At 34.6% G+C, this 68,302-nt stretch overlaps 11 protein-coding genes and 1 non-coding gene across 15 annotated transcripts in view; 7 read left to right on the top strand and 5 right to left on the bottom strand.

Annotated features, from left to right (window-relative positions):
• The first annotated feature begins 260 nt into the window (after window positions 1-260).
• Window positions 261-5,458, top strand: LOC111498576 (serine carboxypeptidase-like 20). The gene is made up of 14 exons (XM_023149870.1): window positions 261-461; window positions 565-713; window positions 1,394-1,470; window positions 2,280-2,402; window positions 2,507-2,609; window positions 2,676-2,713; window positions 2,826-2,927; window positions 3,416-3,496; window positions 3,593-3,826; window positions 3,965-4,030; window positions 4,142-4,263; window positions 4,543-4,656; window positions 5,039-5,084; window positions 5,183-5,458. Exons 1-14 carry the CDS (start codon window positions 268-270, stop codon window positions 5,264-5,266), a joined length of 1,533 nt encoding a protein of 510 aa, XP_023005638.1. The 5' UTR covers window positions 261-267; the 3' UTR covers window positions 5,267-5,458.
• Window positions 5,459-5,569: 111 nt separating this feature from the next.
• Window positions 5,570-9,057, top strand: LOC111498595 (probable protein phosphatase 2C 33). Its single transcript, XM_023149893.1, has 5 exons — window positions 5,570-6,672; window positions 7,064-7,429; window positions 7,528-7,645; window positions 8,225-8,448; window positions 8,541-9,057. Exons 1-5 carry the CDS (start codon window positions 6,415-6,417, stop codon window positions 8,859-8,861), a joined length of 1,287 nt encoding a protein of 428 aa, XP_023005661.1. The 5' UTR covers window positions 5,570-6,414; the 3' UTR covers window positions 8,862-9,057.
• A 708-nt stretch (window positions 9,058-9,765) lies between these two features.
• On the bottom strand, window positions 9,766-14,659 carry LOC111498566 (riboflavin biosynthesis protein PYRR, chloroplastic-like). Its single transcript, XM_023149859.1, has 9 exons — window positions 14,062-14,659; window positions 13,701-13,835; window positions 13,418-13,517; window positions 13,123-13,248; window positions 12,710-13,023; window positions 11,311-11,430; window positions 10,782-11,027; window positions 10,586-10,711; window positions 9,766-10,317 (listed from the first exon to the last, which is right to left on the bottom strand). Exons 1-9 carry the CDS (start codon window positions 14,443-14,445, stop codon window positions 10,054-10,056), a joined length of 1,815 nt encoding a protein of 604 aa, XP_023005627.1. The 5' UTR covers window positions 14,446-14,659; the 3' UTR covers window positions 9,766-10,053.
• Window positions 14,660-21,634: 6,975 nt separating this feature from the next.
• Window positions 21,635-32,097, top strand: LOC111498624 (isopentenyl-diphosphate Delta-isomerase I). 2 transcript variants are annotated; one of them, XM_023149935.1, is made up of 6 exons: window positions 21,753-21,866; window positions 30,576-30,631; window positions 30,788-30,879; window positions 31,247-31,349; window positions 31,433-31,570; window positions 31,649-32,097. In XM_023149935.1, the coding sequence occupies exons 1-6, from the start codon at window positions 21,802-21,804 to the stop codon at window positions 31,900-31,902; spliced, it is 708 nt and encodes a 235-aa protein (XP_023005703.1). In that variant the 5' UTR covers window positions 21,753-21,801; the 3' UTR covers window positions 31,903-32,097. The 2 variants fall into 2 exon arrangements, with proteins under 2 accessions (XP_023005712.1, XP_023005703.1); XM_023149944.1 differs by lacking the exons at window positions 30,576-30,631; window positions 30,788-30,879; window positions 31,247-31,349; window positions 31,433-31,570; window positions 31,649-32,097 and adding exons at window positions 22,727-22,782; window positions 22,987-23,078; window positions 23,677-23,917; window positions 24,001-24,314 and having other exon boundaries at window positions 21,635-21,866.
• Window positions 32,098-33,847: 1,750 nt separating this feature from the next.
• On the top strand, window positions 33,848-36,891 carry LOC111498662 (putative 4-hydroxy-4-methyl-2-oxoglutarate aldolase 2). The gene is made up of 2 exons (XM_023149996.1): window positions 33,848-34,029; window positions 36,177-36,891. The coding sequence occupies exon 2, from the start codon at window positions 36,190-36,192 to the stop codon at window positions 36,688-36,690; it is 501 nt and encodes a 166-aa protein (XP_023005764.1). The 5' UTR covers window positions 33,848-34,029; window positions 36,177-36,189; the 3' UTR covers window positions 36,691-36,891.
• A 2,124-nt stretch (window positions 36,892-39,015) lies between these two features.
• Window positions 39,016-41,090, top strand: LOC111498585 (seipin-1). The gene is made up of 2 exons (XM_023149881.1): window positions 39,016-39,796; window positions 40,324-41,090. The coding sequence occupies exons 1-2, from the start codon at window positions 39,035-39,037 to the stop codon at window positions 41,008-41,010; spliced, it is 1,449 nt and encodes a 482-aa protein (XP_023005649.1). The 5' UTR covers window positions 39,016-39,034; the 3' UTR covers window positions 41,011-41,090.
• Window positions 41,091-42,819: 1,729 nt separating this feature from the next.
• Window positions 42,820-45,817, top strand: LOC111496831 (WRKY transcription factor SUSIBA2-like). Its single transcript, XM_023147362.1, has 5 exons — window positions 42,820-43,059; window positions 43,380-43,538; window positions 44,079-44,911; window positions 44,996-45,154; window positions 45,225-45,817. Exons 1-5 carry the CDS (start codon window positions 42,820-42,822, stop codon window positions 45,799-45,801), a joined length of 1,968 nt encoding a protein of 655 aa, XP_023003130.1. The 3' UTR covers window positions 45,802-45,817.
• A 2,519-nt stretch (window positions 45,818-48,336) lies between these two features.
• LOC111498671 lies at window positions 48,337-49,081 on the bottom strand. Its single transcript, XM_023150007.1, has one exon. The coding sequence runs from the start codon at window positions 48,911-48,913 to the stop codon at window positions 48,599-48,601; it is 315 nt and encodes a 104-aa protein (XP_023005775.1). The 5' UTR covers window positions 48,914-49,081; the 3' UTR covers window positions 48,337-48,598.
• Window positions 49,082-50,312: 1,231 nt separating this feature from the next.
• LOC111473310 lies at window positions 50,313-50,525 on the bottom strand. Its single transcript, XR_002715634.1, has one exon. It is a non-coding gene; the product is annotated as a Plant small nucleolar RNA U3 (small nucleolar RNA).
• A 1,486-nt stretch (window positions 50,526-52,011) lies between these two features.
• LOC111498659 (probable tyrosine-protein phosphatase At1g05000) lies at window positions 52,012-54,258 on the bottom strand. Its single transcript, XM_023149985.1, has 5 exons — window positions 53,912-54,258; window positions 53,408-53,501; window positions 53,264-53,321; window positions 53,111-53,154; window positions 52,012-52,371 (listed from the first exon to the last, which is right to left on the bottom strand). Exons 1-5 carry the CDS (start codon window positions 54,058-54,060, stop codon window positions 52,114-52,116), a joined length of 603 nt encoding a protein of 200 aa, XP_023005753.1. The 5' UTR covers window positions 54,061-54,258; the 3' UTR covers window positions 52,012-52,113.
• Window positions 54,259-59,451: 5,193 nt separating this feature from the next.
• On the bottom strand, window positions 59,452-60,793 carry LOC111499156 (CRIB domain-containing protein RIC4). The gene is made up of 3 exons (XM_023150662.1): window positions 60,630-60,793; window positions 60,359-60,490; window positions 59,452-59,779 (listed from the first exon to the last, which is right to left on the bottom strand). The coding sequence occupies exons 1-3, from the start codon at window positions 60,760-60,762 to the stop codon at window positions 59,538-59,540; spliced, it is 507 nt and encodes a 168-aa protein (XP_023006430.1). The 5' UTR covers window positions 60,763-60,793; the 3' UTR covers window positions 59,452-59,537.
• Window positions 60,794-67,546: 6,753 nt separating this feature from the next.
• LOC111497859 (zinc finger CCCH domain-containing protein ZFN-like) overlaps window positions 67,547-68,302 on the top strand; it is a 7,147-nt gene continuing 6,391 nt past the window's right edge. For 2 of the 3 annotated variants that reach the window (XM_023148852.1, XM_023148860.1), the window contains exons 1-2: window positions 67,547-67,724; window positions 67,922-68,165. In XM_023148852.1, coding sequence (XP_023004620.1) covers window positions 68,072-68,165 — 94 coding nt within the window. In that variant the 5' untranslated portion in view covers window positions 67,547-67,724; window positions 67,922-68,071. The remainder of the gene's footprint in view (window positions 67,725-67,921; window positions 68,166-68,302) is intronic. The other variant, XM_023148869.1, reaches the window with a different exon arrangement.

Below are 68,302 nucleotides of genomic sequence, written 5' to 3'. Positions count from 1 at the left end.
CAATGAGTGTGAAGTGTAAGTGTCCGTTATCTCTAAAGTAATATTTAGCAAGTATTCCAAATACCAAATCCGAGAGAACATATATAGCTAAACTTTCAATCAAACAACAAAGATCACTCTAGTCGAGATTTCAAAAGGTTAGGACATATAATCTAATTAAACAAGAGGGACAAAAAGGAAATAAGCCGAAAGTGAAGGGACTAAAAGGGAAATAAACCCAAAATTTGAAATGGAAAAAGGAGGGTCTCATTATATATATATATATAAATGGCGAACGGTAGAAGAAGAAGGAAGAAGAAAGAAGAAATGAGGAAATTAGGAGTATTGGTGCTGTTTTGGAGTGCATCGATACTTCTTTGGAACCGTACTCGTTGGCTTACAGAAGCAGCTCCGGCGGGTTCGGCGGTGACTCACTTGCCCGGCTTCACGGCCAGCGATTTTCCGTCCAAACACCATTCCGGGTGAGTGCCTTCTCAATTTCGTGATTTTGATTTTGATTTCTAGGGTTTAGGGTTCCGAATTTCGATCTCTGTGCGATGTGATTGAGTTTTAGGGGTTTTTTAGGTATATAAATATCGACGGAGGTTCGAGTGGGAAGAGGCTGTTTTATTACTTTGTGACGTCGCAACGGAGCCCCGCCGCCGATCCGGTGGTTCTCTGGCTCAACGGCGGCCCTGGTTGCTCTAGCTTCGACGGCTTTGTTTATGAACACGGTAGTACTCTACTTCCCTCCCTCTTTTCTTTTTTAACTTAAATTACAATTTCTTTTCTATAAATAATTTATTTTCTTGAAATTCAGACTATTTTTAAAATTTTTAAAAATTTTAGAGATATTATTAAAATGAAATTTTAAATTTACAAATTTATTTCGAGAATAATATAACTTTATTTTTCACAAGTTTAGAGAATATTATTAAAATAAAATCCGAACAGTTTCCATTTAATTTAAAGCATAGGTCTCTACAGTGATATAATTTTATTTTCGAATACATATTTTTAATCTATGAAAGGTATTTTTTAATTTTTTAAAAAGTTTAGAGATATTATTAATTTGAATTTATTTTCTATAATTAGGTGTGATTTTTATGGGTTGGTCCCACCTGCTTTGAATAGGACCAAAAATTATAGGTTGGGAGATGGGTAGGAATTTAAAAAATAAAAAATAAAAAATAAAAAATAAATTGTGGGTCGGAATGGGAAAAATATCGATTGCATTAATAAAAGTTGTTAAATATTCATAATTTAAAAATGTGTATTTTCATATATTATTTAATATTTTTATTAGTTTTTAATTACAAATTTTATGAAATTAAATATTTTATTTTATTTATTAGTGATGGAGACGTCTAATAAATTTAATTAAAATTAATATTTTAATGTTCATTATTTGCAGGACCTTTCAATTTTGGAGAAGGAAATCCCAAGGGAACACTCCCTACCTTACATCTTAATCCTTACAGCTGGTCCAAGGTGACGTCATAATTCTTTCCTTTATATGTATATATATATATTTATTTATTTAAAAGACTATATATATATATATATACACACATATCACACATATGACGTAATCTATAGTTAAAGAAATTAAAAGTTTATTACACTAAAAGGACTCGTGTTGATATATAAGAAGTTCAAGTTGTTAGATGAACACGACTCTTTACGATGGTATGCTATTGTCTACTTTGAGCATAAGCTCTCATTGCTTTAGTTTGGGGTTTCTAAAAAGCCTTATGAAAATTTCATTTCACTTGATTATTTAGACGGATCAATTAGGTACGTCATTGATAGCTTCTACTCGTGTCCTAGCTCGTCTGAGAGCTAAATTTGCCTTGATTGTTTGTCTCTTGCCTTGAGCTTTCCTCAAGTTAGTTTCCGCTATTTCAAGAGTTTGCTGAGCTTCTTGTGGATCAATGTCACTAACCTTTCTCCCCATCATTTAACCTCATTATTGCCTATTCTAGCAAAACCATCCATCAGAGCCATCGCTAACCATCCGTAATTAGCCATAAAGTGCGTGATTTGGTAATACACCAATTTGTTTATTATTTGTAACTAAAATCATTTCTTTCACTTTTGAAGGCCGAAGCCCAAATAATTCGAAATGTCTTTTACAATGGAGAGAATATTCTTTTATTATAAACAGATGATTGTTTCCTAAATTAACAGACGTGAGACTTCCAATCAACATAAGTCATATCACATAGAATGTCGGGAAATATTAAGATGATGAGATATTGGATTTTAAATCTGTAATTTGAAATAAATTTTATTTGCAGGTTTCAAATATTATATATTTGGATTCCCCAGCTGGTGTTGGCTTATCCTATTCCCCAAACGAGGCCAATTACATTACAGGAGATCTTCAAACGGCTTCTGATACACACATTTTTATTCTGAGAGTAATTCATCTTTTTTTATTATTTTCATTTTGCAATCAAGTCCCTAAACTTTTCAAAATTTCAATTTCTCACCCTTCAAATATCAAAAATTGAAATGTTGGCAGTGGTTCGAGGAATTTCCAGAATTTCTTCAAAATCCATTTTACATAGCAGGAGAGTCCTTCGCAGGCATCTATGTCCCCACCCTTGCTTCTCAAGTAGTCCAAGGTACTGTATTTATTTATTTATTTATTTTTATATAATATTTTATAATTATTTAATATATGGTTGTAGGGCTTAAAAATGGGGCTGTGCCAATTATAAATTTCAAGGTACGTTTAAGTAAAAACTAAAAAATTGAAGGATCAAAAAGAAAAGTTTTAAATTGTGGTGGGACTTAAGTATAAATATGAGAAATTTTGGGTATTTGATGGAAATTAATAGGGTTACATGGTGGGGAATGGTGTGACGGACGAAAAGTTTGATGGCAATGCTCTCGTCCCTTTTGCACATGGAATGGCCCTAATCTCTGACGCTATGTTTCAGGTAATCATTACTAAATTATATATTTACATCGCCATTTTAGCATCGTTTAAGGATTTAAAAAAAGCCATTTCTAATCGTTCTATGGGAAGAAAAAATAGAAAATTCTTTAAACTAAATAAAATGCATATTTTGTTTTTATGATAGATGTTCATTTATGCCTCGTGGGACCTGTCCTAAAATCTTAAATAAAGTAGGGAATCTTTATTTAAATAGAGAATAAAAGAGGGGTTGGAGAGATTGTATTTCTAATTTTAAGTCCAATTATTATAAATGAATCTTTTTATAATAAGAATTATATTAAAAAATAAAAATTATGTAATAAAAAATTTTATTTTTTTAAGAAACAAATATTGGTAATAAAAAAAGTCCGACAATAATAAATTTTTATTAAATCACCACATATTATTTTATAAAATCATAAGAAATAAAAAAATAAAATTGTAGTGATGAAAATAGAATAAACTAATATAATTTGTATAATATTGTAGGAAGCTGAAGCTTCTTGTGGTGGAAATTACTACGACCCTCAAACGGAGGCTTGTTTTGACAAGCTTGACCGCGTTGACCAGGTTTTTAATTCTTTTCATATCTTTGTATTTGCTTTATAACCTTTAATTTTTAAATTTTTAATTTTTTTTTTCTTTTTTAAAAATGAATGAAATTAGGATTTGGAGAGGCTAAACGTATACGACATCTTGGAGCCATGTTTTCACATAGGAAACACGAGCCAAAGCTTGCCTACAAGTTTTCAACAGCTTGGGCAAACGGAGAAGCCTTTAGCCATAAGGAAGCGGATGTTTGGTCGGGCTTGGCCTTTTAGGGCGCCAGTGCGCGATGGGATCGTCCCTCTTTGGTCTGAACTAGCTGAGACCGACACCAAATCTCATGTACCTTGTCTGGTTAGCTTACATTTCATAATCACTCTCCTAAACTTAAATTATCAATTTAATTCAATTATACTAAAATATTGTACAGGTATAGATTTATAGTAAAGATTTTGAAAGTCAACTATTTATGTTTGACTTTTGTGAAAGTAGAATGATGAAGTAGCGACTATTTGGTTGAACGACGAGTCGGTGAGAGAAGCCATTCACGCCGAGCCGGTACTTCTTTTTAAACCCTATAATTTTTATTTTTTAATATATNAAAAAAAAAAAAAAAAAAAAAAAAAAAAAAAAAAAAAAAAAAAAAAAAAAAAAAAAAAAAAAAAACAGGAAAGTGTGGCAGGTCCATGGGAGCTCTGTACTCATAGAATAAGGTACAGTCACAATGCTGGAAGTATGATTCCTTATCATAAGAACCTTACTTCTCAAGGTTTTAGAGCTCTTATTTTCAGGTCAGTTATTTATTTATTATTTTTTTAATCAATTTTGCGTCGAAAAAATATAATTATAACCGACCAATATAATTTTTAAAAATTTAAATTTTAATAGCAACTTATTTACTATAATAATAAATAAATAAATAAATAAATAATCAAGTGCGACAAGAGAGTATAATTTTAATCTTAGTTTCGAATAAATAAATATTTACTCGGGGAAAAGANTTAATTTTTAATATTAAAAAAATTGTTTTTTTTTTTTTTTTTTTTTTTTTGTTTATTATGAATGAACAGTGGAGACCATGATATGTGTGTGCCATACACTGGAAGCCAAGCATGGACTTCTTCACTTGGCTACAAAATTATTGATGAATGGAGGCCATGGTTCTCCAATGCCCAAGTTGCAGGGTATTTATTTATTTATTTATTTATTTATTTGTTAAATTAATAAAAAGTCATTAAAAAAAAAAAAAAACTTTTATAGATGGAACCGTTAATATCATATTTAAAAAAATAATAAAAATTTTAAATATGATTTATAAAGGGTAAATAAATGGAGTATATAATTTTATTAATTTAACTATTTTTGAATGCATAATTATAATTATAATTATAATTTATTTTATTTCACTAGTTAAACTTTTATATTTATTCTATAATTTTAGATCTCTCAATTTTAATATCTTTCTTTTTTTTAGAGGAAAAAAGAATATTTAAAAATTAAAATAAAAAAATAAAAAATGTTATTCTTGATTAACAAATCTAACAAATATTGTGTTTCCTTTTAAAGGTATTTACAAGAATATGAACACAATCTCACTTTCCTTACCATAAAGGTATGCATACTTTTTAAAATTGAATATTATTAATTATTTATATTTATATTATTATAAAAAAATATTTTATTTATAATATTAAATAATTACACATGCAGGGAGCTGGACATACTGTACCAGAATACAAACCTAGAGAGGCATTAGATTTCTACACTCGATGGTTAGAAGGAAATTCAATATAACCCAAAATCAAATGATAGACTTATACAAATCTGCCAATAAAATACTTAAATTAATTTTAACGAGCTCGATCAATACAATAATTTACTCGTCAATGTATACCTTTAGGCCTAATTATGAGCCATAAAAGAATACATATAATATCATGATGTATATGTCCGTACGTGACATGTTGAAAAAGTAATTTATGCTAACATGCATAAGATCCTGCATATTTAGGGAATGATTTTGATTTTTTTTTTTTTTGAAATAATTTTTAAAATTATTAATAATTTTTTTAATCTAAAAACTGTTCCATGATCATTCCTCACGAACTCCACGAGGCGTCTTGTCATTTTCCTTCTCCTCTGTTAGCGACGCCATTAATGTGCTTCGTTTCTTTGTCCTCTTTAAAGTCAAAACTCGTTTACAACCCGCGAAAGGATTCTTCATCGGTTGCTTGCTTGTTTGTTGAATCTTCCGGTCGTTTTCCCCACTCAATCATTCCACCCCCCCTTTGGTCGTCTTCAAATCCGAAGTCGCTGTCTAAAGAGGAATTCATTCTGCCAAATTCTTAATTCATCTCCAATTTTGTTTCCTACTATTGGTAATTGAAGTTCTGAATGGGTTTTGATTGTTTCTGCGATCAGGGGAATCGTTTTTGCCTCTGTTTGTTGGTTGGTCTTATCGCGATCTTGAATTTGAATTAGAATTTATAGGTTTTTTTTTTTTTTTTTTTTCTAAATTGAGAAATGGATGAGAAATCGTTTGGGGGTGAAATAACTGCGTTTCGATTCAGTTGTTGATTTTGAGCCTCTCTATTGATTGTTGGTGGGGCGATATGCCTCCATGACTTCTGAATCTGGAAATGTTATCGTCTTTGTTTGGCGAGTAGATTTGGAAATATATCTATACTCTTCGCTGTTGCTTGGTCTTTTGGGCTTCGTTCGCATTTTTTGATTATACAGACAAGTGAAAATTTCTATGACATAGAGTTTTAGATATGTTTAGAGGCTAATTTAGTGCTTAATCTGTAATTAAGAGATGTATATGGATGTTATAAGACCAAGCTTCCTGTGAAGGATTAGAATCCAAAGATAAAGGGTTATTTAAGTCTGATTCTATTAACTGAGGTCCATATTCAAGCATTCTAGGAGTCCCCATTTCCAGAATGGGGCCTTGCTTGTCTGTTGTATGTAAGAGGGCCATGGCTGGTTCCTCTGTATCTTCTGTGCTGAAAGCAAGTAAACTGAAAGACTCAGAAAATGGGCTGGAGTCCAAGGATTCTATGTTTGAGCAGCAGAGTGAAGAAGCAACAGTTCATCGAATTCCGGGTCGGATGTTCTTGAATGGATCCAGTGAAGTTGCCTCACTTTATACTCAACAGGGCAAGAAAGGGATGAACCAAGATGCCATGATTGTATGGGAGGTTAGCTCTTTATTGTCAATATGTCGTCTCATTTATGGGTCTTGTTGGTCCCTTTCAAATGATCTAACTGGTTTTATATTGGTATATCACAAGCTCTTGAATGCATTAGAAAATTATTCCTTGGGATGGATAGCATGCTTTGTTCTTGGTTCTGTCTTAGTTTATGCTTTATTGTTTGACCGTGCAATGTTTTTCTTAACCAATTAGTGTATTAGTATCCACTTTTCCATGAACAAAGTTCAATCCCTGATTTGACTTGTCATAAAGAGGCTTTCAAAGTAAGGGCTTCTTCCTTGTGTGCTTCAATGTGTTGCCTGAAAATGCCTTTTAAGTTTCAGAGAATGCAAATAGATGGAGTATAATCACCACTAATCAGATCATGAATTTTCAGCACTTTGGCTCAAGAACGGATACATTCTTCTGTGGAGTTTTTGATGGCCATGGTCCTAACGGTCATCTGGTCGCGAAAAGAGTGAGGGATTCTCTGCCCCTGAAACTGACTGCGCATTGGGAAGCTAATGCAAGCAATGAGGATATTTCAAAAGAGTTTGGTCATAAAACAGGTCTCAACAATGAAAATTCTGGGTTAGAAACTGATTGGAAGGAAGCTAGTTCTCCCCTTAAGCACCATGAAATTTCTGAAAATATGAAGGAATCATTTTTGAAGGCTTTTAAGATAATGGATGTGGAACTCAAAATGCAACCAAACATTGATTGCTTCTGTAGTGGGACAACAGCAGTAGCTCTTGTTAAGCAGGTGGTGTCATTACTGCAGTTATATTACCATATTTATAACGTTTTCGTTTTCATTCGGTCCGATCGTTCTTAAAGTTCTTGTAATTTTCTGGCTTTTAGGATCGAGATCTTGTTATTGGAAATGTGGGGGACTCGCGAGCTGTGTTGGGTACCAGAGACAAGGATAATTGTCTTCAAGCAGTTCAGTTGACCATAGATCTCAAGCCAGATATTCCAGGTCCCTCCCTCTCTCTCTTGTCAATGAACTATTCATTTTGAGTTGTTAAGACATTATGTATTTGCTGCTTCTATACTGTGATTTTAGAGAATGTTTGTGAGATCACACATCGGTTGGAGAAGGGAACGAAACATTTAAGGGCAGTGAAACTTCTCCCTAGCAGGTGCGTTTTAAAAACCTTGAGAGAAAACTCGAAAGGAAATACCCAAAGAGGACAATATCTGCTAGGGGTGGGCTTGAGCTGTTACAAATGGTATCAGAGCCGGACACTGGGCGATGTGCCTGCGAGGATGTTGGGTCCTGAAGGGGGTGGATTGTGAGATCTCATATCGATTGGAGAGGGGAACGAAACATTCTTTTTATTGGCGTAGAAACCTCTCCCTAGAAAACGCGTTTTAAAAATCTTGAGAGAAAGCCTAAAAGGGAAAGTCCAAAAAGGACAATATTTGCTAGCAGTGAACTTGGGCCGTTACAATATCTGACATAATAATAAGTTTTCTCATTTGATTGGACATCTGAAGTTTCATCGATTAACTTCTAGCTGAAATCTGGTTTTAATTGCTTTCTAAACTGCAACAGCTGAAGCAGAGAGAATTCTCCAATGCAAGGGTCGGGTATTTGCCCATGAGGATGAACCAGAAGTTGCTAGGGTATGGCTTCCAAACAATGATTCCCCTGGGCTGGCAATGGCACGATCTTTCGGCGACTTTTGCCTCAAGGACTTCGGTCTAATTTCTGTTCCTGAAATTTCGTATCGGTTTCTGACAGACGAAGACGAGTTTATAGTTTTAGCTACCGACGGAGTATGACATTGACTTCTTGATACCATTTACTAAAATAGATTCATTTGATGACCACTTTCTTACTATCTAAAGTTTGATTCAACACTTTTCAGATTTGGGATGTTCTCTCAAACAAAGAGGTAGTCGACATTGTGGCATCGACCCCAGCTCGTTCTGCAGCTCAATCATTGGTTGAGTCTGCAACTAAAGCATGGAGGCGCAAGTTTCCTTTTTCCAACATTGACGACTGTGCTGTTGTGTGCCTCTTCCTCGACTCGAACTTGATGGTATCAGATATGAATGTTAAATCCGAGGAGGTTAGTTCAGCAGTTCAAGCTGAGACAGCCATGGTGGATGATGATGTCTCAGGCGCAGCTGGTCTACGGTGTTCGGAAATCGTGCAAACAGTAGGAGTTTCTACAAGAACGGTATGATAGAAAACACTCCCACAATGACTGCACAGATTCTCAAATGTGCCTTGCTTGGTTCCAGGTTAGGATGTTTGAAGGTTGTTTTTGACCCCCACAGACTGCTCTTTAAGGCTTTTTGCTGCCAATGTTTGTGTACAAATTTTTATGTGTGAATAAACTACTTAAATAACGCATATAAACTTGTGAATCATTTTTAATATCATGTTGGTATATTTTATGTTATAAAATAATTAAATCTTTTTCGAAGCAATTGTATAAGATATATATTCTCGACTAAAGTTCATAGACTCGAACACATACTTTATCTTGATAGATTTGATAAATTTGACTTCTTGGTTGAGAGTACAAGCTTTATGCTAGTTCAACAGAGCTCGTGATAGCATTAAAATCTTTAACGTTTGTATTCACAGGTTTTGATAATCCTTTTCTTACCAGAGATCCAACAGTCAAATTAGGTAGTTGATAGTTTGTGTGTTTTAACATGCTGGTATCTTGTTTGTTCGGTTGTGCTAATACTTCTCGATTTCTTTTAATACGTTTGATGAGTTAGAAACTAAAGACTATTTGCACATGTCCGGAATAGTAACCGCACTTTAAAGAAGAAGAAATTGGATCAAGAACTTTACATTTTTGCTTACAAAAAATAAAAAATTGAACTTTGGTCGAGAAATATGAAATAACTTTATACTCTCATAACACCTTTACATCATGCTGAAAGATGTTGCTTCTGGCAAAATCTTTGTCCTTCCTCTAATGATGGGCACGAAGACAAAATGAGAATAACGAGAATGTATGAATTAGAGAAAACTCACTCGAAATGCTCGATCAGAAGAAAAAAAAAATGATGGAAGCTATGGATGCAAGTAAATTTCAGAACAAAAGCAAAGTTCCTCCAAGAAACAAGTTCTAGTAAATCATCAAGGGGATGCCCGGTGCTTGAAATCTTCCATAGAGAACATGTTCCTCTTTTTTATTTCATTATTCAACAATAAGATATAAGTTATACAATAGGCAGCAGTATAGCTGCCTACCAAATCAGAGAGAATTTTCGGGTCAAACAATAATGGTTCAACATACATTAGAGCCTTGTCGGTACCTAATTTTCGGGGCACAAAGAGGAGATTGCCCATTGGATTCTGAATCATATAATACCTTTAACTGATGTGATTATTAATCTTCTTTCTTGTGCTTTTCGTCAATTGAACTCCACGTTGCTCCCGTTTGGGGTCGATGATTGTCCAAGAAACTCGGCTCTCAATTTCATTAGAAGTCTTCCAAGGTAGTTTAGACCTTCCCCATCTCGACCTCCACCCCAGAAGAGATCATGTGGAGATGCTTCAACAAGAACAGATCCAGCAGTTGATAGCAACATAGATTGCAGATGAGGGTAACTAGAAAATTTGCATTTCAATGCACGGTACATAACGTCGAGTTTGGCTGTTCGCCAATCAGACCTTATCTGTAATGAAAATCGGGTGATGCCAGAGGTTATCATGTGATCTAGATCATGGAATAGATATCAAACATGCTCACATCTTGTTCTTTTTCCCTCTAAACTTGAAATTTTTAACAGTTTTTATCATTTTTGCTATCTTGGGGCTTTAGAAAAGATGATCAACCTCATCTTTCTTCAGAAGATCTATAAGTTTTATGCAATTATCACGCCCAGACATCATGCTGAAAGAAATACACCGACTTAAACTAAAAACGAGTAAGAGCAGCTATACCATTTTAGGGTGCTGCCTCTGCATTGATCTTCCTATCCTTGCTGCTTCCTCTGGACTTCTTGCTGATTTGATCTTTTCTACGCAATCCTGAGCAACAGGATCATCAAGCCCAACAAATTTATGAGCCTGCATATTCGATCAAGGTCAGACAATACTCTATACTTTGAAAGACAAAACAACTCACAAGCAAAGGCACCTGATAATAATGCTCTACAGTCAACCAGGTGCAATCGTTACCATTTTCATCAGCGAGATGAATGGGGTGTCGTGAAAAGTTCGAAAAAGCGCCGTAAGGATCCCATGTTTTGTAAAAGAATATGATACTCGACTCATAGGGAGTAACTGTTGGGTCAATTGCAAAGGTTTCATCACAGGATGGGATTACAGGAGCAACATCTAATATTGGCTGAAGAAATCCACTAATTAACATGTCCTTTCCAACCTGTAAGCCAAACTCTAATCTCAGTCAAAATAGAATCCATGCATGCTTATAAATGAAATGAATACTTCAACTGATATGGAAGAAGTCGGAGTTTCCGCTCCATTTGATAACCACTTGGTTTTTAGTTTTTAGTTTTACGAGCGAAAAATAGGGAATATTAAGGAAATAAAAAATGAGCACATTTATTTTGGCCATATCATAGAAGATTGACTTGGAAAGTATTGCACATAAACAAATAAATAGATGAAGTGAAGAGATGATAACATTATAAATTAAAAAGAACCTTCTCATATTGAACATCTATTAGTTCCAAAGCTTGAGACATCTCAACCATTCCAAGTTCACCAACAGGAGATGGTGCATTCCTTCCTCCAATAATTTTAGGTGCAACAAATGCAAAAACCTGAATTGAAAAACATAACTAAATGAATGACTCAACATCTCATAAGAAAAAAAATTAAAATAAAAAATTTCAAGAAGGCAAGGTGGGAGGGAGATTCATTCTGGGTAGAAAAAGTGGCAAACCAAGGGGATGGTTTCTAAAGATCTCAACAACTCTTTGAATAAGAGGAGTAGTAGTTTGTTAGTACCTGTTGGAGCAAGAAAGGATGGGAAGAGATTGTGGAAATAAAAACTAAGGAAACTAACTGTAACAGCCCAACCCACCGCTAGCGAATATTGTCTGCTTTGACCCGTTGCGTATCGTTGTTAGTCTCACGGTTTTAAAATGCGTCTACTAGGGAGAGTTCCATACCCTTATAAGGAATGTTTAGTTCTCCTCTCCAACCGATGTGGGATCTCACAATTCACCCCCCTTGGGGCCCAACGTCCTCGCTGGCACTCGTTCCCTTCTCCAATCGATGTGGGACCCCTCAATTCACCCCCTTTCAAGGCCTAGCGTCCTTGTTGGCACACAGCCTCGTATCCACCCCCCTTCGGGGCTCAATCTCCTCTCTGGCACTCGTTCCCTTCTCCAATCGATGTGGGACCCCCCAATCCACCCCCTTTTAGGGCCTAACGTCCTTGCTGGCACACCGTCTCATGTCCACCTCCCCTTCGGGGCTCAGTCTCCTCGCTGGCACATCGCCCCGTGGTTGGCTCTAATACCATTTGTAACAGCCCAAGCCTACCGCTACCAGATACTATCCTCTTTGGGCTTTCCCTTTCGAGCTTCCTCTCAAGGTTTTTAAAATGCGTCTACTAGAGAGAGGTTTTCTCACTTTTATAAAGAATGCTTCATTCTCCTCCCCAACCGATGTGGGATCTCACATTTTCTTATGGGAACTATCTGATAAGGAAATCTATACGTGAGACAAACTCGAGAGAAGAATACCCCAAATGGCTCTATCTTCACATTGGTGTACAAATTGCAAACATCCAAATGACAGAGACAGCTCTTGTTATCTTATCACTTTGCGAAAACTTTCCAGAGCTATTATAGTCCTCCCAGAAGATCCAGAGTTTCTCCTTTCATTCGCTCTCGGAGGGCACCGTTTCACAAGGATGCAGAAGATTTTATGGGAGAATTTTATTAGAGCTTTTTACAGAAACATTTGGCAAGAAAGAAACAGAAGAAATCTTTCAAGAGAAGGAATTGTTCATCACACACCATCTTCTATAACTAAGTGGTAACATCAGGGAATCAACAATATAGATCCAATAAAAAAAGAAAAGATCAAAACCTCATGTATTACTCCAGATGCAATGGCTGAAGCTGCAAGCGTCCCTCCGCACTCCCACAAAATCGAAAGAAATCCACGATCATGAAAATATTCCATTACATCTCGAGGGTTTAGATTATCGAACTCCACTACTTCAACTCCTTTTGATGCAAGCAGTTTCTGGAAACTCCTTTTAGCACCCCTTTGTGTTACAACCATGGTCGCCATACCCTTTGTGTCCCAAACATTTGCTTCTTCAGGAAGATCGAGAGTCCTCGACATCACAACACGAAGAGGAATATGCCCGCCACCATGTCTTGCAGTCAATCTCGGATCTAATGCAGAGGACAACATTGGGGGAAAACAATGAAGCACTATTAACAACTAAGTACCACTCATCAACAAGACAGACAGATAAAAATGGCATAACTCACTATCCCTGCGTACTGTATTGCCTCCTACTATAACAGCATCACTTCTTCCTCGTAATTGAAAAACTCGTTGTCTAGACGAAACACCACTAATCCATGCTGCATGACCAGAACTTGCAGCAATTTTTCCTGATAGTCAAAATCAAATCACTTAACTATAGTGTTCCGATTAAACCATAATGCTACATGTTTGCGGTGAGATAAAAATTGGATGAAAAAAGACCATAAATATAAGCGAGAAATAGAAAATAACAGAGAAAAATACTCAAGAAAATGAACCTAGAATACTAATACCAACCATCAAGAGTCATGGCATATTTAAGCACAGAAAAGGGTACTCGAGACGCAGCTTTACAAATCAATGGAGCATTAACAAGGAAGCATTCTTTTCGAGCTTCCTATAAGACAAATCAACACTTCATATAAGTGATCTGTAAAAACAATGATCTAACAGTACGTTATGGAAGGACAACATCGCTTAAGAACAAGAAAAAAAAAGGATACGAATCAAATCGTATCGATTCAACACCTAACAAAGTGAGGCAAAGAAAGAACACAATTCAACAGTTCCAATGAATTACCTCAACGGCTCTACTCTTTAGTTCCTCTCCAAGAACATCAACAAGAACCCCTTGACTTCTTAAAGCCCTCACAGCATTTCCTCTTAGATGTTGCAAAGGATGCCGCATACCAACAACTACCCTTTCAATCCCTGCCTAATTGTGCAGTTTCAATCGCAGATTTTAACATAAAATTGATAAAAACAGAACAAAAACAAACAACATCTTCCAAATTTAGCATGTGATTCAACAAGATTCATCAATCAAACATGCTCAGTTCAAACCAGATTTACATCACGGCTGATATTATTGATCGAACTTCAAACTAATCAAGCTCTAAACAAGCGTTAATCAATTGAAAGAACAGAATCTGCATTTAAACCTGGACTAAAGCAGCCACAGCAGTGTTATCGCTAGGGCAATCACTGGACTCCAAATTAAGAAATGCAGTAGCACCACGGCACAGCTCGCCAGCAGCTTCCACAGCTTGAATCTCAGCAGATTCGGTACCCTGACCGTAGAGGAAGCCCTCGCCAGCGACGGCGCCGGATGAGGTGGTGATGATGCAGCCATAGTTGGGATGGGGGGCGGTGCGTCCAGCGGACTTATCGGCAATCTCCGCCGCGCGACGGATGAAAGAGGCTTCGAACAAATGGGAAGTAGAGCTATTGCTACTGGGATTGGTTGTGGTAGCGGCGGCGGTAACGGAAGTGGGCAGCCTATTGGCATAGATAATAGGGAAAGAAGCTCCCAATGTGAACACCATGGGAATCGGAAATCTGTAGAGATTTGTTGTCAAGGTTCTTGAGGGCTGTTCTATGGCGATAAACTGCGTAAAAAGTCAGAGAGCTTTATCAGCATCAGCATCTTCTTCTTCTTCCTCCTCCTTGTTCTTGCTGGGCCAGAATCATTGGCACAGAAATTGCCACTCTCTCCAAACAATTTTTTTTTTTTTTTTCTCACATGCAATCCAATTTCAAAATTTAATAATTTGCTCAACCTCTCATCTTTAAATCAATACAAATTTCAAATGATTTTATAGAGTCAAATCTTAGGTCTGGTTTCTTTCGTTTGGTTTGTTTCGTCACTCGAAATCAATACAAATTTCAACTGACGATCTCAATCTTTTTTATGAGAATCAAAGTCAATATTAACTCGGAAAGCATCAATTCTAGTAATCCTAAAATTGTAGTCATTGAGTGTAAAAGCAGAAGGGAGCTTGGTGTCACAATCACACTCTTGATAGCAACGGACTTGCGATTATGGGGCACTCACTTTCCAACGACAAGTGAGTTAAGTCAATTCATTCTTACGTCGTGTATGGCCAAGCGACGTATGCTCGAGTCTCTAGTCTCTGTTTAAGAGAAGGTTTTAGAAAACAAGGGTAGAGAGAGATTTTTGAAAGAGAGATTTTAAAAGAGACATTGTATAAGCAAGCAAGAGAGTAACAACAACTGCTCACAGTATATAACCTTGAGTAGGGAGAAGTTGACAACTAATCATATTGATATAGTACATTATGAGGTATTTCATGTCTGACAGGCCTAGACATGATTTTTCCGAAACTCATACTTCCTAAAAATACATAAGCTAGAAAAACATAGAGGGTCTGGCTTGTCATGGGCATGCGGCCATGGGCAACACGCCTTGGATGAGCATGATCGGGACACTTGGCTACAAGACCCACCCGTCGAGCAAAGCGAAAGAAAGACTTATTGGAAGATTGGATTAGGTTTGTCACTCGTCTCTATTTATGAGAACCAAACGTTGTAAATCATAAATTTATACTGTCTTTAAAAATTGACTAAAAAATAAATCATCGTATCGTACAAAAGCCCCACACTCGATCATCCAATCTTGTTGCTATAACGTTGAACATAGAGTGTTGGACCATGTCATTGACTGAACGAGAAACCAATCAACATGGGTTGAGTAAGATATCAAACACGAGCGATGGAGAGATTCAGAGATGATTTATCAAGAGAATGAGTTGAATCATGTCGATTTATCAAGACGATGTATCACACGAGCGAGTAAGATATTAAAATATTAATCACGCTATTTGACTATAATTCCAATTCATTAAATGTTTAATTCTAATTAAATTTAAGTAAAGTTTTTAATCCAATATTTTACTTCACAAATAATCAAATTCTAATCTTTTAAACTATTTAAAATAAAATTAAAATTAATCCTTCAGAAACAATTAAATTTAAATTTTTGACTATTTAAAACATGAATAAAAATATATTTATTTTATTGAAACTTTAATTTTTTTAGAAAATATCCTAATCCTAATTTAATTTTTCAATCAATTTCTAAATATTATAATCACTTATGTTATTAGATATTTTAATTCAATTTTCTAATTAATTTCTAACTATACTATTTATATTTAAATATATGAAAATTTAAAAGTAATTATAGTATAAGATCCAATAATAAATCAAATATCTTAGTAATAAAATTTAAACTAATTAGAAAAATATATTTTCAAATATAACCATTATATTCAAATTATGTAAAACATAAAAAATAAAAATAAAAAAATTAATTAATAATTATATTAAAAAAATAGAGATGCATGAATGATAATGCTTAACCTAGAGTGTGATTTTAATCTAAACGGCATACTTCATGCAACAACCACACAATATAAAATGTACATCGTGTATAATTCAAACAAAAATATTTGACATATCATGACAAATTAAAATAATTTAAATACAGACGTACATGGTGTGAAATTGAAAGAATGTCGTGAGTAAAAGAATAAGAATATCTAACATTTCTTCGTAACAATGGGTACTAAACAAAACTCGTAATAAAGTTAGCGAACGATAATTTTTTACCACCATATTTATCGATTAAAATTTTTCAAAATAATTTAGCAGGTAAGAACGGTACTCTGTTATCTATCTAAAATTTGAGAGTTCAAAATATAATTAAATAACGCATAGATAAAAAGATATGATTCCGGCACTTTTTTTTTTCAATTTTCTATACGAGATTTGTGAACTAATTTAAAAAGAATAAAATAGAATTTAAACTATTAATTCCTAATATTTGTATTTATCCATTTCATTAAGTTGAATATTAGCGACATATTATTCTCCATTGGCTTACTTTTTTAATAATTTGGATCTTGTTGAGCATTCTAGTCTTCATAGATCTATTTTGTCAATATTTTATTCTCTTAATTATATTCCATGTGCTATTAGTTAGGTTTATTTTTTTAATAAATTATATCCTTAAGCTTTGAAAATGGTAATAATTAAAATTTCAAACAAATTTTAACCCTCTTCAACATATTTCTACCGGGGTAAATACTCAACGAGAAAATATTATGGAAATTCATCGAGAACAACATATAATATGTTTATTGAGAATAGTTAATCATTTCGCAGAACATCAAATGATTAGACGAATTAATCCTTCGAGAGATCATATAAACAATGCATGTTTGTAATGGTCCAAGTCCAACGCTAGCAGATATTGTCGTGTTTGGACTTTTCTTTTCGAGCTTCTCTCTAATCGAGGTGGGACCACACAATTCACCCCATCTTCGAAGCTCAGGATCTTCACAGTTAAACGAACACGACTCTCCACAATGACTTTGTTTTGGGCTTCCCCAAAAGGCCTCATTCCAATGAAGAGAGTATTCTTTTGATTATAAACCTATGATCCTTCCCTAAATTAGCCAATGTGAGACTTTCATCATCCAACACTCACTAGCACTCGTTCATCTCTCTAATCAATGTTCCTTTTTGTTTACTAAACCTATACATTCTCATGGATCATGTCTCATGCATACAAGCCAAAGGAGTCAATGCCTTTCAACATGCTATAATTTGCAGTAATCAAACTAGAAGGCAGTTTTGTGCTAGACGTAAGAAAGAATGTAGGAGGAGAGGTCGTTGTTAAGGAGACAAATCCTATTCAAGAACATCCTATCATATAAGGTCCAAATGTCCTTTTTGGTCCGTTACGCATCATCGTCAACCTCATGGTTTTAAAACACGTATGTTAGGGAGAGACTTCCACACCCTTAGAAAAAAATGTTTCGTTCCCCTCTCCAATCGATGTGAGATCTCACAATCCACCATCCTCGCTGGCACACCACTCAATGTCTAACTCTAAAACTATTTGTAATAGTTCGAGCCCACCGCTAACAGATATTGTCCGCTTTGGCTCATTACATATTGCCGTCAATCTCATGATTTTAAAACACATTTGTTAAGGAGAAGTTTCCACATCCTTGTAAAGAATACTTCGTTTTCTTATCCAATCGATGTGAGATCTCACAATTATCATGGTTCCAATCTATTGAAGCGTTTTATTACTCTACTTTGGTCTCATCTCCATGTAAAGGAGCAGCCTAACCGTACACACATTCAACTTGATCTTAAAGGCTAATAATAAAGGGTTGAAGTTGCTCGAAGTTAAGCAACCTCAACTCATGATTATGCTCAAAGACGATAATATTTGCAATGGCAAACCAACATCCTAAAACAAAGACTTTTCCAAACCAATCTATTGGATTTAAGAAAAAATATAACACCAACGAGAGGACTTTTTGAAGACAAAATTAAGCGAACTGGCCATCCAATAACAACTAACTGAACCGACCAAAATTAATCCAAATGGAACAAGTCTACATTAGTTTATATGATTTTAAAAATTAGAATTGAGTTCTTATGGTTTGATAAAAGTTCATAAATAGTCGAAAGGGACTATTTATAAAAGTCTTATCAAATCATAGAGACTAATTCTAACCTTTAAAATCATAAACACTAAATTCTAACATTCTTGCATCATAGAGCCAAATTTGTAATTTAACATGTTCTAATGTTTAATAAACGCTACCCCACAGTGAATTTGAAAACCACACTATTTGACCAACAATAGTTTCTATGGGAAATGGAAGGAAGGAGAACCAAGACATTGATTTTGAAAATGGCCCAGACAGAACTTTGAAGGGCGGTGATAAAAAGTGCAGTTGTAAAAGAAAAATGAAGCCAACTCGAAAAACTGTGAAATCCCACGTTAGTTGAAGAGAGCGAAACATTCTTGGAGAAGAGAACGGAAACCCGAAAAGGAAAGCCCAAAGAAGACAATATCTGCTAGCTGTGGGCTTGAGCAGTTACAAATGGTATTAGAGCCAAACACCGAGCGGTGTGCAGTGAGGACGTTGGCCCCCAAAAATGGGTGAATTGTGAGATCCAACATTGGTTGGAGTGGGGAACGAAACATTCCTTATAAGGGCGTGGAAACCTCTCCCTAGCCGACGCATTTTAAAACCTTGAGGGGAAGTACGAAAAGAAAAATCCAAAGATGACAGTAATACGAGTGAGCTTAGATGGCTAGAAAGTCTCATTCCAAGCACCAAATTGTAACTAAGGCGCAGATGAAGTCATCTAAACCCAATTAAATGTATCAATTTAACCCAAAATTGACATGTCAAAGCAGTTGCAAGCTCATTAAGAGTGAAAAAATGGACAGTTCCAACCAGCAATTACAACAAACATTTATTGTACAAAGATCACATCAAATTCAACAGAGGCATACTTGTGTCTATATACCAAATGTGGCAGCTAACATAAAAAAGTTCAGTGAAATCGACACATCAAATATTCAAGGCAGTGCAAGCTCATTACGAGTGAAAAATTGGCAGTTCTTTCCATTCAGGAATTTCATCAAACACCTTATGTACACTCCACTAAAAATGGAATTTAACAAATACCCAGACCGTCTATTCTAAATTCGAAGAAAATTACCAGTTTGAGTTGAATTTCAAAGGCGTTGTTGCTTCTAATTCTGTGATGTATCACCTTCGCCAACGAAAAACGAATCGGTGGAAGACGTCGTTTGTCGCTGCTGGTGCATCGATTGTTGTTGATCGGACTTGATAATACTCTCCATATCCCTCATTCTCATCCGAGCTACGCTTGTAACGAGAATGGCGGCGGTGCCAAGAGTCCAAACCCAGAGGATCTTTAGACCAGGGCTCTTCTCTCTCGCCATGCCCGAACCTCACTTGGGCCGCCAATGATCAAAAGCCTAGCTTTATGAAACTCTTAACTGCCGCCATTTCTTAACCTTTTTCTCTCACCTTAAATTACAAGATTTAGTTAATATATATATATATATATATATATATATATATATATATATATATATATATATATATTTTTTTTAAAATAACTAATAAATTTTTAAAATTTTAACTTTTTTGAAAATTTACAAAAATTAAAATATTATACCATAAATTTAATTTTTAAAACAATTTTAAATATATTATAGACCTATTATACACCAAATTTAAAATTTTTCACTATAAATTTTCATTATGTTATTTAATATATATATATATAATATATATATATATATATATATTAAAATTTTTAAGAAAAATTAATGGAACTTCAAAAACAAACTATTTGTAAAGTAAAAAATGAAAAAAAATATGAAGAGAAATAGATAAAAATGTTTTAAAAAAAACACACACAAACAAATAGATAAAAAATATATCATAAATTCATATTAAAGAAAAGAAAAAAAAATTAAAAAAAAATAGATTTTTTTAAGAAGTATTATTGTTTTTATTATATAAAAAATTATTTTTATATGATTTTATTTTGAATATAGTTAGTTAATTAGTTATTTAATTAGAATAAATCCAAAATAATGTATAAAACATATATTTAATTCAGCTATACTAATAAAAGCTTATTAAATAAATTTAATTGCTTGTGTTACTGAAAAATATTAATTAATTAATTATTGATATCTTAAATGTATTTAATTAGTTAATTATTGTTATTTAAATGAGAGGTATTCTTATATGATGTGTGAATCCAACCAACCTAGACTACCTGACCTTAATTTTCTTTTTTTTTTTAAGATTTCGGTTGGGTTGAATTTTTGGAAAACATAAAAATTAGTTGGTTCCTAGGTTGACATTTTTTTTGTCATGTCAACTTGACCAACTCGAAAATAAGGTTACAATCCAACCCAATCCAACTTTACTAAGATTACTATGGTTAGTCCACATATGTGTCTTAGTTGAAAGACAATACGATGCTTGCCAATGTTATAATGTTACCATGATGACACTGTCGAGGGTCATCTACTTTTACTAGTGATGGAGTCATTTATGGCTGGCTTGCATAGATAACTTAGTTGGTTTGGTAGGATTCTCGTTAGATCCTTTAGGTAATTCATGTATAGTATGCGAGTTGGAACTTGAGGATGATAGATACTTCAAGCACATAGTTGATGGAACCCACTAACGAGAAAAGTACAAACTCGTACTTATAATTGTGTGAGATCTCACTACATCGGTTGGAGAGAGAAACGAAACATTGTTTATAAGAGTGTAGAAATCTCTCTCTAGTGAACGCATTGTAAAACGTTAAAGAGAAACCCATAAGGAGAAAGTCAAGTCTAAAGAGGACAATATCTACTAGCAGGTGAACTTGGACAACTATAAATGATATCAAAGCTAGACACTGGGCAGTGTGCTAAACAAGATGCTGGTAATGACGATAATAATCAAATAACCTTGAATGACACATCTTAGTTGTATTCATGAGTATTTTTTTTTTTTAAATATGGTATTAACGATAAAAATATTTTTTAATATTTAATATATAAAAAAAAAAGAAAAAAAAGTAAAAAAAGGGTATTATGAAATTTAAGTGTTGCCATTTATATTTATAACCAACAAACTTTATTAAATGAAAGAATTTAAAGTTTTATAAAATCTATATGTATTTTTATTAATTTAGGGTATTAAATCATGACAAAATTCTAAATTTTCCAACTAATTATAGTTTTAATAAACTAATAATAAACACATATTTAACAACCACTCTCCCAAATAGCGTCGTGCAAAACACGCGCAGAAAAGAAAACAAGAATGTCATCCATGGAAGCAAATCAAGTGTCTTCCAATCAACAGTCAACACAACAATGGCGAGCGCTTCAACGCTCACCCTTCTTGATCATAAATACTGCTTCCACTCTCTCTTTCTCTCTCGAATCTCGCTCTTCTCGCTCTTCTCCCAATCTTTCCCTCAGATTTTCTCTCATTTCCTCCCTTCAATCCCAGCGCCTCGCCATGGCAGATACCCTTCTCGATTCTGGCATGGACGAAGTCCAGAAGCGCCTCATGTTCGACGACGAGTGCGTATTCCCTTTCCCTTTGTGGTTTCAGATTTCGTTTCGCTTCTTGTTTTTTGCTTTTGACTTTCGTTGATTCTTGATTGATTTCTTTCTGTTTCTGGTGGAGCATTCTTGATGATTTGAGATTTGAGGTTTTTGTGGAGCTATTCCCGTCTTTTTGTACTTTACGTTACTTGAATTTGAATGATTATCGTATCCGAGACCTTTGAAGGAAGTTGTACGTTGAAAACGCTTGCAAACGACCTCAGTTTAATGGCCCTCTGTTTCTGTTTCTGTCTCTTTCTCTTTCTGATGTTGCTTTGGACTTTGATTCTTTGATTCTTTTTTGTGTTTTTTGATTTCTCTGACCAGTTGTTGAGATGCTCAATCTGGATCCAGTCTTATCAGTTTATGCTTTTTTGGTTCTTTTGAATTTGATTTTTAAGTCTGAACCCATGAGAGCTTAGGCTGAAAGTGGACAATGTATTGTGGAGAGGCGTGATTATAGTTTATCGATCCCCTATTTTCTCTTGTTTGTCTGATTAGCATGTTCTCTGCTTGTTGGTGGAAGAAGTATTTGAATGGGGAAGGAATTAAATCTAAGTCTCTTTTTTCCTGGAAAGGGATGAGAAGTTGTTGGTCAAGTGTTTGAAACCAGTCGAATTACATTTCATTTGAAGTTCTTGATGATTTGATGCTTAACATTTTCTGGGATCTGAACATCTCTGGCTTAATTAGTATGATACAATGTTTGAGTTTGAATCATGGCATGGCCAAGAGTTTTGAAGGTGTTTAGTTTGAATTCATTCACTAAGTACACTCGGATATAATTCATTCACTTACTCACAAATACCTTCTGTCGATCTTGAATTGCTGGATAGATGCATTTTAGTGGATGAGAACGATCGTGTTGTGGGTCATGAATCCAAGTATAACTGTAAGTCAAATCTTTTCCTTATTGATTTCTTTGAAGCAAGTTCTTATGACAATGCTAACGGTCATGATTTGCTTATTTTACTTTAGAACTCTTGTCTCGTTGCTATGGTTTGTTAGGAACCACGAACCTCTATAGTGGTATGATATTGTCCACTTTGAACTCTACATAAATTGATAATGCCCAATGTTCTTGTCTAACCTGTAGGTCACTTGATGGAAAATATCGAATCTAAAAACTGGCTGCATCGTGCTTTCAGCGTCTTTCTATTCAACTCCAAATACGAACTCCTTCTTCAGGTATGTTATTTGGGTTTGATTTGGACCGTTTCTAAAATGGTAGCTGTTTTGTGAGATCCCACATTGATGGGTGAGAGGAACGAGTGCCAACGAGGATGCTAGACCTATAAGGGGGTGTGGATTGTGAAATTCCATATCGATTGGAGTGGGAAATGAGTGCCAGTAAAGACGCTAGGCCCCAAAAGTGGGTGGATTGTGAGATTCCAAATTGGTTGGAGAGGGAACAAAGCATTCTTTATAAGGATTAGGAAACCTCTCCCTAGTAGATGTGTTTTAAACCTTGAAAGAAAGTCTGGAAGGGAAAACTCAAAGAGGACAATATCGGCTAATGGTGGACTTGGGATGTTATATGTTTGACCTATATATACTTTTCCAGTTCTTTTTGGTGATCATCTTAAAAGACCACTTGCTTGGATATTCTTTTAAACGTTCGAGTTTGTATCGTTTGACCGTTAGTCTCTTGCTGAAACTAAGTTAATGTTTTGATGATGTCTATGGTTTTTCCAGCTTTCTTGTTTGTTTTGTTGTTAGTATTTTTCTTATCTATATTCCGAACACGGAAAATGTTAACGTGTTGAACTCGATATCATCTCTGAAGCAACGATCTGCGACAAAGGTGACGTTTCCGCTTGTCTGGACGAACACTTGCTGCAGCCATCCATTGTATAGAGAATCTGAACTAATTGAGGAGGAAGCCCTTGGTGCAAGGAATGCTGCACAAAGGAAGCTGTTGGATGAACTCGGTATTCCTGCTGAAGATGTCCCGGTCGACCAGTTCATTCCGCTCGGTCGAATGCTATACAAGGCACCCTCAGATGGCAAATGGGGGGAGCATGAATGTACCTTCCCTGACTATAACTCATCTGTTTACAACTTGAGCTGAATTGGTATCACATTTGTTTCTAATAAGTGTAACGTGCAGTGGACTATCTCCTCTTCATCATTCGAGATGTCAACGTGAACCCGAACCCCGACGAAGTAGCGGATGTGAAGTACGTAAACAAGGAGCAGTTGAAGGAGCTTCTGAGGAAAGCAGATGCTGGAGAAGAGGGCTTGAAGCTGTCTCCGTGGTTCAGGCTTGTTGTGGACAATTTTCTGTTCAAGTGGTGGGATCATGTGGAGAAGGGGACTCTTAAGGAAGCTGCTGACATGAAAACAATTCACAAGTTGACCTGAGAGCTCAAACAATCAACCTGCTTGTTGTTTTTAGTTTTTGAATCCATTTCTTCCACAGCTCAATAATGCTTACTTTTTCAGTCTTCTACGAATAACTTAACTGACAGTAGGTTTTGTTATTTGGTGGAAATTGAAAATTTCTTTCACTATATTTAATAATGTGACCTAATTTTTAAATAAAAGTAAGGTTGAATTATCGAACCATTAGATTTTACGTGTAAACTGCACTTATTGTAGTATCCTAATCTTAGTTGAGTTTTCTCATGCATATTTTGCTAGAGAGATATTCCGGATCACCCAAGTACGTAATTTACAATTTGAACTTCACTTTAGTCATATCTGAGGATTGAGGTGTGGTCTATTAGATTCCTAAGATAATTAGGTAGCTTAACGAGGACTTTTGACTGTAGGTTGCTCTATTTTGACTCCTCGTGTCTTTCTTAGTCTGGGAGAACTAGGAATCTAGTCTCTCTAATCGTCGCTTATGATCTTAAGGTGCTTAGTCTGCTGGAGGCGTCTTGACCTAGGTAACCTCACTCTAATATTGCCCTAGCTCTGCGCAAATTTCCGACGAGGTGTTGGAGATCTCATGTTTTCAACTGACCCTCGACTCCTACAAAGGCCACATTCCCTCAACGCTTCAATCAACTGGACCCTCATGCCATTTGAGAATAACGAAGTGCAAAGTGCAAAGTGCAAAGAGAAGGAAATCCAACGAAAACCTTCTCTTCTGAGTGCGATGCCGACGAGACAGAGAGATTTGACCCAACGCCGTAATGAACGACACGCTGTAGAAGTGGTGACGGGCAACTCAGGACACACCAAGTATGCCAAACAACGTCCATTTTCATGGTATTCAACGTGGTCTTATTGTCGGTAAGGGAGGTTATTTTTCTATAAACAGTTACGTCATGGTTCGCTGTTTTAGGTTACACGAACGCCTCCATCGCCTCGTGTGTGAAAGAGAAGTGGATAGAGACGTAGAAAATGAAAAGAGCAAACGACTATCGGGTGCTAAATTCAACTTCGACTTATCAAAAGGATTTAAGTTTTGTATAACTCTCATTTGCTCGATTCAAGTTAAATTAAGTTATGAAATTAGAATCACTGAAACTATTTAGCGAATATTCAAATAGGTGAAGCTTTGTATGAGTGAGAAAGAACTTAAAGGACAAAAGCAAACTAAGTTATAGAAAGAGAACTTCGGTTAAGGCCATCCAAGTAAGTGACCCTAATATCAATTCGGTCAAAAAACTTGTCTTATGTATGATGACACGTGCCCAATAACCCTTGCACGTGTCATGTATGTTATTATGGTATTAGGATGTGTTATGATGATGCTATGATGATGTGATTTTATATGACATTATGATATGTTGCGATGATGCTACGATGTTAAGATGATGTGATGTACTATGTTACTATGATACTTTAAGATGATGATGTATTATGATGTGATGACATGAGATGCATGATGATGATATGACATGATACGGTAATACCTCATGTTAAGATGATATACATGTATGAAATGTCATGTTGCATTATGATAAGTTTTCTAATACACAACCCTTAGATGATATTATAAATGATGAAGGTACGAATGTTTATGCATGCATGTTACCTAAAGTAACATGTGAAGAATGTCTGTGATTGTGTCACATGAATGATTTTAAGATGAAAAATATAAGGATCTCATGCATACTGCATGCTCATTTATTAGTCGGGAAACTTCCCTTTTTATGATGACGAGTATGAACACGTACACTATGATGATGATGATGTCTTGCATGATATTCGAGGGTTTGTTGTACCTCTAGACATCCGGTTACAACCAACTAACCTGACTATGATGGGCATAAGGAGTGTGCGAACCCTTGGTGGGCTCATGCTCACACGCATTGGAGTTAGATATGCATGCAGTCACAACAAATATCGAGAAACTAAAGGTTTGATAAACTATTTGACATTGATAAGCTCTAACACACAAATGAACAGGTCCCTCTTCGCCTAATTCTTTCCATTCTACCAACGAATAATCTATAATAAGTCGCAAATCCAGATCGGCTAATTGTTCCCGTATAGCACCGGCTCCGGTAGAAATTTCTCGATTTCAAAAGGTAGTAAACATAATCCAAAATAATTCGCATGCACACAACTAGGTCAGGTGTTGTTGTGCATACAAAAAGGTTCCATAATACTTGGAAATACTAATCAATGCATACATATCGAGTCGTCTGTCATTCAATATAAAAATGACTCGCATGTAACCCAAGCTAGTCGACAAGCTCACCTAACCCTAATCTTCAAATTTTCTAACAAAACTTTCAAATTGCCCCATTGATCGAGTTGGAGCCCAAACCGAGGGTGTGGCATGTGTACGTATGGAAAGTGGGCTTGGATTTGGTATAGGTTGGGTTGAGCTGGCCTTTCGAAGCATTAATTAATATATAATGTTTTATCGAAAGAAATTCGACGACAAAAGATTATTAGAAGTTAACTTTGACATAACAGCCAAATTTCAATGGTATAAATTAATTTGTCCAAAAATTAAATTGTCTTTCGATCTGAAAAATAAAACTCTTTATTGAATGGCCTCATTTGAACCCGATATTACATACATGATTCATGAAATGTAAGCATAAACACTCTTCATTCATTTTTCCTTCAAATATTAAAGAAGAAAATAACGTTAAATATCGATTAAAATCATCATCCTTCTCGACAACGATTGATAGCAGAGCATCCTCGATTATAGGGATTAGCGGGAACAGGTATAGAGCCCCTATTTCCAAAGGAACAATGTGGAGGTGGGTTAGGGTGATGACATTCTGAAAATTTAAGAAATTTCTTTTCGGCTGATACTTCCGGGCTCGTCACCACCATGCTAATTAAAGCTAAACATATTAGCAAGGACTTCATTTTGTTTCCTTGCTATCTAAATTCCCCCTCCTTTTGTCCCTTTTTATTCGTGACTTCTCTTTTCCTTCCCCTCTACATTTATAGGTTTCAAAAAATGGATCAATCCTAGAAAGAAGGTAAGATAGGCCTAAAATTAGTTGACAGTTAAAATCGGTTGAAAGATAGGCCTAAAATTAGATTGCTAACACGTTCTAACAATCCATACAAGTGTTCTTAAAGCCTGTGTGACTATTTACAGGATGATGCCTGCCTTCCTAACTAGTTTTTAGTAGGTTAAGATCTCAAAATTTATGGAAATTTCTATGATTGGTTAGAATGAAAAGAAAATTAGGGTTAGTATTGAAATCAAACTAAAAATTAGTTAAGTGACGGTTGAATGAAGTGAAACCCACCCTCCCCTATGCATGAGAAGAGCCTTTTACATGCGAGTACTATGCGCCCAGTAGAGGAGAGTTGCGATGGGTGGGCAATATGTGGTGCTTTCTGGTTCAACGATCCAACTCTTGTGACGCATGTTGGATTGTGATTTACTACAATGTCGTGACACGTGGTGTACGCATAATAGCATGTTGTGAGTTGGGTCGGGTCAGGCAGGTGGATTGGGTCGTGTTGTTGAACCAGATCGTGTCTTGGTTCATTGGTCAGATTGAGAGTCAATTCATAGGTGCAAGTTGAATCCAAGTGTTACGTCACCACTAGATGTTGACGCGCTATACCACGCACAACACAAAATGTGTTACGTTCTAGGCCAGCCAAAAGACATGATAGACTCCTCTTAGTAAAATAAACCCACTCAAAGATGAAGTGCCTCATGTTCTATGACGTGTGTAGGGTCCAAAGTGTATTTCCATAGCATAGAGACATGAAACACATTATGTACTACGATAAAGGTGGGTCAAACAAACCCTATCCTCCCTAAGCTCTCGAAAGGAATTATGAGCCTCAAATTCAACTTACTTACCATACTGGATGTGTTGGGTTGATCAAAATTTATGAGCTTTTTAAACGCTAATGCAAGAACAAATGCTCATTTTAATGCAAGAACAAATATCTTAATGCAAGAACACTTGTTTGAGATTCGAATCACTCTACAAGCAAGATTAATCATGTCGAGCTTGAATGATTCTTGTTGATAAAATATCTAAATGCAAGAACACTTGTTTGATATTCGAATCACTCAACAAGCAAGATTGATCATGTCGAACTTGAATGATTCTACATGCAACCTAAACTATATAGAATTGAAAAGAAACTTAGTCATTGGCCGAAGCACAAATGCTCATTTTACTATATTTTCCAAGTCTACTCACAAATGCAACATACATATCACATACCCTGTGTCCTATTTACGTGTCCTTTCGAGTATGTTATGATATATTATGTCATGTTATGGATGTATGTGATGCATGTACTTTCGGCATGTATGTTATGATACTATATTTATCATACATTTATAGGCAATAACATAAATATAAAACAGAGAACATAACATAACATAAACGTCTAGGAAAATTCTAGAGTACATAAATGTAAGATACGAAAAATAAAACCGAGACAATGACTAAGATTCATGGTCGTAAGCACTCCTTCTCATTGGAAGTACTACACATCCAATTTGTCCGAAGTGGAGACCACATCCAATTTATCTATCATGATTCAATGTATTTGCATTCCATGACCCCAATAATACGATCACTTAGTAAGTATTTCTTAAATACTCAAGTCATGTGTTACTTCTATGTTTCAAGTAAATGTAAGACACCTCTATATGGTTGATATCAACATCACAATTAAAGATCATAACACATGCATAGGGTAATTGCATTTAGTTTCATGGATCTTAAGTTAGTACGAGACATTGGTAGGGTTAGGATTAACGAGCGTTCCGTGATTAATATCTATTAGAATCTATATTATTTTCCCTCAATTTTGGTAGGGTTTAATTTCATTTTATTAATAAATTAATTATCATTAATTGTCAATAAAATTTATGAATAATAAGATTTTTAATTTTTAATTTTTAATTTAGCTTAAAATAAATCAATTTAAGAATTTATTAAATAGATTATAGTTGATAACACTGAAATTTATTAAAAATTTGTGAATATGATTAATGAAATTTTAATAATAACTTAATATATGTATACTAATAATTTAAAGTTAAAATACTTTAAAATTTTATATTTTATTTCAAAAATACTTTTAAACTTTCAAAATTTTTAATAATACCATTTTTTTTGGGTTAAAAATACTATATTTAAAAAATATCTATAAAATTTTAAAAATAGAATTAACACTTTTAACCTTTATAAAAAAAAGTTAAAAAAATTCTTACCATTAATATATATACAAAAACTGTCTATCGACGGTTCATAGATTATCTCCAAATTTTTTTATATTAGTTTAAAAAGTTTACGAGTATTTTTAAAAATTTGAGTATTATAAAACTTTTAAAACTTCAAAGTGTAAAGTTTATAGGTATTTTTTTTTATTAATTATGCACGGGTAAGAATAAATAATAATGTGTTAATAAATTCATTTAATAATAATAATAATGCCACAATAATTAATTTTGACATTATTTAATAAAAGATAATTAAATAATAAATTTAAAATAGAGAGACGTTATGTCAAGGGATGAGAAGCAATAATGTAATAACATTAAGAATGTACGAAAAGTTTATTAAATAAATTCAATTACTTGTTTATTGAAAAATATTAATGAACTAATTATTGATATCTTAATTTTCACCAATTAATTATGATTAATTAAAATGAGTTGGCAATAAATTATTTTTTAAATAATTATAATTAATTACTTATTAATTTTTATGTTATTATTTTTTTTAACGTTTTGGATAATGTAATATTATATTAAAAATAGATATAATATTCATATTACAAACTAAATTTGAATTTTTTTTGTTAAACTAAATAAGTGTAATATAATATATTATAAATTATATCATATTTTAAATATTAATTATATAAAAAGTATATAACATAATTATATTCATCAATAAATTATTAGTTTATATTCAATTTAATTTAAAAAGAAATTAGTTTCATGGTTTATAAATATATTACAAAATATTTATAAATGTTGTATAATATCGATTGCGGAAATCATGTTACTTTGATCCATAATAGGGTGTACATCCAACCCAACAACTCGGACCAACCCAACCCAAATTATAGGAGCCGGGTTAGGTTGGGTTTGAATAATGGGCATGACCAAGACTTTGATCCCACCGTACCCATTGATCTGCAAGTAAGAAATGTTGCACGAATTCAAGTTTGAGATCTTTGTCTTGGTTAAATCACCACTAAATTCAAAAGTTAGTCTCTGATGAATTGAACTCGTTAATATATTTTCCAACCTCCTATGTTGCTGGACAGATGCATTTTAGTGGATGAGAACGATCGTGTCGTGGGTCATGAATCCAAGTATACCTGTAAGTCAAATCTTTTCCTGTATTGATTTCTTTGAAGCAAGTTCTTATGACAAAGCTAACCGTCATGATTGAACTCTGTCTCCTTGCTATGGTTTGTTAGGAACCACGAACCTCGAGGTAGATTGATAATGCCCAATGTTCTCATCTAACCTGCAGGTCACTTGATGGAAAATATCGAATCTAAGAACTCACTGCATCGCGCTTTCAGCGTCTTTCTATTCAACTCCAAATATGAACTGCTTATTCAGGTATGTTATTTAGGTTTGATTCGGATGGTCTCTGAAATCGTTGCTGTTTGATCTATATATACTCTTCGAGTTGGATGGTCTCTGAAATCATTGCTGTTTGATCTATATATACTCTTCGAGTTCTTTTCGGTGATCGTCTTGAACGACCACTTGCTTGGATTTCCTTTTAAGCTTTGGAGTCTGTATCTTTTGGCCATTAGTCTCTTTTCACGAAGATCTCTCCTTAACTTCTATGGAACGAGTTAAAGTTTGTGATAGTCAATATGCATTTCTTTTGATGATATTTTTGACAGAAATGAACTATTGTTTTCATGGCATCTATGGTTTGGTTGTCATTAACGTGGTTAATCCTATATTATCTATGAAGCAACGATCTGCTAAAAAGGTGACGTTTCCGCTTGCGTGGACGGACTCGTGCTGCAGCCATCCATTGTATAAAGAATCTGATCTAATTGAGGAGGATGCCCTTGGTATGTCAATAACAAACGTTAGATCTGCTCCCTACTTTTGAACCTCCTTAATATGGATCTTCCTTTACATCTACAACAACCAGGTGCAAGGAAGGCTGCCCAACGGAAGCTGTTGCATGAACTCGGTATTCCTGCTGAAGATATCCCGGTTGACCAGATCATTCCGGTTGGTCGAATGCTATACAAGGCACCCTCAGATGTCAAATGGGGGGAGCATGAATGTACTTTCCCTGACTATAACTCATCTGTTTACAACTTGAATTGGTATCACATTTGTTTCTAATAAGTGTAACGTGCAGTGGACTATCTCCTCTTCATCGTTCGAGATGTTAATGTGAACCCGAACCCGAACGAAGTGGCGGATGTGAAGTACGTAAACAAGGAGGAGTTGAAGGAGCTTGTGAGGAAAGTAGATGCTGGAGAAGAGGGCTTGAAGCTGTCTCCGTGGTTCAGGCTTGTTGTGGACAATTTTCTGTACAAATGGTGGGATCATGTGGAGAAGGGGACTCTCAAGGAAGCTGCTGACATGAAAACAATTCACAAGTTGACCTGAGATCTAAACCTCATCCTCTATGCGACTGTTTGGTTTGAGGTTATGTTATACTATTTGAGAATAAGATATGTGAGAGAAGAATGTCTGTGAATAAAATAAAATATGTAATGACCGTTTGGATCTCTACTAACCTAAAAATATTACGGTTTATAGCATATTCTATTATCTATAAATAAACCGTTCAAACTTTATCATGAAACACTCTCATGGACTTACATGTTCGAAAACGTCTTTAAAACAATGTAAGGAAATACTAAATAAAATGCATGTATCATGGTTTTTACTTGCGATATTGTCATCAGCTGCACAAAGTTGTCTTGTCTTTACTTGGAATAGGAGTAGCACATAGCTTGAGTATTTTAAAAAATACTCAGTAAGTGACCTCACTCTTGGGGTTGGGGACTCACTATTGGGTTAGGGAATGCTTAAAATACTCATTGATCTCACTATTGGGGTTAGGGACTTACTATTGGGTTAGGGAATACAAATGCATGCAACTCATGATTAAAATACTCAGTAAGTGGCCTCACTATTGGGGTTAGGGAATGCCAACACATGCAATTCATGATTAGTGACCTATCATTAAAATCATTACAGGGATTAAAATACTCAGTAAGTAGCCTCACTGTTGGAGTTAGGGAATGCCAACACATGCAACTCATGATTAGGGACCTATCATTAAAATCATTACAGGGTTGACCTCCATTCCAGACGAAACAAAATTGGATGTGTAGTACCCTACACACGATCCACACATGCGAGCGTGAATTCCCATGCGGTTCGCACCCTCTCCCCAAATCCATCATAGTTGAGCTAGTTGTCCGTAGTTGGATGTTTGGAGGTGAGAAACCCGTAAGTGTCATGCGAGACATGATGATGATCATCATCATCATAATGTGTGCGTCCGTACTCATCATCATAAATGGGGAAGTAACTTGGTGCATATGAACAAATAAAATGCATGAAGTCCCTATAATTTTCATCTTTAAATTATTCTTATGACATAGCCTTATATATCATTCATACATTTTTCTAAGTAACTTGCATGCGTTGGCCTTCATACGTTCATTATCATTAACATCAAATAGGGTTGTGTCTTAGAAACTTTTGTCATATTGCATCATTATATTTAGTACATGCACATTATCATGCATCTTACATCATCATACTATCATGCATCATCATATAACATCATCACATCGTCATAATGGTATTAGAGCCAAATACCAGATGATGTGCCAGTGAGGACATTGGGCCCCAAATGGGGTAGATTATTAGATCCTACATTGATGGAGAGGAATGAGTGTCAACGAAGACACTAGACCCCAAAGGGGGGAGGATCATGAGATCCCACATCAATTGGAGAGGGGAACGAGTGACAGTGAGGATCCCAGACCTTGAAGGGGGGGTGGATTGTGAGATCACACATCAGTTGGAGAGGAGAAAGATACTTTTTTTATAAGGGTGTGGCTCCTTAGTAGACACGTTTGAAAGCTTTGAAGGGAAACCCGAAAGAAAAAATCCAAAGAGAACAATATCTGCTATTGGCAGGCATGGACTATTACATGTATATACATACATTCATATCTTAAATATAATCGAAAATAACTGTTGATGTTTGTCCCACATTGGCTAATCTAGACAAAGATAATAGGTTTATAAACTCGAATCAACTACGTCATTCTTAAATTAATAAGTTTGACATATTGCCTAAGAATAAAAGTAATATTGATACTCATCCACATGGTGCCTATCCATGAAAGTAGCATTGATACTCATCTTGTACACTAGTTTTCTTCTCAATATTCTAAATGTTTTGATTGGATGGATGATATAATATTCTAAAAAATGGTTGAACTTTTTTTAGATGAATTTTCCTCTTATTTAAATTTTTAAACGAACTAAAAAAAAAAAAAAAAAAAAAGGGAAGATTTAGTTATATTTAGGAGAAGGTGAGTGCCATAATTGGGTTTCACATAACAAACTGATTCCTCAGAATTTCTTCCCTTTTCACTCAATCGTCTTCCATCTTTTCCTCTGCTTTTCTCACTTGTTCTTCAATCCCCCCCATCTCCTTCTTCCTTCCTCTACACCTTCAACACTCCCTTTCCGCCCCATCTTCCTAAGGTATTTCATTCCTTCTGTCCTTTTCATTTCGCTTTTTTCCTGTTTCAAATTGATTTTGATTTGCGCGATTCAGATTTCCGTTCTTCTCAATTGTTTCATGCTCGTTTTCACCAAAAATCAATGTTTCTTTTATTATTTTTTTTTTCATTTTTGTTGTTGTTCAGGTTATAAATGAGTAAAGTTTGTGTTTCTGAAGCTGATTAATTGGGTTTGATCATGTTGGTTATTTCGTTTTCTCGGATTTCAGATGGGTTTTTGTTTAGATCTGTGAATTCCATTGTTAACGTTGTTTTGTTTGTTTATTTACTCTAAACGTTGGATCGTGGAGATTGAGGATTAATGGGATTTGTACGCAATGGGATCAATCATTTCTGTGTTGATTTCATGACTCTTTTTCTGTTCATCAATTTATCGCATTCATATGTACCTTGCCACTTGTCTGATTTGGATTTGATGTTATTTTTTCCCGAATGAAATCTCTGCACCACAATACATTGTATGTGGCTATGTGCTTTTTGGCTTGCTTTTTTATCCTTTAGCTCTCTGTTTTTGTAATCATTCTTTAAGGCAGAAGAAGAAAAGTACATGGATAATCAAGAAGCAGGGATCTCATCTGATAACTGTTGTCTTTTTTTCTTTTCTTCTTTTCTAGAACAAAACTAATATATTTATGGTAATTGCTTACCTTCTGTATTGAAAAGCTAGAACTTGCAAAGAGAAATATGGTATGATTAGAAGAGTTGTGAGAAAGAAGTGATGCCTTTAGTCGAATAGAGGGAGAGTGGAGACATCGGTTGGAGAGGGGAATAAAACATCCTTTATAAGGGTGTGGAAACCTTTCCCTACTAGATGTGTTTTAGAACCGTGAGGCTGATGACGATATGTATTGGAACAAAGAGGACAATATCTACCAGCGATGGGCTTGGGTTGGTTACAAATGGTATCAGAGCCAGATACCGGGCAGTGTGCCAAAGAGGACGCTTCGATTGGAGAGAGGAACGAAACATTCCTTATAAGGGTGTGGAAATCTTTCTCTAGTAGACGCGTTTTAAAATCGTGAGGCTGACGGCGATACATAACGAGTCAAAGTGGGAAATATCTATTAGCGGTGGGATTGGGTTGTTCCTGAGATATGAGAGTGCAATGCGAAATGTAATCTTTGGATGCAAACTTCAGATGGTATTCAAGTTCAAAGGAAAAAACCCCTTGTTTTTGGTTGATTAAATTGGTTTTCCCTGGAAGGATATATAACAAGGAGAAGACCAAGGTCATCTCTTCCTTTCTATTCTACTGTGCAAGCTTTATGGCTTAAGCTGCTGACCTTTTTCAACTTATCCTTGCTGATGCCTAGAAGAGTGAAGAACTCTATGTTGTTGAGTTTATGTTATGAGGTCACAGTTCTAGGGACAAAGCTAAGATCTTGTGAATTGACAGCTTTAGTGCTGTTTGATAGAATTTATGGCTTAAAAGACATAAAATAATCATAATTTTGTTCCTTCTTCTTAGTGCCTTGTAACTGCTACCTTGCTTCTTTGTTTCCTGGTTGTAGAACCTTATAAGTTGGGGAATGTCACAATGAGAGAAGTATCCTACCTCGAGTATGTCTAAAGAGGAGAATGAAACATTTTTTTATAAGGGTGTGTAAACTTCTTTCTATCAGACACGTTTTAAAACCTTAAGGAGAAACTCGAAAGGAAAAGTCGAAAGAGGACAATATCTACTAGCAGTGACCTTGAAGGGTTATAATTATTCATATTTAAATGTTGTAGTTTTTAAAATAGTATAGAAAATTTGAACTTTTAAATGCGTTTCTGGTAACTCGTGAGCTCCACTTTACAAGAACCGAACAACAAATACAAGAATGACATGGATAAACCCTTGACATTGTCATTGACCTTTGTGATCAAGAGCCTTCAAATAAGTGTGCTATCTTTTCCAAGAGGATATTGCTCATTGTTTTGCTATGGCTCAAAGTTGGTTGTGATGTTCTGCTTTCTACTGCACACGAACATATAAGCCTTTTTCTTTTACTTGCTTCTGATAGTGTCTTTATCAGCAAAGTCCTTGTACTTGTGTTTTCTTTCAAGAAATGACCAAATAGTAGAATCTCTGGTTCACTAAATTCAATATTTGGTTACAAACATAAGGTGCTGGGAGCAAATGGCCTTGGTTACCACTGCAGAAGTTTGTGATGCTAATCCACAGCTCATTGTGAGTGGTGAACTCCGAGCCCTGGAGCCAATCTTCCAGATATATGGGCGACGCCAAGTGTTTTCAGGACCAGTAGTGACACTAAAGGTGTTTGAAGACAATGTGTTGGTCCGTGAGTTCCTGGAGGAGAAGGGTAAGGGCAGAGTTCTTGTGGTGGACGGGGGCGGTAGCAAGAGGTGTGCAATATTGGGTGGCAATCCTGTTGTCCAAGCTCAGAACAACGGATGGGCTGGCATAGTTGTGAATGGTTGTGTCCGAGACGTGGATGAAATCAATGGGTGTGATATTGGGGTCAGGGCTCTGGCTTCACATCCAATGAAAGCCAACAAGAAGCGGGTTGGAGAGAAGCACGTCCCTATAACTGTGGGCGGGACAAGGATCATGGATGGGGAGTGGCTGTATGCTGATACCGATGGGATTCTGGTTTCACGGACTGAGTTGTCTGTTTAGAGAAGTGTTCTTCAAAGATTTTGATGGCAGGATGATATTGTTTAGACAAGAGCATGAGCAAGAGCTTGTCAGTAATGGTGTTGATGTCTTTTATATTTATCATTAAGATTATGTTATGTGGTTTGAATGATGAACTGCTGCGTTATGTGGCCTTTATTGTTGTATGCAACAGGTTAATGAAAAACTTGATCATTTTGAATCTTTGTTTTGTGTTTAGAACTGAGTTCAGGTGGGCGATTCTTCTGCTAAAAGTAGTAAGTTTGAGCACATGACACATGGGTTGCAGCTATGTGTTACTATTTGAACTGTGATGCTATCATAACAAGGCTTAAGGACAACAAAAGTATGACTGTGCACTATGCCAAGCGTAAGCACTTTCTATTTTTGAGCCGTGCATCGTCGTGATTGTTGGCTTATTGGCCCTTGATCTCACATTAATTAATTTCAATGAATTAATTATTGATGTTTTGATGATAACAAACCTACTTTTAATTATTAACTATTTTCAGTTTTTTGAACTGTCCACAGTATAAGGTCGGGAATAACAATTACAACAACTTTTCAATTACTCAAATCAGAGCTAAAACGAAGAAATTAGAGTCGAGACAACATACCCGACGTGATGATGTGGCAACAAAATCAAAATGATGGACAAATCAAAATATATCAAAGTATGACATTTATAATATTGGAAGAGTAACACATGGTGGAGTTTTTCTTATTATTACATTTCTAAATAAAATTATTTTTACAAATATAAATTTGAATATAACCGTTACTCACATCGAATTTTATTATTACTATATTATATTATTATATTATTATATTTTAAAATTTTGGTAGTTACTCACATCATTTTTATTATTATTATATTATTATATTTATAATAAATTTTGAATTACACTTTACCGTTACTCACATAACTTTTTATTATTATTATATTATATTACTATTATATTAAAATTTTGAAATAAATGAATTTAGAAAATTTTCTTACTTAATTACTTTTAATCTCCACCTTCCATTATTCCTAACACAATCCAATGGTCAATATTCAATCCTACATTTTGCCACTTTTCTCCTCTATATAAACTCATCTTCCCCACATTTTTAAGATATACAACTTACATACATTCTTCAATCCTCATTTGTTCAAAGTCTCCATTGTTTATTGCTCTCTCCAAGCTTACAAGTTTATTTCTTTTCATCTTATTCTTGAGAGGGATTATTATTATATTGTGAGGAAATAGTTGTCAGTATCCCAAATTGTAAATCTACTCTTTGAGAGAGTTGTGGTATGTTATTATCAAACTCAAATACTTGTATCGGTTTGATCCTGCGTCGTTGAAAGGATTGAGTTTGCTCTTGAACTCGTAAAAAGAGCGGTGTACCGGTTTGGCTCTGATCCGTGGAAAGAGTCGGAAAAGTTCTTTATTCAAATTCCCAAGAGGCGCTTGGGGAGTGGAGTAGGTCGAGTTTGACCGAACCACTATAAAACTACGGTGTCATTTTCTCTAACTCTTTCCTATTTAATTTCAAGATTATTATTATGTTTATTGCATGTTCTACTTGATTATTGTTTTGACTTGAATTATTTTGCTTTAGTAATTATCATCTTCTACTTATTTGTAAAAAGTTTTATCATTAAAAAAAATTAATCAAGTTTAAACACTTTTATCGTTAAAACCCTATTCACCCCCCCTCTAGGGTTGCCATACCGATCCAACAGTGATCTTGATTGGTTCATGACAATGCTTAAGGAGAACAGAAGTACGACTGTTACACTATGCAAATGCAAGTAAGCACTTTATGTGGTTTACAATTTACTTGTTGTTTAACATATAAAACGGGGGCTTCTGGGTTGCAACTATGTGTCACGGTCGATACTTTTCGAATCGTGCATTGTCGTGATCTTAATACCATGACAAGCTTTGAAGAGAACAAAAGTACGACTGTGACACTATGCAAATGCAATCACTTTCGGTGGTTTGCAATCTACTCGCTTAAGTTTCAATAGATTAAGCCTGCATTGAAAACACTTGCTCTGAACGATATCCTATTGACAAAAGAAACCAAATCAAATGGTAAGAACTAAGATTATATTTGTGTATCGATTTAGTGATACAGCCTCGTTTGAAATCTAACTTGGGTGAAGGTTCATGATTCTTAACATCGAGTATTTAAGATATCCCTACTCGATTATAGGGACAAAATTGTAATTTAAGTCAAAATTAAAATTATAACCATTTTTAAGGTTTAAAATTAAGATGGAGTGTTATTTAAATTTTAATTGCAATTTGATGAATGAGAATATTTGTGCAAAAAATAATTTTTTTAATCCAAAATGTTTGCATGGAATAAAATTAAAACAAAGGATAAGCATTTATGCATGAAACTGAACTCCTTTTGCCAGGTGGCAAATGGCAAACGCCACGTCATACACCCTTCACATGCATCTCTTACACGTGTGAAAACCACCACATTTCGTCTCTTCAAAATTCCTACCTCTGTTTCCCCGTCTCTCTCGACTCTCGACCAGGCCGCCATGGATCCCGACGACGAACTCCAAGAATCCGGCCGCTTAATCGCGAAACCCTCCGATTTATTCAACAAAATCGTATTCATCCAAGCGGATATAATCTACCACGCCATCGCCTTCCTCATCGCTCCAATCTCCACTCTCCTATCCCTAATCTCGGAATCATTCCACCGCGCAGAAGAGGCGAAATCAACCGTCGAGTACGCCGTCCGAAAATCCCCCTCTGCCGTGGCGTATCGGGTGAGGCTGGCAGTGAGGAGACTGAGTTACGGCCTTGTGGCGGCGGCGTTCATGTGCATGGTAATGACCCTGCTTCTGGCTACAGCGGCGAGTGTGAGCGCGGTGGCGATTAGGTTCTGGATCGAAGAGCCAGTGGCAACGAAGGGGAATTTGAACTTCGATTACACTGTGGCGCGCCCTAGGGCATTGTACGGAGTGGATTATAGAGGTGGAATGAAGACGAAGAAGACGAAGAATTTGGGGATTCCGGTAGGGCACACGTTTTCTGTATCGGTGATTCTTTTGATGCCTGAATCTCAGTTCAATCGGGCGGTTGGAGTTTTTCAGGTAATTTTTTTAATATTTATTATACGTAATTTATTTCTCTGCATTTTTTTTAATATTTCAATAATACTCTTAAATTTAAAATAAATAAATAAATAACTCTTTAATTTTTTTTAAATTTTATTGTTAGTTTAATTTGAGATAGAAACTGTTTTAAAAAATACCCTTTAGTTCTAAAAAAATTTCATAATAGTATTTCAAAAATACCTTTTTATTACTATTTTAAAAAAATATATTAACAAAATAAAAAAATTGACAAAAATTTTAAAATATCGTTAATACCTTTTTTTTCCATATAAATTATATATAAAAGTTTTCAAAAAAAGTTATTTTTAAAAAATTAAGGGTATTTTTGAAATATTTTTTTAAAAAATTAGGGTGTTATTGAAAATTAATTTATTTTTAAACATTAATGAAATTTTAATGTTTTTTTTTTAATCTTTTAAAAGTTTAGAAAATAAAACATTTTATTAGTTGTTTTACTTGAAATTAAAATTATATTTGGGGATATAAATACTTTTACTCATCAGTTGAGTGCAGAGCTAATATCAACAAATGGGAACATAATAGCCGGTTCAAGCCAACCCTGCATGCTCCGGTTCAGAAGCACGCCGGTTCGGTTCACACGAACTTTTCTCTCGGGTCTCCCTCTACTCTTAGGACTCTCAACCGAATCTCAAAAGCTAACCTTCCCTGTTCTAAAGCACAAAGAACAAAGCTACCAACGAAGCGGAGCCATTCAAGTTACTATCACCCCTCGCATCGGAACCTCGGCCCTCCCCGAGCTCTACGAAGCTCATATTCTAATAAACTCGAAACTACCATGGACGAAAGAGTTGGTCCATCGATGGCGATGGACTTGCTTTCTATGGACATCGTTCTATTTTTACCTAACGTTTCTAGCGATCTTCGTGTACTTTTGGAGGCCGATCGTGTTTCGTGCAGTGACGGTGGCTCGTTTCGGTTTTGATCGAGAAGCTTCGATGAGCAAGGAAGTGGAGAAGTCGTTCGATGAGATGGCCGAGGTAACGGTGGAGTTGTTGAGGAAATGGCAAGAGATGAGGAGGAAGAGAAAGGCTGCATTGTTCGGGTACGACGAAGATGTTGGGTCGACGTCTGCGTCGAGCATAAGTTGTAGTAGAGAGTATATTGGTTCTATTTTCGAGGAAGATGTCGGGGACTCGGAGTCAATGGTTCTAGAAGGTTGGGAGGAGTAGCTTATGGTTTTGTAATTTTGGAACGGACACAATTGGTTAACACCATTGGAAGCTTTCTAGCTCCAAAAACCATTTAACTATTTATTTACTAACTATGTCACGCTAATAAGGTAAGTGATCTTACTATACGGTGATTACGGTGATATTTTGTACGATGATATATGCCTTGTAGTTATGGTATGATATGTGAGATATGTTTATGAAATGTCGGTGGTATGTTATCTTGACATGTGTTATGAAATGATGTGTTGATCAAGATATGATATATGCTATGGTGTAACACGTTTAACGGTACAAATATGTTGTGACGTGCATGATACGTCGAAGGATATGTTATGTGCATTATATGAATGATACGAGAGTCAACTCCGATACATACCTTAAAGACTATGTTGAAAGATGATATAATATGAAAAGAAAATAGGAGGTTGTTTTACATAATAATGAATGAAAATGTTGGGACTTCATGCATTATTGTGTGTTCATACATCGGAGAATATTCATCTTCTATGATGGACACGTACACTACTAGGTAAGAAAACAATCGTTAGGTTTATTATAATGTTGCGAAAGTCACTATACTTAATAGGTGTTCGACATCAACAACTCCTAGAGAATACTCGCTCGTGTGGACTGTGTGTTGAACAGTGAATCCACATCCAATTAATCTGTTTAGAATAGCTGCCAAAGGAAATGTAGACTAACATGATTGTACGTGTTTGCATCTAACCTCAACCGTAGAGTCACTTACGTTAGAATAGAAAATGTTTTCGAACACGTAAGTCCACGATAGTGTTTTAAGATGAAATTTAAACGCTTATTTCCTCACAACAAAACTATTTGGAAAAATGTTGTTATTTAGAGAGAGAGAGAGAAAGAGATGGTTACACAATGACAAGAGATTCGGAAAAAAAATAGTTTGTTGTTTTGGATATTGTTTATTTTAAGGTTTGTGTTGTAAAGTTTGTGGACTTTAATCTAACAAAATTCAAATTTTAATAATAATAATAATAATATTATTGTGTGGATACCAAATTAATTTTTTTTTTCTATTTTTAAAATTTCTCTTTCTTCATTATTTCTAGGATCTCATTGCTTAAATAATCTTTTTAACTATATATATATATTTTATAAAAAATTATTACATTCTAATTTTCAATTATATTTCATCCCGAGTCAATACGTTTTCAAAATTTTTATTTTAGTCCTCCAAATTTAAAAAATAACAGAGTGCACGTTCGAAGTCTTAGTCCATGATTCTTAGCTCGAGAGCTATACCCATATCAATAATAACAACAGGGTTTCAAATATGAGTATTAGTATTTCACACGTACGTGCATGAATGGTACTAAAGATTGAACTTCTGATCTTTTGATCGATAAATATTTTTCTTTGTTGAACATGTCGAGTTAAGATTTGAAACGTTGACTTTTTGATCGGGATTGAACGTTTTTTTTAATTTAATAACATGTCGGTATAAGAATTGGAAGAGGTAAGATTTGAATCGATAATATAATAAAGTTTGTAAAGAAAAAAAAGAAGAAGATCTTATGAATCTATTTTAAGAAAAGAAATTACACCTAACAGAATTTACGCTTATTTCTATCTTCCTTTCAAATTTACTTATTTGTTTTTTTTTCTTTTTCCATTTTGAACCAATTTTTTTTTACTTTTTTACTGTTTTATTTTCTTTGAATGTCATTGAAATTTGTTCATCTTCTAGTTGAAAGGTATGATTTTTACTGCGACTGAAGCTGTAAAATTATGTTAAATTACCGTTTTTACTCTGTCATGAAATGAATGCAGTTCATGGAGGTCTATGGCGAGCACAGAGCCTCTAAATTTGGTGATGATGATGTTCTTGTGGATGTCAATGGTGGAAGCTTGGCTGACAGACGAGCTTCCAAGAGAGGGAGAAATGGGTTCAATATCGCCATGGCTCGGTGCCCGTTGGGTTCGTCGATGGTTCGATCTCCTTTCCTCACAATTCCTTCCGGGTTTAGCCCGACCGTGTTGCTTGATTCGCCGATTATGTTGCTCAATACCCATGTGAGATTTCTTGTTTCTTCTTCTTTTCTCGTAATTTGAACATCTGATATTGAGGAATGATCAGATCTGGTGAACAAATGAGCTAATCGGGAATGTTTTGTTATTGAAATCGTATGGATCTCTTGTTGGGTTGTTGAGGAAATCTTAACCGTAGAGGTATTTGATCTCGTTCTAGATTGAGTTGATGTTTGGAGGATGAATTTTTCGAACTCGCTAGGGTTAATAAGAGTTAATGTAAATGATAAAAGGTTTCGAAGAAATGGATTTGATTGATTTATGAACTAATAGATTTGATTGGATTGGATCGGATGTTATGTCAGGATATTTTATCTCCAACAACGGGAAATTTTCCGATACATTCCATAAAGGATGAGAATTCGTTGTTGAATCCTATCATGCTTGAAGATGGGAGTAGCTATGGCAGTGAGGATTCGTACTACAGGTTCACACCTCGTGGGGAGCTTCGGTTTGAAAATCAGGTAATCGATGCTAATATTTCTTTTATACGCTATAATTTTTTCGAATGTGTGAACGAGAAGGCATTACTTCTCGAGTAAGATATGACACTGAGTCATGCATGAATGAAATAAGACCATATCTAAATAAGAAACATCTCGAGGACAGGCAAATAGGGTAAAGATTGACTTGAAAACGATAGTTATACTAGCAGAGTGTAGTTTCTAACAATTCTATGTGGGATGATCTCGAAAAAATTTTGTGCGGATAACCAAGACAATTAAATAACATGATCGGGATGCTAATGATTGTTATATGGTTTGACCCAAATTAACATATATGGACTTCTCAAGTAGAATTATAAGAATTGGTATAGTAATGATACTGCCTCTTAAAACACGACTTATCCCGAATTAAAAACCTTTAAATCTATTTCAAAATCAATCTCGAGTTTATCTCTTAGTTCTTGTTCTTGTCTGAATTTTTTTTTAGAAATATTGAGTATTAAATATACTCGAGTAGCTAACCAGAATGATTCATGGTTCGAACTTTTGCTCGTTCAGGAAGGTGAAACGGATCATCGTCAAGGGTTCGAATCAGAGAAAACACTGATGGATTATGAATTGCTAGCTGATTTTCCCAAAGAGGATTGTTCTGTATTAGAACAATATGAACTGGGTTCATCCTCTACTGATAAGAACAATGTGGAAACCTGTCTTTCCTCTGTAACTCATAATCATGACATTGAGCAGCCGCCGCCGCCGCCGCCGCCGTTAGAAACAGAACACAAAGGGTCTTATGTTCCTGTCGGAATGCTAAAAACATCAGAAGATGGATACAACTGGAGAAAATACGGCCAGAAACAGGTGAAGGGCAGCGAATATCCAAGAAGCTATTACAAATGCACGCATCCAAATTGTATAGTAAAGAAGAAGGTGGAGCGATCGCTTGACGGTCAGATCACAGAGATCATATATACCGGCGCTCATAATCATTCTAAGCCGGACCCCACTCGCCGGGCTCTGCTTGGATCAGTGCTAGCTCCAGATGATGCTCCGGACACCGGCGAAGGCGGTGGAAGCCGCGCCAAACTTGAAGGTGGACTGCCATGGCGGAACAGCCCCTATGGGGTGAAGGATTGGAGCGTTGATGGGCTAGAAAGAACATCCTCTGTTTCAGCTGTGACAGAGCTTTCTGAGCCATTGTATGGGAAAACTGTTGGTGGGTTTGAATCCATTGAAACTCCCGAGCTTTCCTCCACTTTTGTTAGCCATGATGATGACGACGGCGGCGGCGGAGGAGGCGGAGGCAGCGGCGGTGGTGGAAACGATGATGATGAACTCACAAATCAGGGGAGTATTTCAGCTGATGATGCAGAGCCTGAGCTGAAAAGAAGGTAAAAAAACAACAAAAAAAACATCATGGGGTTTGTTAAAAACGTGTTGTGTTCATTAATTACAAGGTTTAATCATTGTTGCAGGCGGAAAGAGGGGATTTCCATGGAGACAAGCTTGGGTTCGCGCTCTGTTCGTGAACAGAGAGTAGTAGTTCAAATCGAAACGGAGTTCGACATACTTGAAGATGGGTATCGGTGGAGGAAATATGGCCAAAAAGTTGTGAAAGGAAACCCAAATCCAAGGTATAAAAACATTCAAATCCAAGCTAGAAATCGTTTTTATTATATTTTATGAAATGGTTTTGTTCTTCAGGAGCTATTACAAGTGCACGAGTACAGGGTGTTCAGTAAGAAAGCATGTCGAGAGAGCATCGCATGATTTGAAATGTGTAATAACAACGTACGAAGGAAAGCACAATCATTTAGTGCCAGCAGCGAGGAACAGCAGCAGCAGCAGCAGTAGCAGCAGCAGCAGTAGCAGCAGCAGCACCGCGCAGGCCTCCTCTGCTGCTGCTACTCAGGCGGCGGCGGCGCCGACAAGAAAGTCTGAAACACAAATCCAAGATCTTTCCACACAGTTTTATCCGACACCTGAATTCAGCAGCCATGAGTATCAGCGGTCGTTTGGAACAGCGCCGCCATTTTGTCAGCTGAAGTTCCCTCCATTGCAGACCGCCTTCCCTGCTTTGGACTTCCCCATTTCGTTGCCATTGAGCCAAAATCTCTCGGCTTTTCAGGTGTTCTTGGCTGAGAGATTCCTCACACCAAAACAGGAGCATGAGGAGGATAATATCTATGCTTCTTTTCAGGCAATGACTGATACTTCAAGTGAATCTTCTTCTTCCTCTGTTTCCTCTGTTTATAAGCAAATTATGGGGAAATTTCCATAGCTTTTTCGTTGTTAAAGCTCAGAAATCCATATAAAAGCTTGTTTTTCTGATCAATTTGTGGATTCTTTCAGCTAAAAGATGGCTATTTGGGAATAGACCATTAAGGTTATGAAGAAGAATGGTCGGTGGGAGGTCGTGAAGTCAGTTCTCAGGTGCCTAATTTGGTCGATATTGGTGGCTACCACCTCTCAGGTTAGATTCATGAACTGAAGAACATTATTGAGTTTCTTGAGCTGAACTGTTGCAGGTGAAGAAGTAAGGCCTGAGTTCTTCATTTCACAGTGTTTTAGATGAATCAGAGGCTTAATGTATTATGTAAGTTGTGGGATGAAAAAATGTAATAAAAGATTGGATCGTCATATATTTGTTCGTTCGTTGTAACTACGTTAATAGAAAAATAATAAATATGTTATGAGATGATTATACGTGATTTTGATATTCATTCAAATGTGTTATGAACTCTTATATGTGAGACACCGTCTTTAGTTTAGGAATAAAAGCCTTTTGTTTTGTGGATATGACTATAAATGGGACGTTCATAGATAAAATGAAGTTGACCCCATTATTAGTAGTTGAGTTCGGAAAAAAGTTTCCTTCATTAGCTTCATTGCTAGTTTTTGTTAACTAACACCACCATGCATGATCACGTATCCAAAACAATTGTTAGATTGAATCTTCGAATTTCTAAAAGAGATTCACAGTCCTGATCTTAAAAGGATGGTTAAGAATGAAATGTTTTAACAAAGAGAAATACATGAGATTAATTTAAATATGTGATATAAGCATCTTTTGTATACTAGAAAAAGATATGCATATTGTGTGTACATTGATATCTACAGGTTCCGTGCATATACTATTGTTTACACATCATCACCCGTTCTCTTTGGGAACCATTAAGATCAATTTCAAAGTATTGTAACAACTAACATTGAAACGTTCAATAATCAAGAGAAAAACCAACTCTCTCAATTCAAGTTGGCTTCAATTGATGGCGTTCAAACCTCAAGATAAATGTTGGAGACTATTTAAACAAGTAGGAATATCAGATATCTTAAAATTCCAAGACAAGAAGTCGAACATCACTAGTCAGATGCCCACACACGATTAACACAAAACATATAAATTATTCCTTCAAAAATAAATGCGATTAACTAAAATGACAGACACCATATGAGTGAGAATCCATAACTATAGTCATATGAAGATTCTAATTATTTAGATTTGTGAAAAGCAAACAAACATTTGGTCGCTTGATCTCGAGAATACAAGGATCTCGGGCACAAGTTAAGGCAACAACGAGCAAGAGTCATGAGTAGTCCTGACCGTAAAGATGGAAAATGGAAAATGGAAAATATTAAATAAACTAAAAAGTCTTAAGGTATAACGATAACATACACACACCAAGAACATAAAACCAAACAGCATAAGCAACATGTCAGGACATCAACATCCCCACACCCAAGTTTGAGAAAATTGGAAGGGTTTCTCCCAAATAGATGAGCAGAATTAATCTTAAAAACCTAGCCTGATAATAAATCTCCATCATTAGAATATGCTATTTGCTTATACCAACAGGTTTGTTTCTCTTATAAAAATCTAAGCTTCCATTCAGAAATATAGAACGTAGTCCACAAAAACAAAAACAATGCTTCTACCAGCAGAGAATTGTGGTGCAGATGCTAATTCTTTCAGGTTTCTCCTCAGAGTTCTAAAACGTGTCTGTTAGAAAGAGATTTCCACACCCTTATAAGAAATGTTTCGGGCCCCCTCCAATCGATGTGGGATCTCACAGTCTACCCCCTTAGGGAGCCCAACGTCCTCGCTAACACCACTTGGTGTCTAGCTCTAATAACATTTGTAATGCCCAAGCCACCGCTAGCAAATATTGTTCTCTTTGAGATTTCCCTTTTAGGATTCCTCTCAAAAGTTTAAAACACGTCGGATAGTGAGAGGTTTCCACACCCTTATAAGGAATGCTTCATTCCCCTCTCCAATCAATATGGGATCTCAAAAACACAAATACGTAAGTGTATACAAAAATATTGATAAGAAACATCTCAATTATATACAGCTTCTGTAGAGGATAGAAACTCAAAGGCACTCATGACATGGGACAAAGAAACAAGGCACAAACTTGTTGAAAAAAAACCATGATAATTGACAACAAAGAAACTCGGTCATTCATCTGATTCACAACTTCAGCTATCTTACTTATGCCAAACGGCCCAGCTTTCTCAACAGCTAACACAATTCAAACTACCATACAAAGATGATAGAATGTTAAAACATTTAACTTACATCAGGGAAGCCATGGCGACCACATATGGATTTATGATTTCGTCCCTTCATAGTTGGGTCAATCATTAATCAGTTCCCAGTAATCTACTTCCTAAATATCAAAACAATAACAGATATAACAGAATATATTCTGAAGTCATTAACATCTTAAGCCCACAACAATCCAAAAACAAAATTCTAAAGTTTATTTCTCACCAGGCCACTCGAAAATTCACTTAAATTAAGCATGATAGCAGAGCAATAAGAATATGAGCACCTCCATCGTTAACAGAACAACCATGATCATGTCTTCTTTTATGTAATATGCATAATTGCAAGCTCATATGTTTTACTCAAAACACCTTACAAGTCCACTTCCCATCAGCACCAGAGACAAAACATAGAGAGAACAAGATAATAAAGAAAAAGGGAAAAAACAAAAACAGAAACACCCAATACCATAGAATTGAGCCCACCCACCATTATCATCATCATTGATCACCCAGAAATTCGGATTTCTTCACTTCTTTAAGCTACCTCTCACACCCGGTTTGACCTTAGACCCCTCGGCAGCACGATCAACGTGGAGATTCGTAACCCTGTCCTCCTCAAAAGGGATTTTGGGGTGCTTCGACTCGTGATGAATCTGCATAGTCTTTACATCAGGCGCCGTAATCTTGCAGTGTGGACACTCGAACTTGGCATGGCCGCCCTTAACTTGACCGGACCGGTCAGCGAGACCGGCCTTTCCGCCGCCTCTATTGGTGGTGGCTGCGTCGATCTTCGCGGCGATCTCTTTCGCGGTGTGCTTCTTCGGCTTAGCCTTCCCCGTCATGGTTGATTGATTGTTGCTGTGCTTTCTTTCTGGGAAAATCAAATGAAATCGATCGTTCTTAAAAGAATTTTGTTTTTGATCGAGAGAGAACACGTTCCGAATTGGGAGGGGGGGATTTTTGACAAAAACAGGATTGGGTGGAGAAGAAACCCTAGCTAAGGTGAATCCAACAATGGCGTTTGCTTTATTTATAGAGGCTAATTTTGTATTTTTCTCTTTTTATTTATTTATTTTTTTATTATATTTTTTGCTTGTCTATACATTTTTCATTCATGTTTAATTTAAACATTATTATTTATTATTATTATTATTATTTATTATTATTATTATTATTATTATTTTGGATTTAATAACGAAATATTTAAACTAGAATGTATAAGAGAAATCCATTTGCATGGAATATTTGATCTAAATTTGATTTTATTTAGAATTAAAATAAAACACGCTAATAAACACAAACGTCCACCAGCCTCTTTGTTATGTTGCAAGCGATCATTTTGTAAAATATTAATCTTCTTAATTAGCGGATTTACAAAAGAGAGATTAAATATTTCATAGGCTTTGTAACGACCCTATTTTTTTCTACTATATAAGTCGTTACCGTATACATGACGTGATCTTTTTATATGGAAATCTTTATTTTAAATAGTTCATAAACGATGTCATGGACGTACACGTTAGAAATAAAGCTAGAAAAAAAAAAACAATATCTATTACTAACCTAAGACTAATAAGCAAAATAAAAATGCAAATGCCCTAGTATCGAAATTATGGTTTGTAATGTGATGCCGCCGCCATCCATATAATTGTCTTGCATTTACCTAAAATCTACGAGTAGCACGTGACTTTAAGTGACCCCATTATAGAACCAAAACTCAAATAGCACATCATTCACTGCAATATGCAAGCAATCTTAGCCTCTTCCTTTTCACTTGGTTACCGTACCGCATTTGAATTCGAAGTTCAATCAGATCCAATTAAATTCCACACATCTAGTCAATTGGGTCTTTTCCTATCCAAACCAATTCAAGAACAGAACGATCGACATGTTTTGGACAGTAGAATGGGGAGAGTGGGAATTGTGCCCATTCTCTCTCTAGGCACGAGCTCGAACATCAAAATGAAAGACCAAAGACATGCACATGACAGGGAACAAGATATTAAACAATACGTGAGATGATTTGATAGGCTGCCTGCAAAAAAGAGTTTACCAACCAGATAACAATTCATTGTGCATTGAAACTGGCATCTAGAGGATATGCAGCATCTTCACCGGTGAAAACCAATGTCGATGAGGTCTTGAACTATCGACCTTTGAGAAGATAAATTGTGTCATTAGCATAAACCAAAAACTTACCAAAAAACAGAGGAGCCAAAAAAAAAAAAAAAAATCTTTTGAAGTCCGTCAGACCGCCATGCAACCATCCCAGCCGAACAGAGTCGGCCAAGAACGATCCTCCTCTACAGCCGCAGGACCGAAGCCCGTTATGCCAATAATCACGCTCTAGCCGCAAGACAGTGGTTCATCCACCGGACTTTGGTTCTTGTCTCCTTAAGACTCAAGGACACAGTTGTACCACCTATAAAACAGATCCTGTTCAAGTAAGGTCGTGCCATGTCAGCTTCCTCTCTTCCGTTAAATATTATTAATCTTAGCCGAGAATTGTCGATGTGGTACATGACCTAGGTTTAAAAATAATGTGGCGGCTGGCTTTAATATATATCTATATTATTTATCATTTATCAAAAAACATTTCTTTTCCTTTTTTCTAAAAATTAGTGCCATGATCGGTCAATTTTATTTTGCAATATTTTAGTTAAGATGAAATCATAATTTAAAATAAAACTTATCAATTTTTTCTTTTTGCTAAATTTGAACAAACTTTTTATCCATTCACTCTTAAAAAAAAATTGTGTTATTATTTTTGTATATATTTTTAAATCTACCGATCTACTAAACACAAAATCTAAAGTTTAGAGTTTTATTAGACAAAGAATTAAAATCGAGAGTCTAGAACTCGAGCGAAATCTTCCAACCCTTCTTATGTTAAGTGTGTTGAGTAAACATCATACTAATGCACAACTTAACAATATAGACTCGAGATAATCAAATAACATACGTACGAATTCCAAGATGGAATACATAGCAGGAAAGATAATCAAATCCAAAAAATTATTTAAGGTAGAGGAGTCCTAGACTACTCTATCATTCTTTCCACCTTAAGGGATGATTAACAAAAACAAATATTGAGTGGGTCTTCTCGAAGCTTGAAGGAACAAAATGAAAAAGAGCTTTTTTATGGCTGTAAAGAGAACACTTTGGTCCATTACGTATCATCGTCAATCTCAAAGTTTTGAAACATGTTTGTTAGAGGGAGGTTTCCTCAAACGGGGTCTCACATTAGTCTCAAGAAACCATTCATATATTATTGATTTGAAGTTTGTCGTATTTCTAGCTCCAAGGCTAAGTTCCTAGAGGAAAAAAAAAAGTCTTTTTAAGAGACTTTTTTTTCAAATCATCTTGTAAGGATTACCCAAATAGATTGTGAAATGCTTTCCCTAGCACATTATAAAAATCTTGAAAGAGCCTGAAAAGGAAAGTCCAAAGAATACAATATCAACTAACGGTGGGCCGAATGATATCAGAGAACTCACCAACGGTCAAAACCAAGAGTCATTTCAATCATAGATATTATTGAAAGCAAGTAGATAAGAGAAACCCGACTACCAAGCAAAAGAGCAGAGGATATTGCTCCATATGCCCCAATTCAGGTTCTACCATAGCATCTAATCTTAATATTAATATATATTGTTTCAACAGTAATTATATTAGTCCTTTATAAATAAAAAAAATACAATAAAATAAAATAAAATAAGGAATGAATTTTTACATCAAAGTAATTATAATAAGTCAATATCTAAATTCTCAACAAATAATAAGAATCCATACAGAACTATACATTAAAAAAACCAACAAATAAAAAAAACAGCATATACTATCCCACATATTTATTATTTTTTTCTTTTTCTTTTTTCTATTATATTAATGAAAAAATAAGGGGAAAAAAAAAAGAAAAAAGAAAAAAGAAAAAAATATATGAACTGAGCATCAATGGGAAACCTAAAAATATAGACTTTATGTTTTGACAAGAACTTGATATTATGTGCAAAAAGGAAGAAGGTTGATGTTTTTTCCGTCTCTAAACTGATGTTGGTTGGGGTTTCTGCAAATTTTCTTCTCGGTAGACCAGCCTCCTCTTGCTTTGGCTGTAACCTTGGTACTGGTATATGATGCTGTAAACACATTGCCTTAGCAAACTGATGTCAAACGTCTCGATGAATTGTAGGTCAGTCGTCCTCGACTTCATGCCTGCGAATCGCTGGTACTCCTCGAACACTGATGTCAAACACCAGTTCTGAAACTTTCTCAGGCAACCGACCAGCGAGCCTGTTCGATGCTGCAATGGGGAGAGGATAACACAAAGGCTTTATGAGCTTTAGAAAACAACCTCCTTTCTATGTGACTATATCAATGAAACTGTCTCTACTCAGAAGGTTACCAATTGAAGCTCGTTTGGTAATGTCTTTGTTGGTTTCTATTTTCATAGAAGTATGTATGCAAAGTTGTTCAAAATCATGTTCTTTGTTTTCAATGTTTGATAGTTAGTGAAGTTTCTATATGTTTAAGCCTCCTAAACACAACCACAATTTTACCAGGTTCTTTAGAGAAGTTTCTATATGCTTAAGCCCCATAAACATAGCCAAGAACATGCCGTTATCAAACAAGACCTTATGATTCACGATTTTACCTGGTTCTTTGTTTTCAAAACTTGATAGAGAAGTTTCCATATGCTTAAGCCTCAAGTCTCAAAAACATAGTCAAGAACAGATCTTATGATTCACAATTTTACCTAGTTCTTTGTTTTCAAAATTCGATAGTTAGAGAAGTTTTTGTATGCTTAAGCTCCAAAAATATAGCCAAGAACATGCCATTATCAAACAGGACTTCACGATTCACAAGTTTACCTTGGTTCTTTGTTTTCAAAATTTGATAGTTAGTGATGTTTCTATATGCTTAAGCCTCAGAAACATAGCCAAGAACATGACATAATCAAAGCCGACCTTACGATCTACAAGTTTACAAATATAGGTAGAATTCAATATCAATAAATAGGATGGATAGGATCAGGATAATACCTTTCCACGCTTGCAGTGGATCAAAATGGGATGATTCCTAACATCTGAAAACAAATGATATAATAACAAACAAATTAAAAAATGTTCTAAGACTCTGTAAAGACAATGATAAACAAGAACAAGAAGATAAACAGAAACCAAAATCCACAATACCAATTAGGATTTTTAGGGCATCCAGAATAGCATCCTTGGGCATTGAAACGAAAGGCTCCTGCAATCCAAGATATTACTACTGATTATAGCCAACAAATTCATATGCAACTAAATCAAGCCATTGGTAGAACAACAACACAGTACCTTTTTTCCTTCGATTTTGAATTGAAAAAGCTTGATGTTATTGGCTCTAAGAAACTCCAAATTCTCCTCTGGATAGGGTTCTGGACACAGATAGCTGATTCAAGAAGGCAATCGGAATCAGATTCAATCGAGAGAGAACACAATAATCTGTCTCTTATTTCAATCAAAGAACCAAAAACTTCATCTCATTCTATTCAAGGAAACCAATCCCCCAATCTTCATCAGAAACCAACATACTAAAAACAAATCTCTTCAAATCCATCTCAAATCTTAAATTAACCAACAAATTCGACCTCACAATCAAACCAAATGGGGGAAAAAAAGAAAACAATAATCCAGAACATCATATAGCAATGGCAACATAACAAAACAAACCAGAAACAGGAAAAAAAAAAAAAAAAAAAAAAAAAAAAAAAACAGGAATATGCATAAGAACAACAAAACTGAGAATCGCACAATCAAGAAAACGAAGAAGAACCGAATGAAAGGATTAGTGATACGAACATGATGGAGCGGAGGTTGAGGTTCTTGAGGAAGGGGAAATTAGCCGGCTGAGGGAAACCGGATCGGAAAATGCCATCCTCAACCATGGAGAAGTTGGAAGGAGGAAGAAGAACGTCATCGACATCGTTTTCTTCCACTTCAAGCCTCATNATGGTGAAAAAAAAAAAAAAAAAAAAAAAAAAAAAAAAAAAAAAATTGCAGAGAATCGGAGAAGAAGGAGAGAAAAAGGAAAATCTTCGAAAACTTAGCTACCAGTGAGAATGGAAAAATCTAATGTATATATAAAGAAAAAATCTCATGCATTCAAACGCAGGTTTAGAGAGAGAGAGTCCTATGAGGGAGTGGAAAGGGAAACGGAGGCGTTCTTGGCTTTTAGAGAGAGAGAGAGAGGGAGGGAGGGGAGGAAGATACGGCGTCGTTTCCATGCAATTTGATTCTTGATTTTTTTTTTTTTTTTTGGATAATTGAATTTTAATTTTTGAAAGTTCAAATCTCTATTTTTGGAATTTCTATTTTTGGCTTTTTTTTTGTTTTCCTATTTTTTCGTCTATATATATATATATATATACATATATTTTTTTAATATTATTATTTTATCTTACTCTTATCTCAATTCACTATCTAATTTTAAAAAAATAAAAAGAAAATGGGAATATTTTATTTTTAAGAGAGGGAGGTAATTAAATTTTAATTTTTTTTTTTTATAAAAAGATTTTTAAAATAATAAAAATGAAGCCGGAAAAGTGGAGAATCAGTCAAAAAAGTGAAAGGGATAATGGAATTTATGTCGTTTTTTTCTCTCTTTTATTATTTATTAAAAAATTATGAAATAAATAAAAAAGGATTTCATTGGACCAAGTTGTGGACTTTTCTAACTATTTTATTTTTTTATTTTTATATAAAAGAAACATCATCAATTCCATTAATTTGGATTTAAAATTTGGACGAAATTGCATTATTTTTTTATTTATGCGAATGATTAATTAAATTTATTTATTTATTTTGCAAAAACTAGATATCTTAATCAAAATTTAATTAAAAATTTTGTATTTATATTTTTTTTCTTTTATTTTAAGATTTATTTTATAATGTATTTATTTATTTTTAGTTTTTATACATTTTTTAAAATTAAAGCCTATTTACTTATTCCTTTCCAAAGTCAAATTTTAAATCATACCCAAATTTAAAAACTAATGAAATTTCGAAAAATATGTTTATTTTTCAAAAATAAAATAAAAGGAGTGATTTTTTTAATAATTAAAAATAAATAAACCAGAAAAATCAGAAATATAAGTAAACTAAATTAATAAAAATATTCCTTAAGCACTTTTAAACCTTTTTTTTAATTCAAAAACATTTTAATTTTTTTTTAAAATTTTTAAAAATATATTTACTATGAGTACTACGTTTAAAAAATACTCATAAATTTTTTAAAATAACATTAAAAGGTTTGTAAATTATTTTACAAGGTGTCAGACCATTTTCGTAAGAATTTTTTTTTATAAATGTAAAAAATATTAATGGTGTTTTTAAAATTTTATGGGTATTTCTTTAAATATTATACTAAATGAAAATTTTTAAAAATTAATGATATTTTTGAAACACTATTAAAATTTTAAGATTAGTTTTGAAATAAATTATTAACCTCTCTCTAAAAAAATTTGAAAAAATGAGTGGTAAATTATTATTATTATTATTATTATTATTTTTTACAATAGAAGTTTAATTTTGAACGAAAAAAAATAAATTATTATTTTTAATGAAGAGTCCAAATCCAAAGGGCGTGCTGTGATGTTGACCGAGTCGTTGGATTTGGATGGGAAGTTTCCTAAAGTCACGTGACCGAATGGATTCATTATCAAAATATATTAATATTTATAGCCACCATTTCGGATTCCCTCTTTTAAATATTTTTTAAATTTTATAATTTCTTTTTTATTTTTAATTATTTTTGTTCCGTCCAAAATTACTCTAAAACATATTTTTAATCGTATCAAATAATATTTTAAATATAATTATAATTTAAAAATCACTACCTGATTCTAGAGCGTTTTTTTTATTGTCCAACAAAAAAGACGACCCAATTAATAATAAAAACAAAAATAAATTTTACTCGTTCATCTATGACTTATAATTCCTCAATTCTCAACTTTATTTCATTTATACCAGACAACGTGTCTCTCTTTTTTGTATATTAAACTCATATGTATTAACTCATACTCAACTACTACTAAGGTTCATCGGGCGTTCCATTATTATCATTTCTTTTCGTTATAACTTATATACCTCGATTAAACGAGAGTATTTTTAGAGATTTAGGAGTACGAAAGTAACGGAAATATTGAAGTGTTAGGTCGAAATAGGTCTATATCTAAAATAAAAAGGATAATATTTTAAAAGGTTAGGGGTATGAATGTAATTTTCGAAAGGTCATAACAAATATTTTTTTAAAATAATAAAAAAATCAATCCATTTTTATTATAAAAAAAAAAATCCACTTGGGAAACTATATTGAGTTTATCAAAAACATGATATTAAAATATTTAAATAAACCATTTTCTTTTCTTGTGGAAAATTATTATTTAACAAAAACAAAAATTTTCCCATCAAACCCAATAAAAAAAATTGTGATATTTATTCTTTTAAAATTTTATTTTATTAATTTTCGACTTTAATTTTGATGCTTTAATAAAAAAAGATAAAAATATTATTGAGTGCTCGAATATAAATTTGAGATATTTTTCTTCCATTATTTCTATATATAAATTTTTTAAAATATTTTTGAATTATGAAATTATTTATTAATTAAAAATTTTGAAAAGATAAAAAAACAATTATCACATTTATGAAAAACAAATTATGTATTTTAAGTTGGTTGGATTAGTGACCCGAGAAACTTAAACATAGTTCACGGTCCAACCCTTTGTTTTCTGGGTTGGGTTGGATTGTAATCCTATTTTTTTAGTAGCTGGCAAAAAAATGCATCAACTTGACAATTGATCTAAATTTTTGTTTTTCCAAATAAATTTACAAAATCGAGCATAAATGATTAAACCTAAGATACATAAACTTTATGTTAACAAATATAATCTAACGAGCAATTAGATACCAACTTGTTCTATAACTCAAGTCCACTGTTAGTAGATATTGTCATCTTTGGTCGGCTAGGGATAGGTTACACTCTTATAAAGAATGTTTTGTTTCCCTCTCCAACCGATGTGGGATCTTACAATTCACTCCCCTTTGGGGCCTAACATCTTTGTTGATACTTATTCCCCTCTCTAATCGATGTGGAATCTACCGTCCACAGTCTACCCCCCTTTGGGGCTAGCGTCCTCGCTAACACACCGCCTGGTGTCCACCCCCTTTAGGGCTTAGCTTCCTCACTGAGGCACTGCCCGATGTCTGACTATGATATCATTTATAATAGCTAAATTCCACCATTGACGGATATTATCCTCTTTGGGATTCCCCTCAAAGGTTTTAAAACTCATCTACTAGTTAGAAGTTTCCACACATTTATAAAGAATGTTTTGTTCCTATCTCCAACCGATGTGAGATCTCACAATCCACTCCTTTCGGGCCCAACGAGAACCAATGTGGGATCTCACAGCAATCAAGTCGAGGATAGAGAAAGTCGATGAATTATTCTATCATATCTATAATAAATAATTGAAATAGATTCAAAACGTTCGTACCAAATCGATTAAATGTTAGAATTCAAACCTAATCCATCAATGACATAATCATTCTACATCGGAGAACAATGATTTGGACATAAAGTCTATTCCACACACCTTTTTAACATATAAACAGACAGATATTATTTTGAGAATATGTCGATGGGATAAGGTTGGTGTGGCGGCCAAGTAAGAATGGACAAGTGAGCTGATGGTGCCAAATACTCGTGGAAATAACACATGCAACTTCTTCGAAAATTCTCTTGCCTTTCAAGACCAGTCAACACCAATCCTCGTATTATCCTAGTGTTTTTTTTTTTCTCTTCTTTTGAGACAATTCTTTGTTTTTTTTTTTTTTGATGTTCTTGTCTTTTTTTTATGTTTTGTTTTTGGTTCTTGTTTACTTTAACGTTATGAGTTGAATTCAACGGGAGCTGATGATAAAATTAAGAATGAAGAGTAATTGGAAGGTTTTTTATTTTCAAACGACTTATGTTTGCCTGACATTTGGATCAGGATTCGAAATCTAGATTTGGTACTTGATGACTTTAACATTCCCTTGTATCCCTTACGACATAGTCGCGTTACGTACTTTTCGCTTTCAAGAGTAAAGAGACTATCTTCATAGATCAACACGAGTCTTCGCTTACATGCATCTAAGAAAATTTCAAGGACACCCAATAGAATTACTTCAAGTAAAACATGTTTAACTATGAAATTTCTGTGATTGAGCCATTGAAATAGATAGTAACTTTCATTTATTTAAATCTTTCTTAGTCATTCATTCAAAGGTTGTCTCAATTCATTTATTTACCTATTTTTTATTCGGGTGTCACAATAACACATAAAAACCTACTTTAACCATAGTTGAATTGATCTAATGTAACGACGAAATTTATTTCTTTTGAGACGAGATTCGTGACGTGCATGGAGCCTTTTTTGACCCATTCTTGGGAATTGAAATTGAAAAGTATAAGGTTACAAAACTAAGAAAAGTGGTAAAGAAGGGTCAAAGGAAGTGACCTAGAACACGTGAGCACTCACATGAGTTACATAATTATTTTAGCTCAATTATTTTAAGGATTTATTTATTTATAATAAAGTCATGATATTCTATTTATATAAGTTCAAACAGCCTCACATTCGAACGAAAGTACTTGGGTCATTTTGGCCTCGACCCTAGCCAACATGGGTATTAGAAAGTACTTGGGTCACTTTGGCCTCGACCCTAGCCAACATGGGCATTAGATAATTTGGACTAAGTCTTAGCGTGTCTAAGACATATTTGGTTGTGTACTGTGACATGGTGTAAATTTTTTAACTCATGTAACATTTATTAAATAATGAATTCAACCTCGGTTAATTCATTTTTGGTTGGGTTGTTATTTACGTCATTTATTCAAAATTTTATTTTTAATAAAAATAAAATTCTAAAAAATAAAGCGATCTTTTATTTATTTTTAAACCTTTAATTAAAATTCGCAACCCAATTTTAATATATATTTTAAAAATTATATTTAAAATAATTAAAAATTATTTTTAAGAGCAGACAATAAATAAATAAATATATATATATATATTAATGAATTGTCTTTTAAGATCACAAATCTTAACTAACTTAACTAACACTTCAAGCAAGGTAATAACTGTACCTAAGATTTGGATTAAAATTAAAACTATCATGAATTCTTGGTTTTTTTTTTCTTTTTTGCTTCATTTTTTAAAATTAAACCTTTCTATCGTTGCACGACCGTAAGTTTATCCCTCCGTATACTGACCGACCTACCACTTTCTATATTTGTTGAGCCTCAAAACGTTTGAAAATCTAAATTTGACTAATGCTCCAACGTTCTTCACAGCAAGCCACGTAACATGTCGAGTTATTTTATAGATAAGAAATTTTACATCGAATCAACACGAGTCTTTTTAGCATATGTTTTTTGTTTTCAAATAGAATGAGGTAGAACATTAGAGTTTGAAAGATGATCATCGAGTTCGAGTTCGGTCCAAGAACGAGAAGAGGGAAGAGAGAAGAGGCCGGAAGCTAGAAGAGTTTCCCAATCTATGAAGGGATTATTGGGGTCATCTGATATTGTGGTGGCATCACAGCCGATGTGGGTCAAATGCTTCACATCTGTGGGACATCCTACTTCCATTTCTTCCATTTCTTCCATCTCCTCTTTGTACACTTCCCAAAATAATATCATTACCCAAAAAACAAAACAAAAAAAAAAAATAAATTAGAATTTAGAAATAATGACAAGATAATTTGAATATATTATTTAAACAAATTAGATGTTTCATAAAACTCGAGCAACCCAATTCATTTTGTATAGTTTGGGTTGGGTCTTGAACTTATTTGTAAGATTTCACGTCGGTTGGAGAGGGGAACGAAGCATCATTTGTGAGGGTGTGGAAACCTCTCTTTAATAGACACGTTTTAAAACCATGAGACTTATAACTATATGTAACGAGCTAAAGTGAACAATATCGGCTAGTGGTAGGCTTGACCACGTTCAAATAAATGAAAATTTTATAGATTGAGTTGGTTCATGGATTCTCGTAAAACTAACATGGGTTGAATTGAACCGACTTGAATTTATTTTTAATAAAAGATTTTTTGGGTTGAAAATTTTACGAAATGAAGAATTGGGTTGATCTAAAAAAATGTCTAAACTTGGCCCGACTGACCCACAAACCTTCCCGATAACACCCCGAAAAGTAAATATTTTAATTTATTTTTTCAATTAAAAAAAAAAAAACTCACCAAATAATTGAGAGAAATTCTTGAAACCTTTGTAAAGCCTATGAAACCCAACTCCTATATTAGGCTTTGCAAGTGCTGTGAATCTCTGTAAGTTCTTCAAACTTTCTTCTAATACCATTTCATCTTTCTCACCTTCAATACAAAACCCATACAAAAATTAGCCCGATTCACGAAAAACTCGAACGGGATAAGATATCAAACAAGCTCATAATAACCATTAGAGACTTGAAACGAACGAAGAACGAAAGAGAGAGAGAGTTCGAGAAAAGACTTGATCGAGGAGACGAATTAGGGTCGGTGGGTTTGGATGTTGCATTACGTTGAATCCCCACGGCCACACTTGATTCCGAGATGCATCCAATCGAGAAAGGAAGAAGAACAAATCTCTCCATTTTACGTCTCATTGTTGCTCATCCAAAGAACCCTAGAATTGGTTTGATATAATGGGAAGTGGCTTTGATATCAAGCTACAATCATTTTTACGTATACAATCTCAAAGGCTTAGCTACAAAGAAACCAAAAAAAAACATAAAAGTTTGAATGACCTAATTGAATTTAGGGTTTGTTAATTTCACTTGATGGGTGTGTTTGGACGTGAAAACCCTAGAAGCATTTAGTAAGGTTTCTATTTCTTACCTAAATAACAAACCCAACATCTCTAATAATTTTGTTGTTTCCTATGTTAATGGGTTTGTTGGATGTCTAAGGTTCTACACACTTTGATGTCTTTGAGGTTGCTCGGTTGCTCGGTTGTTGGTTGAGAATCACTTTTCGTTCCTGAAATTCTACAAAAGTAACAATTTAGTCTCAAAACTTTGATTCGTATTCACTTAGTACTTATACTTTCTATTTCTATTTTGTAGCCGATATTGTCCGCTTTGGCTCGTTACGTATTGTCGTCAACCTCACTGTTTTAAAACACGTCTACTGGTAGAGGTTTCCATAGACTTATAAGAATGTTTCGTTTTCCTATCTAACCGATGTGGGATGCTTTGTTCCCCTTGGGGGCCCAACGTCCTCGTTGACACATTACCTAGTGTTTGCCTGTGATATCATTTGTAAAAACTAAAGCCCACTTCTTCTCTTTGGGACAATATCTATGGAGAGGGGAACAAAACATTCCTTATAAGCACGTGAAAACCTTTCTCTAGCAGACACGTTTTAAAATCTTGAGAGGAAGCCCAAAAGGGAAAACGCTCCTCTTTGGGACAATATCTATGGAGAGGGGAACGAGACATTCCTTATAAGTACATGGAAACCTTTCTTTAGTAGACACGTCTAGAACGAAAAACCCAAAGAGGATAATATCTACTAGTGGTGAGCTGAGATTGTTACTTACATCGTAGTCCATAAACTTAAAATTTTGTGACGATTTAGTCCTTGTCGTGAAAGCTGCTCATACCCTTTAACACGGGTGTTTCGTGTAAGCATGTGAGTTCACTTACCACTCTTACCAAACAAGTCACCAATTCTTTAAGAAACTCATTTCATAATCTTGTAGCTTTGGTGTTCCCTTTGAGCATTTTTGCCTTTCCCCTTTGCTTAATTTGGACTCTAAGTGCATCCCAAGCAATGTGCAGTGGAAAGAATCTAAACCCTTTTGAGAAAGAGAGAGATTGAATGTGTTTAACCTAAACCACTCCCCACACACTTTTTACCTTTGGTAAAACTTCGCTTTTGTTCAACATAATTTGTTCATTAAGCAACCTCATTAATTAGCTTAATTAATCCTCCACTTGTTAATTAGTTACAACCCGAAACGCTTTATGCTCCAATTTTAGAGGAAAACGACGTATTTTTACACAAATCAATCGACATAGCGACATTAGGCGACATTCCTAATGGTGTTGCATAAGCTATAGTATACGATGAAAAGGGTTTATCAACTTATCCAAAATACTCTTAATTTCTCTACTTTGACGTTTCGTCTCGACCAAATTACTTATCAAAGCTCCTTGAGTTCTACATTAAGTAAAGATATACGTATATAGAAATAGACGTGTTCAAAAAACTCAATGACCCAGAAAATCTGATCATCCAACCCAATCTAACTTGTACAATTTTGATTGGCTTATGAACTTACTTGGGTTCGGTTGAGTTCAAATAAATGAAAATTTTATGGGTTGAGCTGATTCATGAGTTCTAAAACTAGATTGAATCGAACCTAACCTAACGCGAATAATTTTTTTTAAAAAAATACACATATATTTATTTTATTTTTATTTAATTTCATAATTATTTATTTAAACTAACCCAATCTTTGTTTACAATTAAAATTTTTGTCCAAAACATAGCCCAAGAGACAGCCCAATAAGAAAATGGGTCAGTTCCCTTATTTTTATTTTATTTTATATTTTTTTTTTCATTTTTGGACAATTGAACTATATTCATGTTGATTAAATTCTTAAAAGATAATTATAACGTATTGCGTTATTTAATTAAATTATATTAATATATCAATTTGAAAATAATTCAATTGGTTAAAAGTACAAACGGTTAACCGAGACCATAAAATTGTGAGTGGTGAAGTATTAAAGTTGAAATCGAGAAGTATCCAAACCGTTAAAATTTATTTATTAAGATGTAATATCGGAGTAAAAGAGGAGTTATGAATGAACCGAGACCATATCCAATTGAGACTGGTCCTAAACATAAGATGATTAAGAAATGTTTAAAAGAAAGGAAAAAGTTACCATCTATACTAATAAGGTGCACCTTCTTTCTCGGTTGCTTATTTATTGGAACACTATGGTTGAACATACTTTACGTAGAACAATTCTACATTGAGTGACTCTTAGAAATTTATTTTGAATGCTTGTGAGTGAGGACAAAATATGCTGGAATGACTCGTGTTGGTCTGTAAAGATAGTTTACCATTTTGATGAGGATACAGGAGAATGTCAGGGCCAACATGTGCCGAATCCGAATCTTGGACATGGGTCGTTGCATAAGATTATAGTCTCAAAAGCTCCAATAATGAGATACAGCGTAAAGGTTTAAAACGACCAATTTAGAAGCAATGATATTGTAGTGCTTGAGAGGTCCTAGCAACTTTTTTGAATGATTAAGGCCTCTCTTAAATATGAAGATTCTCGTGATATCAACTTTATGAATGTATATCACTTTATTCTTATTATTTTGTTACTTCACAGCCCATTGCTATTGCTTTTGCTATCATTTACTTTTCAATTGGTTGGTAGTGATATATAGTTTATTCTTTCTCTCATTTCACCAATGATTCCCATCCCTAATAGATCTTCACCGACATCTAAGATAGATCATCAGACTATAAATAGTATGAACGATATCATCTGCCATTTTCACTATGGTAGTAGTGTTGTTAAGCTAGACTTAGACTGGTTAGAGTAGTACGTGCTCCAACCTTGTGGAAATTCCCATCCCTAATAGATCTTCACGGACATCTAAGATAGATCATCAGGCTATAAATAGTATGAACGATATCATCTGCCATTTTCACTATGATAGTAGTGTTGTTAAGCTAGACTTAGACTGGTTAGAGTAGTACGTGCTCCAACCTTGTGGAAATGGCCAAGGGTCTTCTGAACATGGTCACTATGCTTATAATATGTCTCTGAAAGAGGGGCCTGGGACCATGTACATTGACCTAGTAGTTGGCCATCACACAGACAATCTTATCCCCAAACTTAAGTGACTTTATGGTTGTGTGGAGGGTCTGATAGCTAACCTTCCATGGATGATGTTCAGGTTACCAAACACCATATTGTCCCACTAGTACTTTAAGAGAGCGCGTCTCAACCTAAGACATTGGTCACTCACTGCATAAGCAAAGAAAACTACAGAAGTCAAAAAATAGAAACGATGAGATTTAAATCAGAGATGCTCGAAACTTTGAGACACCCTAGTTGTTCTGACTCGAACTTCCTAGAGTCTAGAGTTAAGTCGGTGGATACTTACTAGGTTAACGATGCAATGAAAGTCTACAAATAAGTTGCTGTTGATCCCTTCCCTTTCTTTTTTCTGATGTTCGTAGGCTGCTGATCGAGGTGGGGAGCATTCGAGAGTTAAGCAGTCATAGAGAGAGTCATCCAGTGAGTCAATTCACTTTTATATTTTGAGTTTTTTTTATATCTTTTAATTATATTTGATTGTGGTTATTTTTTTAAAAAAAAATATTTAAAAATAAAACATAATTTTATCTATTAGAAATTATTCTATTTATTATTTCATTTCAATATATATATTTTCAAATATTTAAATTTAGTTAAATTCCAAAATTAATATTTATATTAGGTTTTTTATAAATGTTTCTATATATAAATTTTTGAAAGATATTGACATTATATATCTTTTTTTCAAAATAAAATTATCCTTTCAGTTGACCAAATTTAATAAAAATAAATTAATGTCAAACTAAAAATAAATATTAATGTCAAGTCAAACTCAAATTTAAAACCATATAATTTATTTTTTTTTTACTTATCATTTAATTTAATAAATAAGCATTTATCATTTCAATATCAATAGAGCCCTTCAAAGCTAAAATACTTGCATTTTGATAAATAATAATAATAATAATAATAATAATAAAATATGTGGGGCCCTTAAAAAGTCATTAAAAATTAATAATAATATAAAAAATGGTTCCCATCATAATCATATTATTAAAAAAAGAAGGAATATTAATTATGTAGCAGAATTAAATAATTTGTATATAATATTTCTCCTTGTTTTGTCTCCGACATGTGATTTTTTTGCATTCAAATATAATTATAAAGTCAACAAATTGATAATAAAAGGAAACCTAAATGGTCCCATTGGAATATGGAAGGCTTCAAAAAGTATGTTTTTTTTTAATATATATAAGGAAAAGTTTGGAATTAAATTTAGGGTCGTGTTCGGTAGGTTTAAACGTATTCATTGAAATGATATGTTTTTTTATTCAACTAATCTAATAAGTGATTCTACTGTTGGGGCCGAGAAATGCAAATACATGCAATTATGCTTCCAAAGAGAGCTGCTTCTATACTAGGCCAAATCATTTGACTCGAGACTAAGGTCTCTCAATACAACGTCGCATCTCATCTTGGTTCCCAATTAACATGGCCATATGTCTCGAAGCCATCCCAAGTCATAAGGTGTCGTCGACCATCGCAACTCACTTGGTCTCCTATCGAGAAAAGGCCCACGTGTCGTTCGTAATATCAAGATATCCCGCACATCCCTTCATTCAGGTTCAATCGAGGTATTGGCCGTCCTGTGTCACTGTCATGTCATTTTCGGACTGTATTGGATAGCAGATGCATAATCTAACTTCCGACATATGGGTTGTGGAGCAATACTGGCACATTCGTGATGTCCAGTAATGTCTTTTAAAAACCCATTTCAAAAGAAGTAGCCCGAGACACTCACCTCGCAACGCTTGCCCTCACTGTGACACACGTATGTGCCACATGGTAGTTGTCTTAGGTCACAAGGTCGAGGGGTGGTGGAGAGTTGACACCATGGCTACCCCTAAAGTACATTTTGAAGCATTTGCAATCTTCCTTGGGTAGACGTCATCTTGGCGAACAGTCATATGGTGTTGTGGAGCGTCCATTCGGTGTCTGATTGGTACTAAACTTAGCAAGAATTCATATTTCATAAGGACGGACTTGACTCCAGAACCATCATGCACAAATTTCCTTCGAAATCTCAAATTTTGAGGTTAAGGCTTGGTGCCTTACCTAACCCTCATGTCTGCTCGTGACCCTTCTTTTGTTTATGCCTGATGACACTTGTGAAATGAACTAAGGCATCTCAATCATGCAATATTGATGCCACATTGAGAAAAATCAAGCTTCATTTATGCAACAAAAGCTTCCAGATACTTCAAGTAGGGATTCATTTATTCTTAAATAGTTACAAATTTATGATGGATAATAATTTAGAATTATTGTATTTCATTAATGTATTTAAAGACTTTTTATTTACTCTAAAATTACATTTACAGTTACAAACTCTTCAAACGTGTCTCATGGAAGGTCAAAAGTTTCATTTTGAGACTATATAAAACCATTTGTAAAATAAACTTGGAAAATGTAGTAAAAGAAGTATTTGTACTTTCCTGTAGCCAATGACTAAGTTTCTCTACAATTCTATGTAGTTTAAGTTGCATGTAGAATAATTCAAACTTGACATGATCAATCTTGTTTATGGAGTAATTCAAGTCTCAAATAAGTGTTCTTGCCTTGAGATATTCGATCAACTAGATAATCACGAATATTACTTCTCTTGTTGTGATTACTCATCATTCGATATTAGGGCTTTCCCTTGGGTTGATTCCTTCTCAACCTGTCTAGACCTTCGCGTGGTCAGATGAGCACCACACGATAGTATGGTTGTGACACCATGCATTCCCCTTAAAAGATCAACCCTAGCCTTGACCTCTTGATGAGCTCGACCCTGGTTTTATCTTTCCTTCTATTTTGAGTTTACCCTTTTGATCCCGAATTACCCAAAACAAGTATTTTATTAAAAAAAAAGTCGCAAACTCGAAATAATTTTGTACCGAGAACTCCATCCTCATAAATTTTTCGTAAGAAACATATTGATCCCCACAACATTAAATGATAAATTTTGTAAAAAGAAGAAAGAAATAGAGCATGGGGACGAGAATGGAAATTCATCCCCATATAAACTCCACCTTTATTCCATTTTAGTGTCTAAAGTTTGAAATTATTTACATTAGTCCGTAAGTTTAAGAATTATATATTTTAATTCAACAACACGTAGGAGTGACGGTTCGAACCTTATTTTTTTTTGGGTAAGGAGGTTCTTCATTTGACCAAGTTACAAGTCTTCCCACTTTCCTAACTCTGTTGGCTAGGATTACTTCTATCTCTTTAATGTCAGATCGAGTAATGACATTTGGATGATTACTAGGTGAATATATATATATATATAAATAAATAAATAAATAAATAAAGAAAAAAAGAAAATGAATATATATAAAAATAAAGAAAAAGAGAAAAAGGAAATGCGAAAGAAAGTAAAAAAAAAGAAAAAAATAATTGGAGAATTATAGTAAAGAAAGGAGCTGAAAATGGTATAACTGTTGAAGGAAGCGGTCCGAAGGTGAGGGTAAAGGTGTATACGACGCGCAATGAAGCGCGTGAGAGACACTCGCTCGGGTCATCCACCCACTTTGTTCTTACAGATTCACTTCTCTTTGCACTTCCACCACTGAAAAAGAAAAAGGCTAAAATGTTAGCAGGAATCTGTTGAACGTGGCGGAACCAAAGCGAGAGTTATTACCAAATCCTTTAATCGCGAGAGTCTTCTAATCTTCGTCGTTCGTTTTTCCTCTCCAATAATCGTCAGCAACAATGGAGGGATGGATGTTTTGGTTGGTTTCGTTACTCTTTTCTCTCTCTTTTTAGTTTTTTTGTGTGGAGAGAAGACAACGCCCTTTTCTCTCTTCCTCTCTCTCTCTCTCTAAAAAACCCACCTACAGAAAATCGTCGATCAATCCCATATACTAAATTTTTCGTTTCATTCCTCTGTTTTTCCCCCGATTTTGTTTTTTCTTTGGTGTTTGAGAAGGAAATTGGATTGTGGGTTTTTGATTTGATCGGAATTAGTGCTGTGGAAGTGGTGGATTGTGGTGGAAATGGGGATTTGGTTGGTGGGTTTTGATGGGATGAGTTCTTCGCCGGCGATGGGGCGATGATTTAACGACGATGCTCCTAAGCGATGGAATACGATTCTGGAATTCCGATGTCTGTGACGGAGGGACACTCCTCTGCTCTCACGCCGTCCTTGCGCGAAGGTTCTTTTGCTAATTTCGGTATCGTTTATTTGTTTCTTTTTCCCCTTTCTTCTCTTTCGCAGACCGCATTTCTTTTTAACTCCGTTTTTTGTTATTTGTTCTTGTGGGTTTTTGTGGTGTCTGTGTTTCACTGATCCATTTCGATGCACAAATGT

Source organism: Cucurbita maxima, unplaced genomic scaffold (genome assembly GCF_002738345.1).
Source record: "Cucurbita maxima cultivar Rimu unplaced genomic scaffold, Cmax_1.0 Cma_Scf00002, whole genome shotgun sequence".
NCBI classification, from domain to species: Eukaryota; Viridiplantae; Streptophyta; class Magnoliopsida; order Cucurbitales; family Cucurbitaceae; genus Cucurbita; species Cucurbita maxima.
The sequence above is the reverse complement of the archived record's forward strand: the minus strand, read 5'-3'. Positions and strand labels throughout refer to the sequence as shown.

What these genes read in the sequence shown, in the direction of transcription:
- LOC111498576 (XM_023149870.1), top strand. Translation starts at nt 268, where the DNA reads ATGGCGAACGGTAGAAGAAGAAGGAAGAAGAAAGAAGAAATGAGGAAA. An exon ending in TGCTTCTCAAGTAGTCCAAG is followed by an intron (nt 2,610 to 2,675) that starts GTACTGTATTTA and finishes ATATGGTTGTAG; the next exon opens with GGCTTAAAAATGGGGCTGTG. An exon ending in AGCTTGACCGCGTTGACCAG is followed by an intron (nt 3,497 to 3,592) that starts GTTTTTAATTCT and finishes GAATGAAATTAG; the next exon opens with GATTTGGAGAGGCTAAACGT.
- LOC111498595 (XM_023149893.1), top strand. Translation starts at nt 6,415, where the DNA reads ATGGGGCCTTGCTTGTCTGTTGTATGTAAGAGGGCCATGGCTGGTTCC. An exon ending in CAGTAGCTCTTGTTAAGCAG is followed by an intron (nt 7,430 to 7,527) that starts GTGGTGTCATTA and finishes TCTGGCTTTTAG; the next exon opens with GATCGAGATCTTGTTATTGG. An exon ending in TAGTTTTAGCTACCGACGGA is followed by an intron (nt 8,449 to 8,540) that starts GTATGACATTGA and finishes AACACTTTTCAG; the next exon opens with ATTTGGGATGTTCTCTCAAA.
- LOC111498566 (XM_023149859.1), bottom strand. Translation starts at nt 14,445, where the DNA reads ATGGTGTTCACATTGGGAGCTTCTTTCCCTATTATCTATGCCAATAGG. An exon ending in CTGTGGCTGCTTTAGTCCAG is followed by an intron (nt 13,836 to 14,061) that starts GTTTAAATGCAG and finishes CTGCACAATTAG; the next exon opens with GCAGGGATTGAAAGGGTAGT. An exon ending in CAATACAGTACGCAGGGATA is followed by an intron (nt 13,024 to 13,122) that starts GTGAGTTATGCC and finishes CCTCTGCATTAG; the next exon opens with ATCCGAGATTGACTGCAAGA.
- LOC111498624 (XM_023149935.1), top strand. Translation starts at nt 21,802, where the DNA reads ATGGCAGATACCCTTCTCGATTCTGGCATGGACGAAGTCCAGAAGCGC. An exon ending in CGCCTCATGTTCGACGACGA is followed by an intron (nt 21,867 to 30,575) that starts GTGCGTATTCCC and finishes GTTGCTGGACAG; the next exon opens with ATGCATTTTAGTGGATGAGA. An exon ending in CAAATGGGGGGAGCATGAAT is followed by an intron (nt 31,571 to 31,648) that starts GTACTTTCCCTG and finishes TGTAACGTGCAG; the next exon opens with TGGACTATCTCCTCTTCATC.
- LOC111498662 (XM_023149996.1), top strand. Translation starts at nt 36,190, where the DNA reads ATGGCCTTGGTTACCACTGCAGAAGTTTGTGATGCTAATCCACAGCTC.
- LOC111498585 (XM_023149881.1), top strand. Translation starts at nt 39,035, where the DNA reads ATGTTTGCATGGAATAAAATTAAAACAAAGGATAAGCATTTATGCATG. An exon ending in GGGCGGTTGGAGTTTTTCAG is followed by an intron (nt 39,797 to 40,323) that starts GTAATTTTTTTA and finishes TTTACTCATCAG; the next exon opens with TTGAGTGCAGAGCTAATATC.
- LOC111496831 (XM_023147362.1), top strand. Translation starts at nt 42,820, where the DNA reads ATGGAGGTCTATGGCGAGCACAGAGCCTCTAAATTTGGTGATGATGAT. An exon ending in GAGCCTGAGCTGAAAAGAAG is followed by an intron (nt 44,912 to 44,995) that starts GTAAAAAAACAA and finishes TCATTGTTGCAG; the next exon opens with GCGGAAAGAGGGGATTTCCA. An exon ending in AAAGGAAACCCAAATCCAAG is followed by an intron (nt 45,155 to 45,224) that starts GTATAAAAACAT and finishes TTTGTTCTTCAG; the next exon opens with GAGCTATTACAAGTGCACGA.
- LOC111498671 (XM_023150007.1), bottom strand. Translation starts at nt 48,913, where the DNA reads ATGACGGGGAAGGCTAAGCCGAAGAAGCACACCGCGAAAGAGATCGCC.
- LOC111498659 (XM_023149985.1), bottom strand. Translation starts at nt 54,060, where the DNA reads ATGAGGCTTGAAGTGGAAGAAAACGATGTCGATGACGTTCTTCTTCCT. An exon ending in CTCAACCTCCGCTCCATCAT is followed by an intron (nt 53,502 to 53,911) that starts GTTCGTATCACT and finishes TTCTTGAATCAG; the next exon opens with CTATCTGTGTCCAGAACCCT. An exon ending in TCAAAATCGAAGGAAAAAAG is followed by an intron (nt 53,322 to 53,407) that starts GTACTGTGTTGT and finishes CTTGGATTGCAG; the next exon opens with GAGCCTTTCGTTTCAATGCC.
- LOC111499156 (XM_023150662.1), bottom strand. Translation starts at nt 60,762, where the DNA reads ATGAGACGTAAAATGGAGAGATTTGTTCTTCTTCCTTTCTCGATTGGA. An exon ending in TAATTCGTCTCCTCGATCAA is followed by an intron (nt 60,491 to 60,629) that starts GTCTTTTCTCGA and finishes TTTGTATTGAAG; the next exon opens with GTGAGAAAGATGAAATGGTA. An exon ending in GAATTTCTCTCAATTATTTG is followed by an intron (nt 59,780 to 60,358) that starts GTGAGTTTTTTT and finishes TATTTTGGGAAG; the next exon opens with TGTACAAAGAGGAGATGGAA.